Source organism: Tiliqua scincoides, chromosome 5 (assembly GCF_035046505.1).
Source record: "Tiliqua scincoides isolate rTilSci1 chromosome 5, rTilSci1.hap2, whole genome shotgun sequence".
NCBI classification, from domain to species: Eukaryota; Metazoa; Chordata; class Lepidosauria; order Squamata; family Scincidae; genus Tiliqua; species Tiliqua scincoides.
The window spans coordinates 109,401,439-109,472,890 of NC_089825.1; the positions used below are offsets into that span (position 1 = coordinate 109,401,439).

The 71,452-nt window shown below is 42.6% G+C and overlaps 5 protein-coding genes and 1 pseudogene across 5 annotated transcripts; 5 read left to right on the forward strand and 1 right to left on the reverse strand.

Annotated features, from left to right (window-relative positions):
- Window positions 1-5,443: 5,443 nt before the first annotated feature.
- Window positions 5,444-25,240, forward strand: LOC136653090 (olfactory receptor 5F1-like). The gene is made up of 5 exons (XM_066630015.1): window positions 5,444-5,728; window positions 6,262-6,377; window positions 6,747-6,922; window positions 7,968-8,058; window positions 24,238-25,240. Exons 1-5 carry the CDS (start codon window positions 5,444-5,446, stop codon window positions 25,238-25,240), a joined length of 1,671 nt encoding a protein of 556 aa, XP_066486112.1.
- Window positions 25,241-29,664: 4,424 nt separating this feature from the next.
- Window positions 29,665-30,603, forward strand: LOC136653091 (olfactory receptor 5AR1-like). The gene has a single exon (XM_066630016.1). It carries the CDS (start codon window positions 29,665-29,667, stop codon window positions 30,601-30,603), a length of 939 nt encoding a protein of 312 aa, XP_066486113.1.
- A 4,730-nt stretch (window positions 30,604-35,333) lies between these two features.
- LOC136651081 (olfactory receptor 5B12-like) lies at window positions 35,334-35,837 on the forward strand. Its single transcript, XM_066627191.1, has one exon. The coding sequence runs from the start codon at window positions 35,334-35,336 to the stop codon at window positions 35,835-35,837; it is 504 nt and encodes a 167-aa protein (XP_066483288.1).
- Window positions 35,838-58,678: 22,841 nt separating this feature from the next.
- On the reverse strand, window positions 58,679-59,770 carry LOC136653092 (tropomyosin-like). The gene is made up of 2 exons (XM_066630017.1): window positions 59,213-59,770; window positions 58,679-58,876 (listed from the first exon to the last, which is right to left on the reverse strand). Exons 1-2 carry the CDS (start codon window positions 59,768-59,770, stop codon window positions 58,679-58,681), a joined length of 756 nt encoding a protein of 251 aa, XP_066486114.1.
- A 2,443-nt stretch (window positions 59,771-62,213) lies between these two features.
- Window positions 62,214-63,110, forward strand: LOC136653093 (olfactory receptor 5F1-like). Its single transcript, XM_066630018.1, has one exon. It carries the CDS (start codon window positions 62,214-62,216, stop codon window positions 63,108-63,110), a length of 897 nt encoding a protein of 298 aa, XP_066486115.1.
- Window positions 63,111-69,419: 6,309 nt separating this feature from the next.
- Window positions 69,420-70,361, forward strand: LOC136653094 (olfactory receptor 5V1-like; annotated as a pseudogene).
- Window positions 70,362-71,452: the final 1,091 nt, after the last annotated feature.

Genomic DNA, 71,452 nt, shown 5'->3' on the forward strand with positions numbered 1-71,452 from the left:
TGCTGCAACCATGCCAGTGCCAAAGCCTCAAGTCATGAGTGGCTGGGTTTGTGTAAAAACAAGGACTTGACACCCACTGCCACTAGTAAGTTTGTGTAAGGGTTAGGAGGATTGAAGGGAGGGTGGAATGGGGTGGGGTGGGCAGAACAGGAAGGTGACAGGGTGAGGAAGAGGACAGATTGGGTCCAGAGAGGGGGTGGGTTTGGCACCCACAAAAACCAAACCCACTTCCCCAACTATGGAGCTAACGCAGGTTCAAGTTGACCCATGGCAGCTGTTGGGGCATCCCCTGGGGCAAGGGAACAAGTATTCCCTTACCCCAAGGAGGCCCCAACAAGCCAAAATGCCCCTGCAGCATACAGTAGAAGTCGTGTTGGCAAACTGTGTTGTCACTAGGGAGTTATGGAGTAGACCAAAGAGTCCTAGAGGCAACTGGAAGCCCTTCCCAGAGGTAAATAAAACTGTAGGGGCCTTCCCCTGGAGGGGCCTGGAACAGGCTTGTTCCTCCCCAGGGAAGCCTCAGATTGGCTGGAGGGAGAGGGGTCTCCAGCACCCTTGTCCTCTTCCCTAGCAGAGCTGCCAAATCTGGCCTAAGAGCAGGAGCTGTTGACCTCACAGCTCCCTGCTTCACTCTGACTGCCTCTCATCCCTGGCCTCCCTGTTTTATGGAGCAAGCCTGCCCCCTTTGGCCCCGCCCCTTCCTCCAGGTGGGGCAGAAAAGGCCTTTCCTGTTCCTGGCTTGTTTCCTTCTGTGTTCCTTGTTTGCCCTGCCAGCCCTTTCTGGCTGGCTGAGGTGAGCCACCCTGCTTTGCCCCCTTCGAGGGCAGTGAAGCCTCTCCACCCTGGGCATGGGGTGCCTGCTCCTGGGTAAGTCGGGGGTAAGGGCATCTGGAAGGGGCCCTGACAAAAACTTTTATTAATCACCTCTGGTTGGACTTCAGGCTCCTGTTCTAGCCCTTCCCCACCATTAAATGCAGCACATGCTGCATTGAGTACAATGGTGGGTGATAGGATTGGGCGGTAAGGGTTGTAAATTTTCAGTTCTCCAGTTTTCAGGAAAATTTTATTACAATTCAAGAAAAAAGAAGAAGCAAACACTCCAACATTTATCATCTTTCAATGCCTTTTGTAAACAGTGTTCTCTTAAATAGAATTATCTTAGCAGCAACAATAGACCATAGGATCCAAACATCCCAGTTCAGGGCATATTCCCCTGTGCCAATGCAGTGGCACCATTGCAGATTGAAGGGTGTCTTGCAGGGGAATTTTGCATGTTGGAGGTCTACTCCAGGCAGGGAATAGCCCTGGAGCCATGGAAGAGGTTCCCCTTTCCAAGGAACAGTAACATTCCTGGAGCCCCTGAGCCAGCAAAGAGGCTGAAGAGGGGGGCGGAAAACCCTGTGTAACCAGAACACAGTAAGGTGCAGCAAGGTGGAGTGCTCTCTCTCTGTCTCTCTCTCTTACACACACACACACACACACACACACACAGGGGCAGGTGTGGTAGCAACAGAGGGGATTGCTTTAAAAACCCAGGGATTGTTTGCCAAATTTCCCCCCCCCCAGTTATTGCACAAGCAAGCCTACCCACCAAGCAAAGCATGAGATATAGCTTACAATCCTCTCCACACTTTCCTGGGAGTAAGCCCCATTGACTACAATGGGGCTTACTTCTGAGTAGAAACTCATAGGGCTGGACTCTAAAAAGCTCAGCATCCCACCTGTGAAAAAAGCGGGCAGCTGGCAATGTTGAGGGCTCAGGAGAGGGAGGCCGGGGGAAGAGAGAGGATTGCTTTAAAAAACCCAGGGAGTGCTTGCCAAATCCCCCCCCCCCAAATGATGCAGGCTCTCCTGCTCCAGCAAGCCTTCCCAAGCAAACCTTGGGAAGCCTTGGAAAAACAGGTGAGGGTGAGCAGTGAGCCAGACTATAAGTCCCAGAATGCTCGGGGGCAGAGAGCTTCTAAGATGGTGGCCAGGGAGGGCTGCAGTAGCGGCAGCAGCAAAGAGGAGGAGAACCTGCAGCACTGTTGGGAGGCAGCAGTGCTGTTGGGAGGACACAGAGGATGAGGCTTTCCAAGCAAGCTCAGCATTCCAATTGTGAAAGAAGCAGGGCAGCCGGCAACAGGAGGGCTGAGTACAGAGTGGAAGGGACAGGAGGGGATTGAGAACAGCTGCCTTAGTTTCCTTCCATCCAGAAGTGTCAGGCTGCAGCGAATTTGCGTAACTCTATGGCATTTAGCACAATGCGGTTTTTTGTTCATCATGCGGAACTAACGCGGATAAATAGGCTCCACCTGTAGATCCGTTACCATTTTTTATTTGGAATGTGCATGCACACACACATGAATATATTAGGTTTATATCTTTGTATAATAGGGATGATGATGAATATATTGGGAAACATTTTTCCATACAAAGTCAGATGAGCTATAACTTAATGAGCACAACAAATTTAGATTCTTCTAGCTTGATTCAAAGCACCTCATGTAATCATAATGTAAATTGTTTCCTCCTTTTGCTGCCAATTTTCAAACTTTTATTTCAAACCTTTTCTGCTGCTGGATCACCATTAGCTTAGTTTGCCAGAAATATGGGACATGTTTGTGAGAACACTGTGTGAACTATAACACTGTTATAGTTTCAATATCCATATTTAGAAAGAGGATACTGGGTGGGTAATGGAAATCTTCTCTTGGGGTCCCCACAATGATATTTCTATTATACTGATATCTGACCCTAAGGATCCCAGAGTAGTACACAAGCTTCTCTTTTATTCCCACAAAGCCTGAGAAATAAATTTGTGTGATGAATTTTGACTGGCCTTTGGTTACTCAGAAGTCTTCATGGCTAAGTTGAGATTTGAATGTGCATTTTCTCAGTACAATTCCAGCATGTGATCCACTAAAACAACATTCCTTTCTGAGTTTGGCAATAAGATTCTAATCTGCAGTTGATTTGTTGCCAAGTGGGATTTCATCTCCTGTAGCCACCTTTCACATGTGCCTTAAGCACAATTTTATCCTGTGCCGGAACAGGCAAGCAAAGAGGCTTGTGCTGTATCCAGCGCAGGATAGGCGCCAGAAGTAGCTCAGCCAGAGTCAAGGGGAAATTTTTCCCCTTACCCCTGGGTAAGGATCGCTGGCCTCTATGGGTCTCCTCGGACGTGCGCCACCTCCTGTGCCGTGAGGTGAAAATAGTTGAAAATCACTGCTCCTGATAATGAAGACAAACGGAATAGAAAACACACATACAGACATGCACAGTGTCTTCAGAATATGCAAGGAAAAGAAAAAAAGTTATGGGTTTGGGAGGAAATCTGAGCTTCTGGTCACTGACAATTTCCTTTTACCCACGGCGCTTGTGCTAGTTGCTATTCTTTCAGTACGTTCTTCTTCATACCCAACATGCACTGGAGACTTTTACTTCCTCCCCAGTGCAGAGAAGTTTTTGACTGTGGATCCATCCAACATGTTTACTTTAGCCTGGCAGGTCTTCAAGTGCTTTGGGAAGAACAATTCTCAACCCTGCAATTTTCATAATCGGTCAAGTAGTGAATACGCCAAGGATTAGCAGAAGGCACTTGCAGAGTTTGTAACAACAAACAAGGTGACACACTCTTCTCTTCTATAGTGGGTTATAAAGACACAGTACAAAGCAATTTGAGAGTTTCACTGAAAACAGGCAGAGCTTTAACTAAAGGGAATTTCAGGGTCTGTGTAGTGGGGAAGCTGTAACTATTTTCAGATTTGAGGCCCATTTTATAGCTCCTTTCAAGAATGCTGATGGCTGTAACAGCACTGATGATGGGCACATATGTCACAATGAAGGGGGCCCAGTATGTCTGGGGCCAAGGCTTTCTGATCTGCAGGCTGATTCCATTACTGCTGATAACTTTGCTACTGCAACTGCCTCATAGTGTTAGTATGAATTGTGACCCTCGAAGGGCTTCGCTGTCCTGGCTTGTAGGCCCTGATTCTTTAGATGGTATTGTAATTGGTGAATTTACATCTTTCGTACAATTAGAGATCAGGGAACTTCCCTTTAATGACAGACCAAAAAGGTCAGTCAACTTTATGTAAGTAGTTATTTCAGCCATCCTCTCCTGGATAATATTTGAATAGAGAAACCATATAGTTATTTTTTGAATATTAGTTATTTGATTTTTCTCTGTAAACCGCTTTGTGAACTTTTGTTGAAAAGCGGTATATAAATACTGTTAATAATAATAATAAAGAGTTACAGTATACAGTCATTATACAGTTACTCCTGACATTTTTGTTACATTTCTCTGTTTCTTTTTGTGTGACTAGATTCGTGTTCAAGTCAAGTCCTCCTGTTCCCCAACATGTCTGTCACTTTCAGATTGCAATAAATCTTTCTACATTTGGATTGAGAGTAGAAGAAATCCAGCCGTCCTGAAATTATTCTTATGGAAGGGAAGAGATACATGCATGTCAGTTAATTAACCCTTGTTCCATCTTGCTTCCAAGTTGTTCTGCACCGTCTTTTGTAGCCTAATAATTTGGCTGCAAAGAACCAGGGCAAGGTGCTCAAGCTCTGAAAGAGCAGCAACACTCATGAAGCTGAAAATCCCATATCTCAATCCACTGCCAGATCACTGTGGCATAAGTTAGGAGGATGGTGAGCCTTCTCGGTAGTGGTGCCACAATTAAGGAACCCCGTACTGGGAGAATTAAGATCTACCCCCCCAAGGCATTTCAGTGAGGGTTCAAAACCTTTTAGTTTTGTCTGACATTTGGGTGATGGCTTGTCTCCCTCCTGTGCTTTCATAGAAGATCCTTGAGTGTTTTTGCCCTTTTCAAATTGGATTTATTTATTTTTTGCTGGTTTTATTTATTGTTTTGATACAGTGTATATTTTAACCTTAAATTGTAAACTGCATAGGGCATGTGCTCCGGCAGAGGAAAGTTGGGATAAATATCTTTTAAATAAATAATTAAAATAAGAAGAAGCTAGAAGAAACCAAAGGAATTCAATTCCTGCCTCAGCTCAAGTCCTTCCCCAGTTACCTTGGCCAAACACAAAATAAATCTCTATTCATCACTGAAGTGTTCATCCTGGGGTTGGGATGTACCATATCACAGCGTGGATTAGGATTCAAAGGAGGGACTATCTAAACATAACGCACAAATTCAGATGCAGTGTCTGTTTATCTAGGTAGCTATGTTTAAAGCCTGTGCTATATGGTAAGCTGACATCAGCTTGCAGCAAATAAAATCAAATTTGGTGAGTTCATCACAGCCCTCAAAGGGAGGATTTTAGAGGATTAAAAAAAACATGTGGAAAACAAAATTATTCAAAATATTAACATGATCCTTTAAAGGTTTGAGGGTTTTGCTCTTACATGGCATGACTCCAACAGTTTCTGTAGGAGAAAGAGTTCATTGCATGTGCCTTAATCAAGTGAAACTCTCTTTGCAGTATGTTCACCAGGAAATTCCATGAAGCTCTTGCTCTTGAGTTTGCCATAAATGAGATCAACAGGAATGCCAACCTCTTATCCAACAAGACGCTGGGACGCATCATCTTTCCAGATTTCTTGAATTCAATGGGGAACGCTTATGGCACTCTGAATCTCCTTTTCACAGGGTGTCGCTATAATTACCATTGTGGCCCGAAACAGAAGCTCATGGCCATCATTGGAGGGCTCATCCCCCAAAATACAATCCACATGCCCAGCATTTTAAATACCTACAAACTTCCACAAGTATGTTCCTTCCTTGAAATGAACATTGCACTTGATTAATGGAAATGAAGGGAGCAGTCCAACTGGAGCATTTATTCGTAGGTCATTCCCCCAAAGCAGCCAAGCTAAAAAATTTGGCTCTGTCCATTTGGCTCAACCCAGGTCCTCTTCAGGTAGCTACCGGGTTTTTTAACCAGCATACATTAGAAAAAGAAACTCTTTTTTCTGTTGTTTTGTTCTGTTTAGAAGGGCTGTTATGAATACAGAAGTGTTGTGTGTATGTGTGTGTGCTTTTGTGTGTTTAGTTAAACATTTCTCTTCATGTAGAAAGAATAAAAATTTCTCCGTGCTGAGAGATATGTATGTATTTCTCTATACTTTGGACTTAGCCCTTCAATATGAATACAGAAGTGTGGTGTGTATGTTGGTGTGCTCTTTTGTGTTTAGTTAAACATTTCTCTTCATGTAGAAAGAATTCAAATTTCTCCATACTGAGAGATATGTATGTATTTCTCTATACTTTGGACTTAGCCCTTCAATACTCCTGCCAACAGCAAAGCATTAGAGGACATTCAGATTTCACAATATTTGGTGCTGAATCGGAAACCTTGAAAGGCACATTCCCTCTTGCTAGAGATTGGGAGAAAGATTTTGAAATTCAGGAGGAGAGGTAGGTTTCTGTCACCTCTAAAAATACTGTTGTCTTTTCTCCTTAGTTCAATTACAACTCCTTTCACCATGTATTGAATGATAAAACTCAGTTTCCTTTACTCCATAACATGCTTCCAACTGGAAATTCTCAGCATGATGGGATTCTTCATCTCCTTAAGCACTTTGGATGGACATGGATTGGTGTCATTGTTTCAGATGATGAAATTGGGGCACTTTTCCTGCAGAGCTTGACATCTAGGCTCCTGGAGAACAACATTTGTGTCGAGTTTACAGAAATGATTCCAGCACTAAAGAGATACTGGGATCCATCTGATGATCTCTTACTTCCGACCACAGAAAGAATAAATTCTTCTCTGTTATTGAGCAGAAGCAATGTGATTCTTGTTAACGGGGATGCACGATTAATGGAGATATTCCGAAGAGTTCTAATCGTCAATGAAAATGAATTAAGAAAGCCAATAGAAAAGGTTTGGATCATTACAGCCCAGTGGGATTTCGCAGGTATAAATTATCTGGCTCAGTTTGCACCCAAAACGTTCAATGGTACGTTATCCTTTGCCCTCCACTCAAATGACATGCCCGGATATGAAGATTTCCTGGAGACAATCAACCCTTACCAATCAAAGTTTTATTTCATGGCACAGTTTTGGTCTTCGGCATTTAAATGTTTTCTCCCCTCATCCTATGTGAGAAGAGAAGTAAAGTGCAGTGGAAAGGAAAAGCTGAGGAGCCTCCCTTCACATATGTTTGAAATGCAAGTGACTGGTCAGAGCTACAGTATCTACAATGCTGTGTATTCTGTCGCACATGCTCTCCATGCCATGTTTTCATCAAGATCCAAGCCAAAAGCCATCAGCGATGGAGCTACATTGAGTATCTGGAATCTCCACCCATGGCAGGTCGGACTATCTCTCAATTTGAGCATAATAAACCACAAGTGCATTTTGAAACAAACACTGGCTGGATTCTGGTTCCTAATTCTTGTGCAGAAGGCAGTGGAAAGTAATTGTAGTCATAAATGAATTTCTACATTAGCTGATGATAAAACAACAGTGCAATAGTGCAATCCAGAGCTTCTTTATTCAGAAGTATCATCATTATTAAGAATATTTATATCCTTTTTTAAAAAAGCAAAACGTAATTCACAAAGCAGCTCACACAGCTAAATTAAAGAATGGTTCCCCATCCCCCAAAGGGCTCACAATCTGAAAAGAAAGAGAAAAAAAACATGGAGAAAGCACCAGCAACAGCCACTGAAAAAATGCTATGCTGGGGTGATGAGGGACAGTTACTTGCCATCTGCTAAACTTGAGGACACATTTTAAAAGGTGCCTCTTATAGCAGTTGGTAGGGATGGAAGAAATTCCTCTCTATTCAATGCATTTTATTCTCAAGTGTGTAATGATATCTGCACAAATCCTCTGGCCTGCTCCTTGCTTCTGAGCATTTCTCACTAATGGGTTGTGTTGAGCTTTGTAAGTTACAAGTTGTTCAGAACTCGCCTATATTTACACAGTGTGGCATCACATGATCTGAAGTTAACAGCCTGATCCTGATGATGCCGAGTGCTTTCTGGCTTTTTCCAAAGGTGACTTGCCAGATCTCGTGGCACGGTCACTGCCAGAAGTGGTGAACAGCCAGGTCCGCATGACACAGGCAATGGAAACCTGCTGGTTCTAGTAAGTGCATGTAGGTGGTTGGAGGGAGATGAGGAGGAGAGGGCCAGGTGGGGTAGGCAGAATGGGGTGGCAATGGTGCAGGGAGTATGGCAGGTTGGGACTGGGAAGTGGGTAGGTTCAGCAGCAGCAGTAGCCATCAAATCCTGACCCATTCCTGACTTTGATCCCCTGAACTGCGTCCTCACAGAAATGTGTCATATATACAGCTGGCACAGGTCTGAGTAGCCCTTGTGGCCAGGCACAGGTTTATCCTGGGAAACTCAGAACTTCCCTCAAAGGTTTAAGCAGGAGCTGCATTGGGGCCTCTGCACTGGACATGTGGGGAATTAGGTAGTATCGGACATAACAAGTGTCTACCGCCACTGCTGCCGTTTGCTGCAATGTCTCTAAAATGGCCGTTATCAGTGAGCCGTGGAAAGGCATTTCTGAAAGCGAGATGTCCTCTCTATGTCATAAATGAGCCATAGGATTGGGTTTCTAGAGAAACATCCACCTCATGGTGAAAAATAATGGGAACACTGAGCATGAGAGGGCTGAGCATGAATGAACGCAAGGTATAGGCTACTGTTTCTTAAACTGTGATTTGGGACCCACTAGGGGGTCGAGCATGAAGGAACCCAAGGTATAGGCTATAACTGCACAGTAAAATTGATTTATATCAGAGATTGCAGGGAATGAAAAGTTAAATGCATCAAAATAGGGAAAAGTTACCTTCTGTGCTTCACAGCAGAGGAGACCGAGGCACACCCACCACATGCCATGCTTCCCCCAAGCACTCAGGTATTGACATATCCTTCCAACACCTATCCTACGTTAAAGCTTTCTGGGGGGGTGTAGGTTAGAGAGGTCACACTGGAAGAGTGGCACAATGGCCTGGGCCAGGCCAGCTCATATTCAACAAAGACCAGGCACAACAACAAAGAAATTGAACAAAGGCCTTCCTAGAAGGGTGAAAGGTCCCCATGCACCACACATCCCAGGCTGCTTCATCGATGACGAGTCAATAGAAAAGTAGAAAGCTGAACTGATGGGAACAGACAACTACAATTGCTCAATTCTGCAATTCCTTCTTGGAAGCAAAGTTCTGTTTTATACTCTCCCCAAAACAGAAAACCCTCCCAAATTGCTTCAATATAAAACAATGAACTTCATTCATTATGAAATGCTTGCCACTAAATACCACCTCACAGAACTAGGAGAGCACTAATTCCTGTTCTGAGCAGGTGTGTGAGATACATTTCCAAAAGCAGCAGCTGGTGTGACTCTCCCTAAAGTCAACTGACAGGCATCTAACAAGGTTCATATGACTTGGATTCACCTGTTTTGTACACACACACACACACACACACACACACACACACACAATCTGTTCTTCATTTATCTGTCTTTCTACCTCTCCCCTTCTGACCCAGATCAATTCTTTCCTGAGAAACGTCCATTTCAACAACAGTGCTGGGGAAGAAATTTCTCTTGACCAGCAGGGAGAACTGGCAAGTTCATTTGATATCATCAACACAGTCACATTCCCCAATCACTCCTTCAAGAGCATCAGTGTTGGCAGGATGGACTCCCAGGTTCCTACAGGCAGAGAATTCACCTTGAATGGAAGTGCCATCCTGTGGAATCCCAGGTTCAAGCAGGTGGGGAGGATGATGCTGTTTTCTGAATCAAGAAATGGGAGACTGCAGGGGAGGCTTAGGCTGTAATTCTATGAAAAAATGGAATGAGTTCCATTTAATTGCGTGGAAATGACTTCTGAATAGACATGAACAGGATGGTACTCTAATGGCCCAATCTTAACATACCAGTGTGCCTCCAGCACTAGGGTCCTGGTGGTGGAATACGGTTACAGCATTGTAAGAGCTGTTTGGGAAGTGCTCATAGCTGCTTGCTTCCAGGCTACCACTCTGGATGGTAAGGGTACCCTCTCACCATGACTGCAAAGAGAAGATCCTCTGAAGGTCCTTGGTAAATCAGCAGGGTGGGCAGAATGGGGCCAGGGGTGGGAGGTTTGGGACAGATTTGGGAAGATCGGGTTTCAGAGGAAGGAGGGTGTGGAATGTGGCACAAGTGACTTGTGCCAGAAGCTATCCCTTCTGGAGACAACCAACAGGCATCCTTTGTCTCCTCTGACTTGTGCCAGCTGAAGAGCTGGTGCAGGTCCAAAGAGACCCAGTGGTGGTCTGGTTATAGAGTGGATAAGAGAAAGGTATAAAATAGCTGGTTACTTTGAGGGCACATGGATTTAAACAGAGGACTAGGTATGTCATTAAATGGAGCAAAATGAACATTCTGTACCATCTAGTTGATACCCCCACACACCCCCATTCCCTGTGATCATTCTTAGATGGTGCCCCAGTCCAGATGTGTTGAGAAGTGCCATCCTGGCCAGAATAGGCTTGTTCGCGAGGGGCAGCAGATTTGTTGCTATGATTGTGTCCATTGCTCTGAAGATGGGATGTCAGTGCAGATGGGTGAGTGAAAGACTGCAAAGTTACTTTCTGATTATTGTTGCTATTATCATTTTTATCATTATTTCTACATGAGGATGAAAAAAATGTTTGTTCAGGTCTGGGAGGAGTCAGGAATGGCGGAGCAGTCCTCCTCTGCATCCTCACCCCCTCCCAGGCCTGAAAATCCTACATGGGGCTACTTGTTTCTGCACCTATGAATAAGCTTGCACAGTTACAAGTAGACCTATAGAGTTTGCAGGGGATTGATAAGGAGTATCCGCCTGGGGGGACATGATCGAGACATACAAAATTATGCATGGGAAGGATAAAGTGGATAGAGAGATGCTCTTTACACTCTCACATAACACCAGAACCAGGGGACATCCACTCAAATGAGTGTTGGGAGGGTTAGGACAGACAAAAGAAAATATTTCTTTACTCAGCGTGTGGTTGGTCTGTAGAACTCCTTGTCACAGAATGTAGTGACGACATCTGGCCTGGATGCCTTTAAAAGGGGATTGGACAAGTTTCTGGAGGACATTTCCTTTACGGGTTACAAGCCATAATGTGTATGTGCAACCTCCTGATTTTAGAAATGGGCTACGTCAGAATGCCAGTGCAATTGAGGGCACCAGGATGCAGGTCTCTTGATGTCTTGTGTGCTCCCTGGGGCATTTGGTGGGCCGCTGTGAGATACAGGAAGCTGGACTAGATGGGCCAATGGCCTGATCCAGTGGGGCTGTTCTTATGTTCTTATGAGTAAGGGAACAAATTCTCCCTTATCTCAACGAGATCTCCAGCTGCCTCCATTCCAGCCCTGGATACAGCGGAAGCTGCACCGACCCCACTGGATTGCACAGCGGCACTTTGGTTAGGATTGGGCTGTAAACTGAGTTCAATGAGACTTGCTCTCAAGTAAGTGCATATAGGATTGCTTCCTAACTCATTCATTCTGAGATATTCCCCATTGAAAGTGTGGTTTTCATTTTAATAGGACAGCCAAAACTACAAAGCTTGCTTAGCAGATACATTCAACAGCCTAACATTTATCATCAAATTATCCAAACACCACATTTCTTTCAATAGCACTGATCAGTTTATAAATATTTGAATCACCTTAATTCATGTGGAGAAGGGCTTTCTTGCATGACTTCACTCAAAAACAGGTCAATCCTCTGTTCAGACATTGCCAAATTTCCTTTTACACAAGGCAAGAGCCTCTGTCCAGCATACCAATATTTTTCTTAAAAAGCAGAACACTTTGTGAGTTCCACTCACCAACAAAAGGGGAACTTTACTCCCTGGAAGAAAACTTGGTGGGTCAGAAAAATCCTGTGGCTTCTGTCACTAACTCTTTTTTCATGCTTCAAAAAAAAAAATATAGTCTGAAGAGTAAGAGCCCAATCCTGGGCTCAGCGCACTGGCTCACTACTGGCACACAATGTCACATAAGAACATAAGAACAGCCCAACTGGATCAGGCCATAGGCCCATCCAGTCCAGCTTCCTGTATCTCACAGTGGCCCACCAAATGCCCCAGGGAGCACACCAGATAACAAGAGACCTGCATCCTGGTGCCCTCCCTTGCATCTGGCATTCTGACATAACGCATTTCTAAAATCAGGGGGTTGCGCATACACATCATGGCTTTTACCACGTAATGGATTTTTCCTCCAGAAACTTGTCCAATCCACTTTTAAAGGTGTCCAGGCCAGTCGCCATCACCACATCCTGTGGCAAGGTGTTCCACAGACCAACCACACTCTGAGTAAAGAAATATTATCTTTTGTCTGTTCTAACTGTCCCAACACTCAATTTTAGTCAATGTCCCCTGGTTCTGGTGTTATGTGAGAGTGTATAGAGCATATCCCTATTCACTCTCTCCATCCTCTGCATAATTTTGTATGTCTCAATCATGTCCCCCCTCAGGCGTCTCTTTTCTAGGCTGAAGAGGCCCAAACGCCGTAGCCTTTCCTCATAAGGAAGGTTCCCCAGCACCGTAATCATCTTCGTCGCTCTCTTTTGCACCTTTTCCATTTCCACTATGTCTTTTTTGAGATGCGGCAACCAGAACTAGATACAATACTCCAGGTGTGGCCTTACCATAGATTTGTACAACTGCATTATAATATTAGCCGTTTTGTTCTCAATACCTTTTCTAATGATCTCAAGCATAGAATTGGCCTTCTTCACTGCCGCCGCACATTGGGTCGACACTTTCATTGACCTGTCCACCACCACCCCAAGATCTCTCTCCTGATCTGTCACAGACAGCTTAGAACCCATCAGCCTATATCTAAAGTTTTGATTTTTTGCCCCAATGTGCATGACTTTACACTTACTGACATTGAAGCGCATCTGCCATTTTGTTGCCCATTCTGCCAGTTTGGAGAGATCCTTCTGGAGCTCCTCACAATCACTTCTGGTCTTCACCACTTGGAAAAGTTTGGTGTCGTGTGCAAACTTAGCCACCTCACTGCTCAACCCTGTCTCCAGGTCGTTTATGAAGCAGTTGAAAAGCACCGGTCCCAGGACAGATTCATGGGGCACACTGCTTTTCACTTCTCTCCATTGTGAAAATTGCCCATTGGAGAGAAGAGAAAAGCGAAAGCGGTGTGCCTCACAAGACACGCTTGTGAGGCTTACTGCTGGGCAAGCGCCGGTGGTAGCCCAGCACCTCCTGGCACTGGCTTAGCATCAGATGGGCACCTGCGCTCCGCCACTTGGCGGTCGCTTGGACCACCGAGCCATGGTAAGTTAAGCAGAGGCATGGGGGGATGCGGGGATGAGGCGTTCTGGGGAGGGGGAGGGGTGGAGGATGGGGAGAAGGCAGGGAGCAGGCTTGACAGGGAGGCGGGAGGCACAGAGAGGGAGGCGGAGGCATGCTGGGGGGAGGGAGCAGGGATGGAGGGAGGTGGGACTGGTGAAGCAGACTGCTGGATCCTGAGTGTTCGTGTGGGGCTCACTGCCCAACACAAACGCTTTTACCTCATTCGGCAGTAAATCGAGTAACCCCATTCCAGGGCTACTTCCCTTAACCAGGGGAAGGGGACAAAAGTACTCTTCTCCCGAGGTGCTGCCCCCAGCTGCCATGGGCACACAGGATGCAGCGGCAGCCATTTTTGCTGCCGCTGAAGTCGGGCGCCCTAGGAGCTGAGGACTGCACTGTAATACTCTGCAAAGCCTGGATCACATATCCCCAAGTGAAATATTCTGATGATGGTCTACTTATAGACACTGAACAATCTTGATGGATTCTGAAAGAGTCAAATTGAATTCATTCAGTTCAATGACTTCCTGTTTCAAAAGCAAAACTTGCTATCACTTTCTTTTCAGTGAGCTTCTTGAATTCTCTGTAATACCAGATTTCATGCCAGTTACAAGATGCTGATCCCATCAATTTGATTGGGCTAATATAGATATGCTGAAATTATGGAGATTGGCTTATTTCTTTCAGATGCAGAACAGTGTGACAAATGCCCAGAAAATCAGTACCCAAACAGTCGCAAGGATCAGTGCATCCCCAAATTCTTAATCTTTCTATCCTACAAAGAGAACTTGGGAATCCTTTTGTCTTCCTTTGCTCTTTTCCTTGCCCTGCTGACAGTTGTGGTGATGTGGACCTTCATTCAACACAGGGGAACTCCCATTGTCAAGGCCAACAACTGGGGCATCACCTGCACTCTTCTCTCTTCTCTGCTGCTCTGCTTTCTGTGTTCCTTCCTATTCCTTGGTCGGCCCGTGAAGGTGACCTGCCTTCTTCGCCAAACAGTATTTGGCATCGTCTTCACTGTTGCTGTGTCTTGTGTGTTGGCCAAAACCATCACTGTCATTTTGGCCTTCATGGCCACCAAGCCAGGAAACAGCATGAGGAAATGGGTGGGGAAGAGGCTGGCAGTCTCAGTCATCATTCTGTGTTCTCTCATTCAAGCTGGCCTCTGTGTGGTGTGGCTGGCAACATCTCCCCCCTTCCCAGAGTTTGACATGCACTCCCACATTGACCAAATCATTATACAATGCAATGAAGGTTCAGTCTTCATGTTCTACATTGTCCTGGGCTACATGGGATGCTTGGCCTTGATCAGCTTCATCGTGGCTTTCTTGGCCAGGAAGCTGCCTGATACTTTTAATGAAGCCAAACAGATCACCTTCAGCATGTTGGTGCTCTGCAGTGTTTGGATATCTTTTGTCCCCAGCTATCTGAGCACCCAGGGGAAATACATGGTGGCTGTGGAGGTCTTCTGCATCTTGACCTCCAGTGGTGGATTGTTGAGTTGCATCTTTCTTCCAAAGTTCTACATTATTATTCTGAGGCCTGAGCTGAACACTAGAGCCCAGCTAGTACGGAAGAAGGCTACTAGTCCATGACTTTTGGAATTGATCTCATATTTACCATCCCCAGCTTTTCTTTCTCATCTCCTTTATTAGTGAGCAAACAGCAACGAAGTAACCAGAAAAAAATAAAATACGTAAAGGTTACAAAATATTTTAATAAGCAATCTATTGAGGTTTGTTTCTGATGAGTTACACCTCTGTATGAATATTAATAAGCAATTTGCAAACCATCTCTATTAAAGCATTCAAGTCTTTCAAATGCTTCCCTAATATGTAGCTGTTATCTATAAGCCACATGTTTAAATATTGGTAATGTTTTCAAATGTTGTCATCTGTTTCCATTTTGGACAGTCCTTCAAGAAGGATAACATGGCCTATGGTACAAAAGAACACTGAAAGCTCTAGCACTCCTAATTACATCACATTCAGGGTGATCAGACATCCTCTTTTTCCAGGACATGTCCTTTGTTTTAATCTTATGTCCTAGAAAAGAACTTAAATGTCCTCCTTTTCCCTGTGAGTGGGCCCCTGTAGGCAGCACACATCCTTCTTGTAATTAATAAATTATATGTAATATAGACCTGCAGTGAAATAGTATACCTGCCAACGAGAAGGAGGAGAGTGATTCTCTCAAATCAAGACATTCATCACAGTGACCAAAAAAACACAACCATTGCAGTGACAAACTCAAACTGGAAATGAGATTGGAATGGGCCTTGATTACGAGCATCAATCCAAATACATCTAAAGTTGCACAGCACAGAAGAAAGATGATTATTCTCCAATGAGGGCATGCAATCTCCAATGCACTCTCCTACGAGTCTTCCCAGTTGTTTTTGCATAGGTAAGATAATAAAACGTGAGTCAGTTGTGATTCCATTGTACACATGACATTAAGCAATGAGTATACCCACTTGTGTTCCAGAATGAGAAATGCACCACCATTCATATTCTCTTCCCTTAAAGATGTACTCTCTTCTCCTAAGGTCAACATTCCTGCCCTTCTCTCCCCAAAGCCATCTTCAGGGATGCCATTTAGAGAAGAATGGTCATCCAGTTTCCTCTTTCCTCACCCTCCATTCTTTTTTTTTTTTAAAAAAAATAGATATGAGGATTCTTCAAGAGCCCTTGTATTTCTTGCTATTGAAATATGAAGTCTCAACTCAAGTGACTGGCATCAAATGAGGAGGTAGGCAAGGATTGGGTGAAACAATATATTCCTTTAATTGTGGGGATAATAATATAATAATCAAGGAGGGAGAAAGTTAAAAAAAATCATCAGACCTTTGCTTATACAACTAGGCCCTAAAAGTCAGTCATTTCTAGGCAAGAAAAGGGAATCCTTACACATGAGAGGACACATAAGGTCACAAATGGAGATGGGGGAGGTAGGAAGGGAATTGTTGGGAGAATAAAAAGGGAAATAGTGTGGGCTCCTGAGGTTCCTGAATGAGAGGTGGGATATAAATATATGAAATAAACGCTGAATAAACAAAGTTTGCCTAATTGACTCTGCCTGGCAAACCAAACTGCTGTTGAAGGTCAGAGAATATTGGCTTCAGCCCATGTCTGGCAAAAGGGCCACCCCACTTTTTTCAGTGTGGGGTGCTGTGTACGCAATCTTTGCAAAGAAAAAAAGACATATACACACTTCAATTCACAATAAACAAGACTGACTTGTTTCCTTTTCAAATAGTGCACAGGTATGGGATCAAGAGCCTAATCCTATGCATGCATACTCAGAAGTAAGCTCCATTATAGTCAATGGGACTTAATCCATGTAAGTGTGGGTAGGATTGCAGCCCCAGAGTCTGATCCTGGTGTGAGGGGAGAGAATTATAGACCTGCATTATTTGGCAAACCACAGCCACCCCTGTCCCATTCAGTGGTTATTTAATATGTAAAGCAAATAGTGGGCAAGTATGTGGCAATCTAGATTGAGACCTTCAAAATTCAGTTGCAGAAATCCACAGGGAATAAGTTTAAAGCAGCATACAAATATTGTAATGAGTTAAATAGATTGATAAATAGCAATACATTTCGCGCGCACACACAGAAACACAGACATATTCACACACAATAAATGGTGTGAAAATCACTATTACTACTAATGCCACTAATCTTCAAAAATAAGTAAATAAATAAATAGACCTCATGTATACCGAAAAGTTGCCTGATAAATTGCAGGCTGAATTAGAGGCAAGATCCCGTGTAGCAGTGCAATGCTGCTTTGGGAGGCACACAAGGCTTCAGAACCTTGTTGCCTGAGGGAGTGCAAAGAGCACTGAAAGAGTTAAAAGTGGGAACTGGAGCAGCGAGGAACAGAGCAATGAAAGGGACGGCAGAATGGGATTCAGATAGAGACGCAGGGAGAGCTGAGCCAGAAGCGGGATGAAGTGAGATCGAGAGAGACATCCGTCTCCCGGCCAGCCTGACCCAAGCTTTTATTCATTCTTAAACATGTGAAGCAATACTGTGCAATACAAAGAGAGTTAGTGAAGGTTGCTAAGATTACACTGCTAGGTGACCGGCTAGCTCTAGCTAACCACAACATTCTTAGATAAGATGCGCTTCTCCATAACATCCTGTTGTTTACCGGCACTGGGCTTAAAGATAGTGTCAGCATATCTCGAGGCTTGCAGAGTGTGCTCTGCGCAGGCGTGCCTGCTGCCATTTGCCACATATTAAGGCTAAGCCCAGTGCCTGTGCATATAATTACCACAATCCCGACAACTTGTTCACTTGGCCTGAACAAGTTGTCTTGGGTACCTCTGTCAAATGTACAACTGCCGGTCATCTTTTCACACTCACACCAGGGGAAGAGAAACAGCAACAAATGCAGCCATAACAACCACCATGGTGCAAAGACTAGTCTCCCCAGGCCGCGGCTACCCACTTGCCTACCCACCTTGATTTACTGCTGATTTATTCTCTGTCCTTTTCTGTCATCATCTTCCCTTTTGGAAGCTGCTCTGAAATCTCAGGCTGCCAAACATCCTATAAAAATAAATTCTTTGCTAGACCTGGATGTACCTTCCTATGGAATCAAATAGAACAAGAATGTCAGGATTCAGAGGTACCCCAAGAAAGCTTTTGCTTATTTAGTAGTCTAAAGATGAATTTATTGATTCTGACCCCTATATAGAGCAACACCCAGCACTGAATGGAAGACTCTGATTTCAGGATGGAAGTACCTCCAGGATTAAGTGGCCTCTATTTTTATTCACCTGGATAGCTACCTACACTAATGAGCGCTAAGTATAGTGTTTTTGAGAACTTAGACGCCTCTCTGAGGGCTACAATTTCTGACTTAAAAAAAAACCTGGAAGATTTTATGAAATTTACTCTGTGCTCCTTAGAGAGATGGTAATAGGAAAAGTTAGTTTGTGTTGGACTGCTGTGAACATGTAGACTGGATGTTCACCCTGTTCACTTGGGAGAACAACTGTTTCAAGGTGGCCTCTTTTTGCCTGGGCACCCTAATTTTAAATGATGGTAGCCCAATAAACTGAGGAAAATGAAATGCAGGGATTCTATGCTAGATGGTAAGCACCAGGTCCATGCCCTGGCCAGAAGTTTGTTTTACTTGGGCTTTGTTTCAAAATCATCACATACTAAAAAAGATAGTGAAAGCCAGTTCTTGGATGTCCACGCATTATTAGGAGAAAAAAAAAGCAAATGAGGAGGATCACTCAACCTAAGAATCCAGATAGATATGATATAATCTCTCAACATAAGAATCCAGTAGGATCCTATGGGGAAAAAATTAAAATAACCCTTGGTTTTGTTGCAAGGTGCAAAAATCAAGATGTTACAAGAGATCCCAGATGTTGCACGGTAATCCCAGGTTCCAAAGCAAACTCAGTAGACACAGGTGATCAATTCCAGGCCTTTATTGTAATCCATCAGCAAAAGGTTGTAAATCCATCCACATCTCCAAAGGAGACTGCGTGCATTAGAAGTGGGGAGGAGAGAAGCAGCAAAACGTCCCCTTCAGCTGACTTTTATTACAATCTAGGGTTCCCTCCTTGAAACACATACATGGAGACAATTCATTGGTCCGTTACACATCACCAGTTGTTCACTTTGTACATCTCATTTATACATCATACAGATTTGAGCAGGCCGTAGGTGGTACTGCAACCCCTTAATTCAAAAGCTGACCTCATCTCATCATACGTTCTTCTGTTGGCCTTCGAAATGCAACTTACTTTGCCATTCATGTCACGGTGTGTGTGTTCATCTAAAAACTGCTGCAAAATGATTTTCTCTGGGAATCTGACCTTTGATGTTAACCTGGAAATGATTTTGGTGTGTTCTCTTTTAAACCCTAGAACGTAGTTAGACCTCTAAATCTTACTTAAAAGACTGTTACGTGTTAGTTTCATGTGTTAATGCACCAAGACTGGTTTAAAAATGAAGAACAAGAAATATAAGGAGAGCTAAGCTTCCTAGTGGTTTCTATGAGAGCCGGTGTGAATATTTGTTTTCTAACATTTGTGTGTGCAAGTGGTGCTCTGAAGAAGCCTTCAAACTGAAAAGTTCAAACTGCTGGAATATTTTTTTTCCTGTGTTCTGAAAACAAAGGCTATTCATTCAAATGCATTCTTATCTGTTGTGCTGAGAACACTGCGGCACGTGGCCAAGTCCAGCAAACCGTTTGTGAAAAACCGAAACCGTTTCTTTTACTCTAGTTGAACATTCAAAGATGGACCATGCTGTTTACGTTTCAGGTAAGCATTCCTGCTAAACTTCTACTGATAACACCTTGTATCCGTTTCACAGCCTTATGTTGTTTGGTCCACATTCATTCTTCTTCCTGCCTGCCTAGTTGTTGAATCATTAAGGGTACAATCCTAACCCCTTATGTCAGTGCTTTCCAGCACTGGCATAGCAGTGCCAATGGAACATGTGCTGCATCCTGCAATTGGATGTCACTCATGGAGGCCTCCTCAAAGTAAAGGAATGTTTGTTCCCTTACCTCGGAGCCACATTGCCCTTATGTCAGTGCTGGAAAGTACTGACATAAGGGGTTAGGATTGTGCCCTAACTCTCTAGCACCTCCACTCCAGCCTTCCTCCATGAACCACTGTGCCACCCAGCATCCAGGGTGGTAACACTCCACAATCCCCTGCCCCCTTCCTATCTGATTACCACCAATTTATGGAAGTCAAAGCCACACAGGCTGATCAGCCAACTTCCCTGGATTGCTTCTAAGTGCCCTCACTTCTTCTCTCCCATGTTGCGACAACAGGCAACTCAGATCCCTTCCCAGGCCACCTTCAAGGTTATCATATCCCTCGCATGCGTAGGTCGCCTTGGTGGATGACCTACGCCGGGGACTGGACAGGGGGAGTGTGTCCCTGTTGGTCCTACTGGACCTCTTGCCGGCTTTCAATACCATCAACCATGGTATCCTTCTGGGCCTACTGGCCTAGTTGCTAGTTGGAGGCACTGTTTTGCAGTGGTTCCGCTCCTACTTGGAGGGTCGATCCCAGATGGTGGTGCTTGGGGATGCCTGTTCGACACCCTGGCCCTTGAGGTGCGGGGTGCCGCAGGGTTCAATTCTGTCCCCCATGCTATTTAACATCTACATGAAACCGCTGGGAGAGGTCATCCGGGGGTTTGGAGTGGGGTGCCATCAATATGCTGATGACACCCAGCTTTATCTCTGCTTTCCTCCAGACTCCAGGGTGGCGGTTGAGGGCCTGGAGTGCTGCCTGGAAGCAATGAGGATCTGGATGGGGGCTAATAAGCTGAAATTAAATCCAGATAAGACAGAGGCTCTCCTGGTTCGGAAATCCTCGATGCAGGTGCTGGACTATCAGCTTGCTCTGAATGGGTTTGCACTCCCTCTGAAGGAGCAGGTCCGCAGCTTGGGGGTCAACCTGGACTCGCAGCTGCTCCTGGATTCCCAGGTGGCGGCTGTGGCAAGGGGGGCCTTCGCTCAGCTTCGGCTGGTGCGCCAGCTGCGGCCGTACTTGGATCGTGCAGACCTGGCCACTGTGATCCATGCTACGGTGACATTGAGGTTAGATTATTGTAATACGCTTTATGTGGGGCTGCCCCTGAAGACGGTTCGGAAACTGCAATTAGTGCAGAATGCAGCGGCCCGTGTGGTCACTGGAGCTAGGCGGTTTGACTCTGTCAGTCTGCTTCTCCGGGGGCTACATTGGCTGCCATTTACGGTCCCAATTCAAGGTGCTGGTTTTGACCTTTAAAGCCCTATACTGCTCTGGGCCAGGCTATCTTAGAGATTGCCTACTCCCGTACAATCTGGCTCGTCCTCTCAGGTCATAAGAGAAGGCCTTTTTACAAGTGCCGAGTGCCTTGGGCGGTGGCCCAAGGAGGTTCGTGGGGCGGCGGCAAGAAATAGGGCCTTCTCAGTAGTGGCACCAACATTGTGGAACTCCCTTCCCCATGACTTGAAAATGGCTTCCTCTCTTGAGTTTTTTCAGCGAGGCCTGAAGACCCTGGTCTTTAAACAAGCCTTCTGATTCCATGGCCTTTTTAACACTTTTATACATCTTTTAGTTTCTTTTTGACAGGCTGGATTCCTCTTTGATTTGCTGTTTTATGCTCTTTTTATTCTGATTTTATTCTGACTACTATTTTTATGGCCTCTGTTAATGTGTTTTTAATATGTTTTTATCTGTCTTAAATCATGTTTTTTAAAATTGTTTTTACATGTTGTAAGCTGCCCTGGGTCCCTTTCAGGGAGAAGGGCGGGATACAAATAAAGTTTATTATTATTATTATTATTATTATTATTATTATTATTATTATTATTATTATTATTATTATGCGTAGGGCGTGCTCCATAACACTCTTCCTGTTTCTGTGACCCCTCCTGCCCAGGAGAATTTGCATGATTGACAGTTTGCTGCTGTGGTCCCTGCAATGCTGAATCTCACCATCTCTGTATCTAGGGCCAGCCCAAGACCTCCTGATTCCTAAGGTGGCATGTCAAATGCTGCCCTTCTCAATTTACAATAGTCCCTTGAAGCAGTTGCTAACAAACTCAATCCCCCAAAGTCTCATTAACTTCCAAAGTCATGAGAGTGGTTCATTATTTCTGAGATAAGTTCCTCCTGTACTCAAAGGATCACTGTGTCAATGCAAGAGGGTTCCTTTTACTATGCCAATTATTTCTGTCAACCCTGGGGACTGATAGCTCTTGGGACTGGGTTTAGAAAACAACAATTAAAACTTGATTGTGTCTTCATCAGAGTTCAATAGCAGATGGAGATGGAGAAAGAAGAAGGTTCTCTGCAGCGCTTAATGATTGTATTTTTTTTTAAATAAAAGAACTCTTGACATAGTGTCCTGAATGTGAAAACCCTTCTATGGATGGTTTGATGATTTTAAGAGCTTGAATATAGGATTTCCCATCTTTAGTACAGTTTCGGTTTTCTGTCATTCTCCCAAGAATAGACACTATAAGGTCACTCTTCCAAGAATTTCAGCTTTCATTTTCATTAAACCAACAAATATTTAATGCTATAATGGTAGAGAAAAGCTTGAAAGAGTGTGAGAAGGGACAAGAGGCCAAGCAACTGAAAGAGGGCAGTGTGCACATGTAGAAGGATCACCTTGTAATAGGTATGATGCACCCACTTACTTTGGCATAAAATGGAATGGCTCCTGAGTTAAGCCTTTTTGGGGGAGGGGGTGAAGGCAGAGACACGATCCCCAGGATGGCATCATTAAAGGAGGGGTGAAGGGGGCTGTTTTAATTCACAGGGGGTTGCTGCACCATCCAGGAGTTAGAAACCCTTGCTTGCCTCCAGATTAACACCTTATGAGGTTTCTTTGTCAACAGCCAGATGGTTGGTCAACATGAGTGGTCTACCAGAACTGAGGACATAGCAAAGGGCATGCAAGAACGAAACAGACAAGGCAGGATTCAAGAGGAGGAAGTGCAACGAGGGCAAAAGGAACACAGAGTAGGCACCTCTTAGTGGAACTATTGACCATCCTTGAAACAAACGCTTTCTGCTTCTTTTTTACAGAGGCTGTTGAAAGGCTACATTCAGGCAGACACATATGGCTTCAAGTGTGTGTGTGTGTGTGTGTGTGTGTGTGTGTGTATTCCAAAGTATGCTATTGCTGTAAATGAGGGGGATACACACTGGGACTACAGTTTCTCCTCTTTGGTCACTACAGTCAGTGCTGCTGCCAGGCTGCTGGATGCCCTGGAGCCAAACTTTACACAGAAATCACCCCCATGGCAACCTTGTTCATCCCCCGATACCGTGTTGGGCACTTTTTGATTCATTGGGGAAAGCATGTATTGCCTTAGTTTTGAAGACTAGTGGCATGGTCCGTTCTTTTGAATGCACTAGTACACTTGTGTTCATGAAAGAGGATTCACCCACAGGCATTCTGTGAAGACATACCCTCCTCTATTCCAATCCTTTTCTCCTGCTATGCAATTTATCTGGCAATGTGTTGTTCAGCTACTGCCAATATGGGGGGGAGGGGTTGCTTCTACACCTTATATATGCCTCATGATACATATGCCTCCTATACAATTATCCAGTGGCCTCTTCTCTCCCATATCCCTGTGTGTACCCCAGTCACAATTCTTGTGGGAGGTGCCTTTGTCCTGGGAGCCTGGAAGGGAAAGAGTTTTTGAGAACTTGACTGAGAAGAATGGGGGGGGGGGGAGAGAGAATCCTCTTAGCATGCCTACGCTCTGTTTTCATTGTCAGGGAACAAACAATATCAGGATTCACGTGCCAGTCAGATAAGGTTTGCAGCTACGTTTGCCAGAGAAGACGGAATTCTATAATTGTTTTCTGACATTGAATTTGTTTTGATGCTTCCTGTATCTCTAACAAGCATATTTTCAGCACAACCGTATGCTTGTCTACTCCAAAGTAAGTCCTCTGGTCTACAATGGGGCTTACTGTCTGGAAAGTGTGCAATGGATTGCAGCTGTAGTTTTAAAAAACATTTTGTGTTGCATGTGCAGTTTATCTAAGGTAACTGTTGAAATTTGTACTGTGCTGAGAGCTTTTCTGGTTTAAGCAGAACTGATATACTTTTATCTGATGGGAAAATTTTGAGTTTTTGTGTTCACCTTAATTTACTTCTATATTTAGCAGTTCAAGGTCTTTTTCTGTAAAGACAGAATTCTCACCCTCAGTGAGGCTGTCTGGCTGAGAAAGAATTTCATCTGAATGACCATCTTGGAAAGATGGATCACAATATCTGCCCTGGACATTTGCTCCGGCAGATGAAAGGCGGGGTATAAATATTTTAAATTAATAAAAATATTGTATCATTTTCATCTCCCCTCTAGAATCCCTGTGGTTCAACTCTGTTACATTTCCAAAGCAGGAGCAAATAAATATCTCATTTTTTAATCATCTTTTTGAAATTTCCAGCATTAACAGTATAAAGTGTGATGCTGTCTCCTGCCTAGGATGTTACAGTATCTTGGCTGAAGATGGACTCCATCAATCTGAAAGGAATACAGATGTCACAGGATTTGTCCACAAGGGATTCTCTATTGATCCAAAGAACAAGAGTCTTCTCTTTGCTATAGGCCTGTTAGTCTACCTGTTGACTTTGGCAGGGAATCTAGTCATCATTATATTGATCAGAGTTGACCAACGCCTCAAAGCTCCCATGTACTTCCTCTTGGGGAATCTCTCTTTTGTAGAGATCTGTTACAAATCTACCGCAGTTCCAAAGATGCTGTGGGACCTCTTATCAGGGGACAAATCCATCTCCTTCATAGGATGTGCTCTCCAAATGTATTTCTTTGTCACTTTGGGAGGCACAGAATGTGTACTTCTCTCAGCCATGGCTTATGACCGCTATGCAACCATCTGTCACCCTCTGCACTATACCCTGCTCATGAGACAGCCCATCCGTGGCATTTTGCTGGCGGTTTTGTGGATTATTGGCAACATCAATTCTGTTGTCAACACAGCATTAATCTTTTCCCTAGATTTCTGCCACTCCAAAGAAATTGACCATTTCTTCTGTGACATTCCTCCTATTCTGCACCTTTCTTGCTCTGATGTATTTCTTGTCAAGTTGATGAACTTCACTATCTCTGTGGGGGTCATTATTGTGCCTTTCTCCCTGACTCTTCTTTCCTACATCCTCATTGCCTCTGCAGTGCTCAAAATCCACACGGCCCGTGGTAGGATCAAGACATTCTCTACCTGTGCTTCCCACCTCACAGTGGTGAGCATCTTCTATGGCACCATCATTTACACCTATATGCGTCCATCCTCAAACCATTCCTTGGAAGAAGATCACCTGGTTTCTGTGTTGTATGGCATCATTACTCCCCTGCTAAACCCCTTGATCTACAGCTTTGGGAACAAGGAAGTGCAGGGGGCCTTTTGGAGAGCGCTTGGGAAAAACAGGTTATAAGTATGGGATCAATGTCTTGAGAAGGTCTGATGTGACACACAGTCAATGGGTAACCCAACCATATCCTGCACTGGAACAGGAAGGCTGACTAGCCTGTGCTGTATCCAGCGCAGGGTAGGAGGTGGCTGTTGTGCAACTTGGAATCAGGTCTTATTGGTCACCTGTTGGTTTCCTTCTGCTTCTGACCTAGGTACAAAATATGTGCTCAACTCTATGTGTACTAATTGTTGAAACACTAATGCATTTGTAAAGGCCTCTGCTAAAAAAACATAATAAAGATTGATGGAAAATCTCCCGGTGATTTTTGCTTGACCTAGGTATGAGTTTGCAAAAGTTAGGGAGGGCCTTCAATGTTCCTCTCATCTTCACAAGTTGTTTATCTAAGGGGCATGTCAGGAACATAACAGGGGTTAGGTTACTGGGGGAGCTGCTCCTGTCATACCCCCACCAGACCCAAAATGCTCCTAATTCACCCACCCTATTTCCTCTGTTTTCCTCCCTGTTTCCCATCCCCCACTCCCACCAGATGCTTACCTGTACCAGCAGGTACAACTGAGTCTGGTGATTTCCTTCTAGCGCTGCCACCTCTTGCAACAGAACTTAAAAATTGCCATTGGTAGCGCACACAGATCACTGCCATCCGCCATTTTACAGTAGCAGAAAACCTTTCCACCACCGTAAATGGTGTGCGCTGGCCTGATTCTAGTTAGGATTGAACCATGTGGCAAGGTCTGTCTGGGACAGGAACAAGTGCAGCTAGAAGACCAACCATGGCCCACACCTGCTTATCCAGGATTAAGATGGGCTCCAGGACCATTACCAATTTGTGTACCTGGTCCTTCCTATGGAATTCAACGTCATCAAGAACCAGTTAACATAATGTCATTGTCCACAGCATAAGGAGAATTTCTATCTTGCCCATATTTCATTTTATTGTATGGTGCAGATTTGTGATTAAATGACCATCTGAGCATAAATATCATCCTCTTGTGAAGAGGAAAAGCTTGCCATATGTCAGGTAATTGCCACTCTATGTATATTCTGTTGCTTCAGCACCATCTCTCTGAACATTATGTGTTTCATATTTTTATATGCCTGTGTGTGCCTACTAGTGTGAAAGACATTCAAATCAGGAAATGCATCCAGAATGCACTTTCATTGTGCAAAATTACAGAGCTACAATTTCCTCACTTGCTCCTTTTTTAATAGCAAGGAGTTATAAGGGAAGCACAAGAGATGGACACTTCATAATTGTCTTTTTTTAATTAGATGTTTTCAGCTATCAGATGGGGAATGTTAATTACCTGGTCCTGATCCAATGTATGTTATGATGACTTCGGGGTGTGGCATTTTAAGGTTGTGTTTATCATCCTGTGACTTGCAATATGTCCAAGAAAATAATTATGAATGTTCCTCTATACCTCAAATGTTGTGTATCTAGTGCTAAACTACCTCTACCGAATACTCTTTCTTGAATTCTCAAAAGGAATAAATAATGTTATCTGTAAGAATCAAAACAGTATGTAGCAATCATTTCCCTGGGCACATCACACTGGCGTATTTGCCTAGCCTGGTCTGTGTACTGTACGATTTGGAACTCTGGCTTGAAGGAGCCAGGGGGAGAAGTATTGGTGAGCTTGCTCCTGGCAATTTAAGAGGATTTCTCTTTTATTGAGATATATTCCAGGATGGAGCTTCAGAATGGCTTACTTACTGCTTAAAACAAAAAGATCAATACTGAGCAGGTAAGGTTATAATTGAAATACCATGTGTGATGAACAACATCCTCAATATATTATTACATTATTACAACCTATGCTGGGCTTACAATTCAGGATCTAGCTAGATCATTATAGCTTACAATTCAGGCTCTAGCCAAGATTCTATCATTATCATTATTAATTTCTGGCCTTCCGTCATCATTTATGACCAGATCGTTAAGCACATGAAATGATTAAATATTTGTAGACTTCACTGTCTTCAGGAAGACATTCTGAGATGTATTGCATTAGTAAAGATGAAACAGGTGATGTTAGCAGCTAATTTCAATGAAAACTCATAAACATTTGCGTTTAGATCTGAAACCAGTTCTTTTCCTCAGTCCAACAACTAGTTCACACATGTATGTTCCCCACTTGATGGCTGCAGCGAAGCTTGCATGTGTGAGCCATCATACCTCACAGTCACCAGTTCAAATCACACTCCACAGTTTAATCTTATATTAACAGAGATGAGTTTTAAAATATAATTGCAGCTGCATGCAAGCTCCTTTCCCATCACACAACTGGAGAACTTTGGGCAATATAAGAATGTGGTGGAGCAGGTCACAAGGTCGTCCCCCCGACCTGTCCCGTCCATCCATCCCCCCACTACATGTGGCAATCCAATGAGGAAACAAGAGCTTAGCACTTGGGTTGAAGAAAGGTGACTGGTAGGGGAAGTTTCACGGGAAAACCAATGGGTAAGGAAGAGATACGAATCCTTTTCTCACCCCAAAATTCTCCACTACAAATGGCATCATCCCAGTTGTGATTTCTTCAAAGGAGAAGCGTGGGACAGGTTTACATGTTGGAGGAAAAGGGAGAACTTGGAGTTCCCCTCTTGGACAATGCTGTGCTTGAGGCAAGTGATGCATCATTTTCCTCTGACAGATAAGTCACATGCAGTTAATTATTTGTGGGGAAGAGGCTAAGAGGAGGAGAATTAGTAGCAAGGTGTCAGGTTCTTATAATGAACGTACCAAATTCAGTAGAGACAGCCACTAGCTAAAGTTCAGGTACATTCATGAAAAATATATCTATCAATAGCCATTACTAGTCCCCAAACACTTATTTCAGGCTGCAGTTCAATCCACACATTCCTGGGAGTAAGCTCCATCAACTGAAATGAGACTTACTCCTGAGTAGACTTGCCTAGGCTTGGGCTAACAGAGGCAGAAAACAAATCTCTGTGGGCCCAATCCAATCTAACTTTCCAGCACCAGTGCTGCCACAATGCAGCTCCGCGATAAAGGAACAAACGTTCCCATACATTGAGGAGGCCTCTGCGACTGCCTGCCCATCACAGGATGCAGTGCATGCCCCATTGGTACAGCTGCACCGGCACTGAAAAATGGAATAGGATGGGGACCAAAGTCATCTTGAATGCATTGCATACTTGTTATAATATGTATCTCTGTCAAGTTCTGGGGAATGTAATAATTCATTTCATTTAAACGGCACTATTTAGAGTCCAATTCTATTCTTATCCCCCCCGCCCACTGGTGCAGCCATGCCAAAAATGGGCACACTGTTTCCAGTAGGGGAGGACAAATCAGGAGGCTTCAGAGGCAAAAGGAGCTAAATAAAAGAGGAACAAAATCTCCTGCTGCTAAATAAAATTGGAGCAGCCACTTGGAAAAGCTCCTCTTAACCAGTTAGCTTAACCAGGGGTTAAGAGGTAGCAGGGGTTAAGAGCAGGGACAAATCAGGAGGCTTCAGAAGCAAATGGAGCTTAATTCCCCTTACACTTTTGTAAGCCTCCTGCTCCTCAGTGGGTTTCCTCAGACTAGCAATTTGGAAGTTTCAAAGTGGAAGTTTAGGGAGAAAAGGGGGTGGGGAGGCTGCAGAAAAGGGGATAGGATCCAGTGCATGCCCCCCACAGCCTCCCTGCCTCCCTTTAATACAGTATATGGTTCTAGAACTGGAATTTTCCTTACCTTGATATATTGATGATGCAATGATAAGAGGGTTTTCTGGGACATGACAGAGTAAGGGCAATTTGCCCCAAGGGGGGAGAGATAGAATAAGCACTATTTCATCTGAATCTGTTATTTCAGACAAATCTAGAATCTGTTAACTTTAAAGTTAAAAACAAATATTAGGAGATCCAATCGCAACTCTCTTCTAACAAATAGTATCTTGGGGAGAAAAGTGTTCTGTGTTATATTTAGCTTGATCTGTGCATCCAAATTCTGTTTCTGGTTGTAACACTGGAGTTACCCCTGCCCTGATACAACACTGTTACAATCAGAAGGGAAGATGATGTGCTTAAAAATACTTCATGTGTGGTGGTTGGAGAAAAGCATTTTTATTGTCAGCAGGGAATGGAGTTCAGGTGCGGAGGTATGCTGACCCCCCACTGAATTCCATTATAATGGGGATGGATCAGATATTCCCATAGTCCTGGGAACTGGAGTTTGTGAAAACTGATGTTTCTTCTTGAACAGTTAAAGGTATATAAATTCTGTGAGTTTCTGAGAGTTCATTAGGAGGAGGAAGCTAGAAAGAGAAAGCAAAGAACGGAAGGCAGCACAAATACTATCTAGAGATTAAAAATAAACTGCTGTTGTGCTTTGACTGTTCTCATGCTTGTATTTGTGTGACTAAACCCTCTATTCCATGTGCCACCTTTTGACAAATATTCCATTTAATATTCCCTCACAGATGGAGCCCCTACATTGGATGGTGCAGAATGGCACAGCTGTTACTGAATTTATACTCCTGGGGCTCTCCAGTGACCCAGAGGTCCAACTCATTCTCTTTGGTCTCTTTCTCCTTTGCTACTTGGTGGCCGTAGGTGGAAACACTCTCATTCTTCTCATCACCGCTTTGGACAGCAGACTGCACAACCCCATGTATTTCTTTCTGGGTAATCTCTCTGTTGTGGACATTGGGTTCACATCTTCCACTGTTCCCAAGATGCTGATAAGTTATCTCTCTCAGGACAAGCGAATCTCCCTTGCTGGTTGCTTCTCCCAAATGTATTTCTTCATCTCCTTTGGTGGCGTTGAATGCCTCCTGCTGGGCGTGATGGCATATGACCGGTATGCTGCCATTTGCCACCCACTGCACTATGGTGTATTCATGAACCCCAAAACGTGTGTGTGGCTGGCAGCATCTGCCTGGATTTTGGGCTTGACTAACTCTGGTGTGCACTCTGGCATGATGTCCCTTTTGTCATTCTGCCGGGACAATGTCATCCGACATTTCTTTTTGACGTCCCACCCGTTTCAGCTCTTCTGTTCTGACATTCAGGCCAATCAAATTGCGACCTTTGTGGTGGGTGGAGGTGTGATCATGTGTTCATTTCTGGTTACTCTGGTGTCGTACGTCTATATAGTTTTGGCCATTGTCAGGATCCGCACCAAGGAAGGGCATCTCAAGGCCTTTTCTACCTGTGCTTCTCACCTGACTGTGGTCAACATCTACTTTGGCACCATCATCTTCACATACATCCATCCCAACTCCACATACTCCCAGGAGCAGGATCGGATTTTCTCTGTGCTATACGAAATTCTCACACCAATGCTTAATCCGATCATCTATAGCTTGAGAAACAAGGATGTGCAAGGGGCACTCTGGAAAGCCATGGGTAGGGCTTAAAACTACATTCACAGAATCCAAATGATTGTGGGTTTTCTGCTTCAATATTGTGAAGCCAAGACTCCGTTCTCTATATTAGCTATATTAAATATGCTTCTGCCTGCCTTGTGGAACTTTCAAGTTTCACTCTTGGAGCAGAGGATGTTTGTGATACAATCCACTTTTGAAAGTGTCCCACATTTCAGAAATAATTCACAAAGTGGTTTGGTATGAAATTGCTGTTTGAGAAAAAGATGTCCAAAACAGGACGTTTCCTCGGTGCCCTTCCTCAATCAAGTCCCTTGTGCTTATTGAGTCTGTGAACTCCTCAGAGCAAGGACTTCTCTTCTAATGTAAAGTACCATGCACATTGATGGTGCTATATTTTTATTATTAATAATAATAATTACATCTCACTGGGTGCAAAAAGTTATCAATTTCTCTGGATTACAGTCACTGTCTTTAATTTTGAATCTACAGAGGTTGGAATGGTTAAGACCTGTCTGATTTATGCTCAGCACAGATGCTTCTCCTGGAAATTATAACTGGATCCAGTGACCTTGACGTAGGTAATGCTGAATCTCGCCATTTTTAAGCTGTAGCTCTTGAATGGGAAGAGGACATTGTGGGTTAGAATGCTGGTTTGCCAGACATGGGGCAGGAATTGTCTTAATGGGATGGAGGGCAGTAGAATTAAAGCTATGATAGAATTCCCAAATTTCAGATTGAAAGTAACAATGATAAAAAAATATGGCTTTTTTTTTTTAATACTCTCTGTGGAAATATTCACCATTTAAAAATTGTGCTCAGCCCCATTGTTTCCTCTGGCTTTCGCTGCTCAGCCACTTTCTTCTTTGGCCTAACTACATGATTCACACAGGCGATCTTACCCAGTCAGGGATCACATTTGTATGGGACAATGCTGCAGTACTACATAGTAAATCACAGCTGTGAATGCAATTGGAGTGAAGCAAGCAGACTTGCTGCCTGAAACCTTGCAAATCTGTCTCGTCAGCATTGGCATTGACACCCGCCTCTAGTTTAAGTGCCAGCTGAAACTCCACCCAAATTTTGTCCCCCCTTTCTTGCTTGCAGGTGTGTTAGCAGGTGCATACCCTCCTGCCACCACTAACTCCTCCTTGTCCACCTAGTTGCTTTTGCTGAAAGCTGTGAAGAAGGCATGGGAAGTGGATCACAGTGCCCTCCCACTTGAACCTGCCTGACCACATTCAAACACACTGACAGCACAATCCTAAGGGCCGTTTACGCCACTGGAATGAGTGTTCCAACAGCATAGTTTTATGGCTGCTGCAACCATGACAGTGCCAAAGTCTCAAGTCATGAGTGGCTGGGTTTGTGTAAGAACAAGGAGTTGACACCCGCTGCCACTGGTAAGTTTGTGTAAGGGTAAGGAGGAACGAAGGGAGGGTGGAATGGGGTGGGGTGAGCAGGACAGGAAGGTGACAGGGTGAAGAAGAGGACGGACTGGGCCCAGAAAGGGGGTGGGTTCGGCACCCACGAAAACCTAACCCCCATTCCAGACTATGAAGCTAATGTAGGTTCAAGTTGACCCATGGCAGCTGTTGGGGCATCCCCTGGGGCAAGGGAACAAGTATTCACTAACCCCAAGGAGGCATCAACAAGCCAAAATGCCCCTGCAGCATACAGTAGAAGTCATGTTTGCAAACTGTGTTGTCATTGGGGAGTTATGGAGTAGTCCAAAGAGACCCAGAGGCAACCGGAAGCCCTTCCCAGAGGTAAATAAAACTTTTATTAATTACCTCTGGTTGGCCTTCTGGCTCCTGTTCTAGCCCTTCAACACCATTAAATGCAGCACATGCTGCATCGAGTACAATGGTAGGTGACAGGATTGGGCAGAAAGGGTTGTACATTTTCAGTTTTCCAGTTTTCACAAAATTTTTAGAACAATTCAAGAAAAAAAGAAGAAGCAAACATTCCAACATTTATCATCTTTCAATGCCTTTTGTAAACAGTTTTCTCTTAAATAGAATTCTCTTAGCAGCAGCAATAGACCATAGGATCCAAACAGCCCAGTTCAGGGCAAATTCCCCTGTGCCAATGCAGTGGTACCATTGCAGCTTGAGGGACATCTTGCAGGGAAATTTTGCATGTTGGAGGTCTCCTCGAGGTAAGGGGACATTCACCCCTTTGCCACGGGGAAAGCCCCAGCCAGTGTCTACTTGGACTTAGGCCAACCAATTCATTAGTGCAAGTCTGAGTTTATCCATGTTGGCGAAGTACACCTGGGAAGGGGGATGGGATATGGCAAGCCAATCCCACCCCCTTTCCTGAGCCCAATCTGCTCATCCTGTTGCCACCCCCCCGGCCCATTCCACCCCCCTGCCCTCAGCAGTCATTACATTACCTGGTCAATTTGTGAAGGATTTAAATGTGTTCATTTGGAATTCGTACGAATTCTCACTTCCTTTGGGGGCAAGCAGTGGAATGTAACTGCTTTAGCAACACACTACTGGGGGATGCAGGGAGGACCCATTGATTGTTCAGTTCTACATCTTCACTGTAATGTGTACTTCTTCTCAACTCACAATAGTCCCTTGAAGCAATTACAGACAAGTTCAACACTCTCTGGATCTCATTAACCTCCAAAGGCATGAGTGTGATTCATTATTTTTGACACAAAATATTTCTGCACTCAAAAAACCATGCTGTCGACCACAGCGAGTTATTTTCTGTAGCAGTTCTACCTGCTTTGGGAAGCACCCAAGGCTTCAGAGCCTTGTTGCTTGGTGGGAGTGCAGAGCACTGAAGGGTTAAGAAAGGAAACTGGGGCTAAAGGAGCATGGAATCAGAGCAAATGAATGAGAGACGGCAGACAGGTTTGAAGGTATAGATGCATCAGGGAGGCTTGAAACTGGAACAGATCTAAGTTCCTCGCCCCGCCTCTACCAAGTTTTTTATTAAATCTCAAACACATGAAGCAATACTTGGTAAGGGGCTAGTTACAGCTAGCTGGGCCTGAGCTAAACCACAAAGCACATTCTTAAATATAATAGCATCCTGTTGTTCAGGCACTGGGCTTAGACACTCAACATATCACCAAGGCCAAGAGTTTGCTCTTGTGCAGACGCAACAGATGCAGGCGTGCCCACTCTCATTGTTGCCACATACTAACACCAAGCCCAGTACCTGTGCATAATTACAACAATTTTCACCATGCCAAATATTTCGCTCAGCACTAGGGACAATTTAGAAAGCAACAGTTAAAATGTAGTAGTGACTTACACAGGATTTAATAATAGAGGGAGAGAGATTGAGGTTCTCTCAGAAGATTGATAAATGCCATCCTTAAAAGTCATATGCCCAGTAGGTAAGAAATTGATGCTTACTAGATTTTTTTGTTTGTTTGTTTAATCAAATAACTCTTGAAAAATGTCCTGAATGTGAAAGACCCTCTCTGTATGACTTGAGAATCTGAGAGACTGAAAATATGATTCCCCATCTCTAGTTCAATTTCACCTTTCAGTCACTGTTCCAAACATTTTGACTACCATTTTCATTAAACCAGCACTTTTGGAGCAATGAGAAAAATAATTGAAAGGATATGAGAAGGGACCATGAAGCTCTGAAGAGTTTTGCGTTTATCAATGTGTAAAGCCAGAGATATGGTATTCATTGTTGTGAGCTCCGCCCCCCATCAGACAGTTCAAGATAGCATGAAAGAGAGACCTGTGCTTGAAATGAGTGCACTCCACCAATTTGCTGTTGGGGTAAAATGGTAGACAGTCTGGGAAGGAAAGCTCCTCTCAAACCATTCTCAACTCTCAGAAAACCATGTTTGCCTCCAACTTGGAGAAGCATCTTGTCAGTGGGCAGACCTCAGCATCGGCTACATAACAGGAACAAGAGCAAAGCGAAGGGCAATATAGAAGAAATGGACAAGACAGGAAGAGGCAAAGTAGTGCAAGCAAACAGATCACAAACTTGGCACTTCTAAGGAAATTTCCTAGGAGCTACAGATCATCCCTCTATCAAACTCTTTCTTCTTTTTAAAGAGGCAGTTGCGAAGCTGCGTTCAGGGAAATGCAAAAGGCTTCAGGTGAGTATGTATTCCAAGGCTAGCTGAGGCTGAGAGGAGTGATTTTCCTGAAGCTACTCTATACAACTGGTGCTGGTGCTGTACAACTGGGCCCCGGAGCAGAGCCCAAGCCTGAGATTCCTATGACAGCCCACCCACTTATGGTGCACTGAGCACTTCCATTAACATTGTATGGAAGTTTCAAGAGCGATCAAGGCTGCCGTGTAAACTGATTGACTACAGATGCAGTGATTGCCTGCCTCTTATTTTTTTTGTCTTTGTGAAAAGTGCCAGCATTAAAAGTTGAAACTGTGATGTCCTCTCCTACCAAAGAAATCTAAATGGACTCCACCGATCCTATAGGAAGACAGAACCAAACAAGTTTCACAGGATTTGTCCTCATGGGATTCTCTGTTGATCCAAAGAACAAGAGACTTCTCTTTGGTGCAGGCTTGTTTACTTTGGCAGGGAATCTAATAATCATCATATTGATTTGCGATGACCAATGCCTCAAAACTCCCATGTACTTCCTCCTGGGAAACCTCTCTTTTTATTGAGATTTGCTACCACCATATTCCCAAAGGTGCTGTGGGACCTCCTGTTGGGGGACAAGACGATCACCTTCATTGGATGAGCTCTCCAAATGTATTTCTTTATCACTTTAGCAAGCACAGAGTGTGTACTCCTCTCAGTGATGGCATACGATCGCTATGCAGCCGTCTGTCACCCACTCCACTACACCACACTCATGAGACAATCCATATGTACGGGACTGCTAGCAATTTCTTGGTGTTCTGGGCACTTTAATTCTATTGTCAACACAGCATCAGTCTTTTCCCTAACGTTCTGTCACTCCAATGCAATTGACCACTTCTTCTGTGATAGTCCTCCTATACAGCGCCTCTCTTGCTCTGACATTTTTGTCAGCCAGTTGGTGACCTTCACTGTCTCCGGGTGTATTCTTGTTGTGACTTCCTCCATGATTCTTCTTTCCTACATCCTCATTGCTTCTTATGTTCTCAAAGTCCGTACAGCTCATGGTAGGATGAAGGCATTCTCCACTTGTGCTTCCCACCTCACTGTGGTGAGCATCTTCTATGGTACCATCATTTACACCTACCTATGGCCCTCTTCCAGTCATTCCTTGGAACAAGACCGCCTGGTGTCTGTGTTGTATACTGTTCTTACACCACTGTGAAACCCCCTGATCTACAGCTTTAGGAACAAGGAAGTGCAGGGGGCACTATGGAGAACTCTTGGGAAGGGTAGGTCATAGGTACAGAATCAACACCTTGAGGGGTTTAAATCCATAGGATAGTATGTTTATTGTCTCTCATGCACATACATGTATGGCTCTCTCTCACCCTCACATAAAAATTTAAAAGTTTACCATAACTTCCACAAACATTGGGCAACATCATTAATTACAGGATAGTTTGTTTCAAAATACGCATACATTGAATGAGTTGTCTTTTAACAAATACAGGTGCAGCCTATTTATCCATGGATTTTTTATCTGTGGATTTGTCTCAACTCAATGAAGTGGGGTACTGAAAGTCACACACGCCTTTGCCTCCTTTGCCCTGCGCTGGTCTCTCGCTCTGTTTCCAGGCAGCCCAAAACACTGCAAAAAGGCTCTGCCTCATTCAGGCAGGGAATAGCCCTGGAGCCCTGGAAGAGGTTCCCCTTTCAAAGGAACAGTAACATTCCTGGAGCCCCTGAGCCGGCAAAGAGACTGAAGAGGGGGGGCAGAAAACCCTGCGTAACCAGAACACATGCAGCAAGGTGGATCGCGTGCCGCGTGCACTCGCTCTCTCTCTCTCTCACTCACTCACACACACACACACGCACACACGCACGCACGCACGGCAGGTGTGGTAGCAACAGAGGGAATTGCTTTAAAAAATACAGGGAGTGTTTGCCAAATTCCCCCCCCCGCCCCGCTGAGATGATGCAGGTAATCACTGACACAAGCAAGCCTTCCCACCAAGCAAAGCATTAAATATAGCTTACAATCCTCTCCACACTTTCCTGGGAGTAAGCCGCATTGAATAAAATGGGGCTTCTGAGTAGAAACACATAGGACTGGACTCTGAAAAGGTCAGCATCCCACCTGTGAAAGAAGTGGGACAGCTGACAATGGGGAGGGCTCAGGAGAGGGAGGCAGGAGGGGGAGGAGTGGAGATTGCTTTAAAAAACCCAGGGAGTGTTTGCCAAATTCCCTCCCCCTCAGATGATGCAGGCTCTCCTGCTCCAGCAAGCCTTCCCAAGCAAGCCTTCCCAAGCAAACCTGGCCCAACACAACTGCTCTCAGCATGAGGACAATTGTTTGACCTCTGGCATGAACTGTGGGACGAGGGCTCCCTCAACTGCTTGCTGTTTCATGTCTGTGATGCAGTAGCGGCAGCAAAGGAAAGGCCAGCCTTGCTTTGTGCAAGGCCTTTTATAGCCCTTGTGCTATTGCAAGACCTTCTTTCATTCATATAAGTTCAATGTCTAATATATTCATTTATGTAAATTTATTCAAATTTTAAATGTAAATTAATTCTTTTTTTCCCCGGCCCTCAACACATTGTCAGAGAGTTGATGTGGCCCTCCTGCCAAAAAGTTTGGACACCCCTGTTCCAGCTTAATTCAAAGCACCTCATGTAATCATAATGCAAATTGTTTCCTCCTTTTGCTCTCAATTTTCACACTTTTATTTCAAACCTTTTCTGCTACTGGATCGCCATTAGCTTAGCTTGCCAGAAATATGGGACATGTTTGTGTGAACAGATACACTGTTATAGTTTCAATATCCATATTTAGAAAGAGGATACTGGGTGGGTAATGGAAATCTTCTCTTGGTGTCCCCACAAATGATATTTCTATTATAATGATATCTGACCCTAAGGATCCCAGAGTAGTACACATGCTTCTCTTTTATTCCCACAAAGCCTGAGAAATAAATTTGTGTGACAAATTTTGACTGGCCTTTGGTTACTCAAAAGTCTTCATGGTTAAGCTGAGACATCAATGTGGATTTTCTCAGTACAACTCCAGCATGTGATCCACTAAAACAACAGTCCTTTCTTTGGCAAGAAGATTCTAATCTGTTGTCAAGTGGGATTTCCTGTAGCCACCTTTCACATGTGCCTTAAGCACAATTCAATCCTGTGCTGGAACAGGCAAGCAAAGAGGCTTGTGCTGTATCCAGCTCAGGATAGGCGCCAGAAGCAGCTCAACAAGAGGCAAGGTGAAATTTTTCCCTTTACCCCTGGGTAAGGGTCGCTGGCCCCTATGGGTCACCTCAGACTTGCACCACCTCCTGTGCCGTGAGGTGAAAAAGGTTGAAAAGCACTGCTCTTGATAGTGAAGACAAATGGAATTGAAAATACACACAGAGACACACACAATGTCTTCAGAATATGCAAGAAAAAGAAATTAGGTTATGGATTTGGGAGGAAATCTGAGCTTCTGGTCACTGACAATTTCCTTTTTCCCTCAGCACTTGTACTAGTTGCTATTCTTTCAGTACGTTCCGCTTCATACCCAACATGCACTGGAGACCTTTACTTCCTCCCCAGTGCAGAGAAGTTTTTGACTGTGGATTCATCCAACATGTTTACTTTAGCCTGGCAGGTCTTCAAGTGCTTTGGGAAGAACAATTCTCAACCCTGCAATTTTCATAATCGGTCAAGTAGCGAATATGCCAAGGATTAGCAGAAGGTACTTGCAGAGTTTGTAACAACACACAAGGTGACACACTCTTCTCTTCTATAGTGGGTTATAAAGACCCAGTTCAAAGCAATTTGGGCTTCACATGTCTGAGAGTTTCAGTGAAAACAGGCAGAGCTGTAACTAAAGGGAATTTCAGGGTCTGTGTAGTGGGGAAGCTGTAACTGTTGTCAGATTTGTGGTCCATTTTATAGCACCTTTCAAGAATGCCGATAGCAGTAATAGCACTGATGATGGGCACATATGTCACAATGAAGGGGGCCCAGTATGTCTGGGGAGAAGACTTTCTGATTTGCAGGCTGATTCCATTACTGCTGATAACTTTGCTACTGCTACTGCCTCATAGTGTCAGTATGAATTGTGACCCTCGAAGGGATTCGCAGTTCTTCGTTGAAGGCACTAATTCTTTAGATGGTATTGTAATTGGTGAATTTACATCTTTGGTACGAGCAGAGCTCAGTGAACATCCCTTTAATGCCAGACCAAAATGGCCATTCAACTTTCTGTAAGTAGTTATTTCAGCCATCCTCTCCTGGATAATATCTGAATGCAGAAACAATATAGTTATTTTTTAGATATTAGTTATTTGATTTTTCTCTGTAAACCGCTTTGTGAACTTTTGTTGAAAAGCGGTATATAAATACTGTTAATAATAATAATAATAATAATAATAATAATAATAATAATAATAATAATAATAATTAATATACAGTTACAGTATCCAGTCATTATACAGTTAGTTCTGACATTTTTGTTACATTTCTCTGTTTCTCTGTATGTGACTAGATTCCTGTTCAAGTCAAGTCCTCTTGTTCCCCAACATTTCTGTCACTTTCAGTTTGCAATAAATCTTTCTAAATTTGGATTTAGAGTAGAAGAAATCCAGCCATCCTGAAATTATTCCTATGCCAGCTTTCTGCTACATTTTTCATAGCAGTATAAATTAGGAGGAGGGTGGCACGGGGGTGAACCTTCTCGGTAGTGGTGCCACAACTATGGAACCCGCTACCCCCAAGGAATTTCGGTGAGGGTTCAAAACCATTTTGTTTCGTCTGACATTTGGGTGATGGCTTGTCTCCCTCCTGTGCTTTCATAGAAGATCCTTGAGTGTTTTTGCCATTTTCAAAATGGTTTTAATTAATTTTAGCTGGTTTTATTTATTGTTTTGATATTGTTAAGGATATATTTTATCCTTAAATTGTAAGCTGCATAGGGCATGTGCTCCAGCAGAGGAAAGTTGGGATAAATATCTTTTAAATAAATAATTAAAATAAGAAGAAGCTAGAAGAAACCAAAGGAATTCAATTCCTGCCTCAGCTCAAGTCCTTCCCCAGTTACCTTGGCCAAACACAAAATAAATCTCTATTCATCACTGAGGTGTTCATCCTGGCATTGGGATGTACCATATCACAGTGTGGATTAGGATTCAATGGAGGGACTATCTAAACATAACACACACATTCAGACGCAGTGTCTGTTTATCTAGGTAGCTATGTTTAAAGTCTGTGTTATATGAAAAGCTGACATCAGCTTGCAGCAAAAAACATCAAATTTGGTGAGTTCATCACAGCCCTCAAAGAGAGAATTTTAGAGGATTAAAAAAACACATGTGGAACGCAAAATTATTCAAAACATTAACGTGATCCTTTAGAGGTTTGAGGGTTTTGCTCTTACATGGCATGACTCCAACAGTTTCTGTAGGAGAAAGAGTTCATTGCATGTGCCTTAATCAAGTGAAACTCTCATTGCAGTATGTTCCTCAGGAAATTCCATGAAGCTCTTGCTCTTGAGTTTGCCATAAATGAGATCAACAGGAATGCCAACCTCTTATCCAACAAGACGCTGGGACGCATCATCTTTCCAGATTTCTTGAATTCAATGGGGAACGCTTATGGCACTCTGAATCTCCTTTTCACAGGGTGTCGCTATAATTACCATTGTGGCCCGAAACAGAAGCTCATGGCCATCATTGGAGGGTTCATCCCCCAAAATACAATCCACATGCCCAGCATCTTAAATACCTACAAACTTCCACAAGTATGTTCCTTCATTGAAATGAACATTGCACTTGATTAATGGAAATGAAGGGAGCAGTCCAGCTGGTGCATTTATTCATAGGTTATTCCCCCAAAACAACCAAGATAAAAAATTTGGCTCTGCCCATTTGGCTCAGCCCAGGTCCTCTTCGGGTACCTACCTGGTACTTGCACCAGCATACATTAGAAAAAGAAACTCTTTTTTCTGTTGTTTTGTTCTGTTTAGAAGGGATGTTATGAATACAGAAGTGCAGTGTGTGTGTGTGTGTGTGTGTGTGTGTGTGTGCGCGTGCATGCGTGCGTGCTTTTGTGTGTTTAGTTAAATATTTCTCTTCATGTAGAAAGAATCCAAATTTCTCCGTATTGAGAGATTTGTATGTATTTACATATCTCTCAATATCTTTGGACTTAGCCCTTCAATACTCCTGCCAATGAGCCCTCCCAAGATGGCCTCCAGCCCAGCTGTATTCTAACTTGCTCCGCTTTTATTTTCTTTTATCACTTTAATATATTATTCAATAAGTTTTAAACCGTACCACCGTTGTTTTAAGATTGTTGTTTTTAATAGATTTTATTTTTTTTAATTTTTACGAGCTAGTGCTGCTAGCTAATTAGCTTGTTAACATTTTTCTGGCGAAGTTTCAAGAACATCTGAGTCTCCCTGCTTTTGATATTTTCGTTTCTTCTCTCCTTGAAACTGTGAGTTAACTTGTTGATTTATGAGTATGCAGCAATAGACTTTTAAAACTGATAAGATGAGACGCAAACGACAGCTCTCCCCTGAGATATCAGTCTCGGAAATACAACATGACTCCCAAAAACTATCCAAGCAGTCTAAGCTGGAAAAATATTTTGAACCTGTTGAGAGTCTTCAACCTATCCCCCCTCAGAACTGCGTCTGTTTTGATCCTCCGGTGGCTATTGACTTTGAAAGTTTTTCACCTCTTACTAAAGGTTTAATTAAGGACTTAATTGATGATCAGAAGACTAAGGCTCCCCTGGTTAAAGGGAAAGAGCAACTCTCTTGTTCAACGGATCTGTTGTTGCACCATATACTTAATATAGCAAAAGACGTCAAGCACAACCTTAGCACTTTGGAAAACATTCTTTCCCTCTTAAAGGAACGTTTTTTGGAACCCTCGGCTCATATTACTCATCAGCAGGAAGCAAATTACCAGTCTCAAGCGATAGAGTCTCAGCTTTTGGAGAAATTCCCCTCTTCAAAACTAATGTTAAAATCCTCGAGCATAGCTCTCTCAATCATCCATCAACCTGGAGTAATTGTCAACTGGTCTCAACCGTGGATGATTAAGAAACACTTGGCATCAATTCTGAAGATGAATAGCTCAAATATTGATTTATGTAACTACGTGAGATTGCCTTCTGTGTTTCGGCAACAGCGCGTTCTTCTCTATTTCAATACTTGTAGAATTCCAAATCGAATCTTTCTTCAGTCTCAACGTTTTAGAGCGTTGGGAATTTTTCCTCAGAGACATTTCCAAAATATGATCATCCGAAAACTTTTTTCAACTCACCTACAAAATGTATCCTCTCCCTTGGAAAAGTCTATGCATTCAAATGGAAATTCTACATCTACAATAAAAGATTCAGTAACTGTACAAGTTAGCCCAGCTCTACCTAATCATGTTCTTCCCCAAAAAAACCCTCCGCTACTACCTTCTCCTCCTGGTCGTCGAGGACAATCTTCACTACTCACATCCAAGACAGATCGGCCTCAGCAAAAATCTCGCAGTCTTCGAAGGACTAAGAACTCCTTAACACTGCGACCAAAGAACCTGTGCCCCTCTCTGTCGATTCCCTTCGTTGGATCTACTGAGTCCTCGAACTGTTCTTCTTTCCCTTCCCTTCCACTATTGCAAACTCCTAAGTCCTATGACCAGTCGAGACTCACTCACTCGACAGCTGTTTCTCTCTGTTCCAATGACCCCCTTTCTCTCTGTCCCTCCTCTTCTCCTATATCAACCCAATTACTCCTTTCTCCTACTAACTCAACAGAAGTGGACCAGCAATCCTTACCCACTGTTACTGGTCCAACTAAGTCTATTAATCAACATCTATTTCCTGTTTGTGTTGTTTCTAAGTCCCTTCCCTCTGAACCCTTTGTATTGGTAGATGCTACATCCCAATTCCCTCCTCCTTTAAATTTCGATTTTACCTTTGTAAAGGATCATTCTGATGGTTCTCTCTCCACATCCTCTAAGCACTGACTAGAACCAACTTCCCTAACCCCTTCCTCTTCCACTCTTTTCACTTTGATCTCATGGAACATTTCCGGTTGGTCATCTAAAAGCTCAGATAAGGACTTCCAAGCTTTTATTAAAAAGTTTAATTTTATTTTATTTCAGGAGACATGGTCGTTGGTCCCACTGTCCCTACATGGGTATACTTCTTTTGCGACTCCAGCATTTAGGAAGAATGCCCTAGGGAGACCTTGTGTGGGACTTTGTTGTTTTGTTAAATCTGGCCTTTCTTGTTTAGTTTCTCAGTTAGATTCGAATTCTCCTTATTTTCAAACTATATTAATTCAGTTTAAAGATATTCAAATTCTTCTTTTTAATGTATGTATACCCCCAGCTAAACTTGCCCCATCCGACATTTGGTTAGATCTTGATAACACTATATCCCGTGCTTCTAACTTATATTCTGATGCTTTTATGATTATTTCTGGAGATTTTAATTCTAGAATTGGCCCTTCAAATTTTACACTTGCCCAGCAGATGAACTGGAACTCCGATGACCTTATCCCCCCTTGGTTTCAAACCTCAAGGTCTTCCAAAGACTCTGTAATAAATAGTTTTGCCCCACATCTTATAAGTTTATGTATTTCATTTAACGTCTTTATTCTAAATGGCTCAAAAGGCCGTGACATTCCAGGCGATTTTACTCACCTCTCCCCAAGAGGTGCTAGTGTAATAGATTATGCCCTAGTTTCTCCCGCCCTCCTGCCCTTTTTATCAGATTTCTGTGTTTGCACCCGTTCTGAGAGTGATCACCTGCCAGTTGCACTTATTCTTAATATTCCTTTTGATTCCCTTGTCTCTTCTCTTTCTCTCCCCAATCCAAGCCGTCCCTATAGATGGTCACCAGTTGCGGAGCAAGCCCTGTCTCAGTGGACTCAGGCACCTGAAACTAACTCCCAATTGCGTTTATTATTTGCCTCTCGGGCTACTACTGATGTGATTGAAGCTTTCCAAGTTATAATCTCTTCCTTGGTAGATCACTTGAGGATGGCTAGCCCAAGTAATCCTCCTCGTTTTACAAAAAACACATGGTTTGACGAGGAGTGTTGGAAATTAAAAAAGCAGGTGCGTACCCTTTTTCTTTTTTTTCGGAATAATCCATCTTCTTACAATTTACAATATTATTTTCAACTACGGACCGCCTGCCGAAAGTATTTCCAGGAAAAACAACATCTTTTTGCCCTTGGGAAGTGGTCCATTCTCCATCAAGCTATTATTTCCAAAAACCATAAAACTTTTTGGGACGCAGTTACTAGGGCAAGTCATCCAACCCCTGTCATCTACTCTGACATTCCAGAAGCCACGTGGACAGATTATTTTTCCAAAATTTTCTATTCTTCTTCCTTCCCTATCTCTAATATTGATCTCCAAAAAGTCCCTGAATGGCCATCGGTTTCCCCACTGGAAATTTATAAACTCATAACCTCCTTAAAATCAGCCAAAGCCCCCGGCCCAGATTTTATCATTAACGAAATTCTTCTTACTAATCCTGGTTGGTGGGCTGCTCCCCTGGCTTCTCTTTTTACCACGATTAATTCTACAGGTCTATTTCCAGATATCTGGCGCTGTTCATTTCTTCTTCCAATTTTTAAGAAAGGTGACCCCGCTTCCCCGTCAAATTATCGTCCTATAAGTCTTTTATCTTGTATAGAGAAGCTTTATGCCAAATTCCTTCTTCAAAAGCTGTCATCCTGGGCTCGTTTGAAAAACCTTCCAGGAGTCGAACAATCAGGTTTTCGCCAGGGTGTTTCTACTCTGGATCATGCCTTTGCACTTTCTTTTCTAGCCCAGAAATATTCCATACATCATAAATCAAATCTATATGTAGCCTTTATCGACCTACAAGGTGCTTTTGACTCGATAAATAGAGCCCTTTTATGGAAAAAGTTATTCAACTGGGGCATTGACCAGAGGCTTCTGTTTTTGTTACAGCAACTTCATTCCCATAATAAATGTCAAATCCGTCTTCCTTTTACCAATATTCTCTCTTCTAGTTTTCCTATCAATAAAGGAGTGAGGCAAGGTTGCATCCTTGCCCCTCTTCTTTTTAATTTATTCATTGCCGATCTTCCTGCCAGCTTAACCACCACCTCTCATTCCTTTCCTGTAATAAATAAAAAGCCAATTCCGATTCTTCTTTACGCCGATGATACAGTACTTCTCTCACTCACAAAATCCGGTCTTCGTGAGCTCATTTCCAAATTTCAAGTTTATTGTCATTCAAATGATCTTGTAATTAATGCCAACAAAACAAAAATTATGGTTTTTTCCCGCTCCTGGGCTCCTTCTAAATGGTCAATCAATTCCCAATCTTACACTCAAGTTAAATCTTTTAAATATCTAGGTTTACATTTTCACTATAATTTATCATGGATTCAACATAAAAAGTCAGTTATTTCTTCAACAACTACCCACCTTTTGGCTATAACAAATTTTTATTTTAATGCAGGAAACCAATACATCCCAGCAGCGATTCAAATTTTTAAAGCAAAAATTATTTCTCATTTATTATACGGTATCCCGATATGGATACAGGCAGTTTCTAAGGATTTGGATCATATTGCTTCTTCCTTTTTTAGAAAGATATTAGGTATTCCTAATCTTATACGGTTGCCCACCATTCTTTTAGAACTTGGTTTACACCTTCCCTCCACTTATGCCTGGCTTTTTACTTTTAAGTTTTGGTTAAGGATTCATTTATCTCCTTCCCCTGACTCTTTAATTACAGAATTAATGAGTGACACGTATATCTTTATTTGGTTTAAAATAGTGGAAACTAAACTCCACTCCATTAACATATCAGTAGAATTACTTGCTGATCTAAACTTATCTCAAGCTTATAAAATTATCAAAGACCACCTTTTCCTAGCTGAATTCAATACTTTAAAAAATTCTCTTAATTTGACCTGTTCCCCCCTTTCCCTAGGTCTTTTTCCTCAATTTGTTGTTGCCACTTCAAACTATTTTTTTCACCTCACTAATCCTAGACTGAAGAGAGCCTTCATGCTCGCTAGACTCAACATATTTCCCTCAGCTGTTCATTATGGTCGTTTCATGCGAGTTCCTCGCGAGAAACGATTATGTTTATTCTGTGGGGAGACCCCGGATACTCTTTCACATATTTTGCTTTTTTGTCCCTCTCATGACTCCCATCGTAGGATTTATTTAGAATCCTGGATTTCTAATTTCCCCCCTCAGGTATCTCCCCTTCCCCAGTTGTTGGAAGACTCTATTGCTCCCTTGACGTATTCAGTGGCTAGTTTCCTGGCCTATATATTACAAAAAACGCCGGACTTTAGTTCTATAAAATCTTCTTTAAAATTTTTGTAGTTACCTTTTCCCATTTAACACCTGTTTTACTGAAAGGATAAGGTTGTCCCTTCTGGCTCCTTTTCTTTCTAGACCCTATTTCTTTTTTCTCTATTTAGTTTTCCTGAACTAGTCTAGTGGATAACGGTTGTATTGTTCCACTTTGTTGTCAGTTGTCTGTTTAATATTTATAATGCCAATAAAGGTTAACTAATTAAAAACTAACTACTCCTGCCAATAGGAAAGCATTAGAGGACATTCAGATTTCACAATATTTGGTGCTGAATCCGAAACCTTGAGGGGCACATTCCCTCTTGCTAGAGATTGGGAGAAAGATTTTGAAATTCAGGAGGAGAGGAAGGTTTCTGTCACCTCTAAAAATACTGTTGTCTTTTCTCCTTAGTTCAATTACAACTCCTTTCACCATGTATTGAGTGATAAAACTCAGTTTCCCTTACTCCATAACATGCTTCCAACTGGAAATTCTCAGCATGATGGGATTCTTCATCTCCTTAAGCACTTTGGATGGACATGGATTGGTGTCATTGTTTCAGATGATGAAATTGGGGCAATTTTCCTGCAGAGGTTGACATCTAGGCTCCTGGAGAACAACATTTGTATTGAGTTTACAGAAATGATTCCAACACTAAAGAGATACTGGGATCCATCTAATGATCTCCTACTTCCAACCACAGAAAGAATAAATTCTACTCTGCTACTGAGCAGAAGCAATGTGATTCTTGTTAACGGGGATGCACGATCAATGGAGATTTTCCGAAGAGTCCTAGTGGTCAATGAAAATGAATTAAGAAAGCCAATAGAAAAGGTTTGGATCATTACAGCTCAGTGGGATTTCGCATATGTAAATTATCTGGCTCAGTTTACAAATAAAACGTTCAATGGTACGTTATCCTTTGCCCTCCACTCAAATGATATCCCAGGATATGAAGATTTCTTGGAGACAATCAACCCTTACAAATCAAGCTTTATTTCATGCCACAGTTTTGGGTTTTGGCATTTAAATGTTTTCTCCCCTTGTCCCCTGTGAGTAGAGAAGTAAAGTGCAGTGGAAAGGAAGAGCTGAGGAGCCTCCCTTCACATGTGTTTGAAATGCAAATGACTGGCCAGAGCTACAGGATCTACAATGCTGTGTATTCTGTCGCACATGCTCTCTGTGCCATGTTTTCATCAAGATCCAAGCCAAAAGCCATCAGCGATGGAGCTACATTGAGTATCTGGATTCTCCACCCATGGCAGGTCGGACTATCTCTCAATTTGAGCATAATAAAACCACAAGCGAATTTGACACAAACACTGGCTGGATTCTGGTTCCTAATTCATGTGCAGAAGGCAGTGGGAAGTACTTGTAGTCATAAATGAATTTCTACATTAGCTGATGATAAACCAATAGTGCAATAGTGCAATCCAGAGCTTCTTTACTCAGAAGTATCATCATTATTAAGAATATTTATATCCTTTTTTAAAAAGCAAAAAGTAATTCACAAAGCAGCTCACACATCTAAATTAAAGAATGGTTCCCCATCCCCCAAAGGGCTCACAATCTGGAAAGAAAGAAAAAAAACATGGAGAAAGCACCAGCAACAGCCACTGAAAAGATGCCATGCTGGGGTGATGAGAGACAGTTACTTGCCATCTGCTAAACATGAGGACACATTTTAAAAGGTGCCTCTTATACCAGTTAGTAGGGATGGAAGAAATTCCTCTCTATTCAATGGGTTTTATTCCCAAGTATTTAATGATATCTGCACAAATCCTCTGGCCTTCTCCTTGCTTCTGAGCATTTCTTACTAATGGGTTGTGTTGAACTTTGTAAGTTACAAGTTGTTCAGAACTCGCCTATATTTACACACTGTGGCATCACGTGATCTGAAGTTAACAGCCCGATCCTGATGATGCCGAGTGCTTTCTGGCTTTTTCCAAAGGTGACTTGCCAGATCTCGTGGCGCGGTCACTGCCAGAAGTGGTGAACAGCCAGGTCCGCATGACACAGACAATGGAAACCTGCTGGTTCTAGTAAGCGCACGTAGGTGGTTGGAGGGAGATGAGGAGGAGAGGGCCAGGTGGGGTAGGCAGCACGGGGTGGCAATGGTGCTGGGAGTATGGCAGGTTGGGACTGGGAAGTGAGTGGGTCCAGCAGAAGCAGTAGCCATCAAATCCTGACCCATTCCTGGCTTTGATCCCCTGAACTGCGTCCTCACAGAAATGTGTCACATATAGAGCTGGCACAGGTCTGAGTAGCCCTTTTGACCAGGCACAGGTTTATCCTGGGAAAGTCAGAACTTCCCTCACAGGATTAAGCAGGAGCTGCATTGGGGCCTCTGCATTGGTCATGTGGGGAATTAGGTAGTATCGGACCTAACAAGTGTCTACCACCACTGCTGCTGTTTGCTGCAATGTCTCTAAAATGGCCGTTGTCAGTGAGCTGTGGAAAGGCATTTCTGAAAGCGAGATGTCCTCTCGATGTCATAAATGAGCCATAAGATTGGGCTTCTAGAAAAACATCCAGTTCATGTTACAAAATAATGGGAACATTGAGCATGAGAGGGCTGAGCATGAATGAACACAAGGTATAGGCTATAACTGCTCAGTAAAATTGATTTATATCAGAGATTGCAGGGAATGAAAAGTTAAATGCATCTAAATAGGGAAAGGTTACCTTCTGTGCTTCACAGCAGAGGAGACCGAGGCACACCCACCACATGCCATGCTTTCCTCAAGCACTCAGGTATTGACATATCCTTCCAACACCTATCCTACATTAAAGCTTTCTGGGGGGTGTGGGTTTGAGAGGTCACACTGGAGGAGTGGCACAATGTCCTGGGCCAGGCCAGCTCATATTCAGCAAAGACCAGGCACAACACAAAGACATTGAACAAAGGCCTTCCTAGAAGGGTGAAAGGTCGTCATGCACCACACTTCCCAGGCTGTTTCATCAATGATGAGTCAATAAAAAAGTAGGAAGCTGAACTGATGGGAACAGACAGCTACAATTGCTCAATTCTGCAATTCATTCTTGGTAGCAAAGATCTGATTTATACTCTCCAAAAAAGAGAAAACCCTCCCAACTTTGCTTCAATGTAAAACACTGAACTTCATTCATGATGAAATGCTCACCACTAGATACCATCTCACGGAACTAGGAGAGCAATAATTCCTGTTCTGAGCAGGTGCGTGAGATACATTTCCCAAAGTAGCAGCGGGAGTGACTCTCCCCAAAGTCAACTGACAAGCAGCTAACAAGGTTCATATGACTCGGGTTCACCTGTTTTTGTCCGGTTGGCATGTGTGTCTACATGCGTGTGTATACACACACACACACATATACATACACACACAATCTGTTCTTCTATTTATCTATCTTTCTACCTCTCACCTTCTGACCCAGATTAATACTTTCCTGAGAAACGTCCATTTCAACAACAGTGCCGGAGAAGAAATTTCTTTCGACCAGCAGGGAGATCTGGCAAGTTCATTTGATATCATCAACACAGTCACATTCCCCAATCACTCCTTCAAGAGCATCAGTGTTGGCAGGATGGACCCCCAGGCTCCAGCAGGCAGAGAATTCACCTTGAATGGAAGTGCCATAGTGTGGAATCGAAGGTTCAAGCAGGTGGGGAGGATGATGCTGTTTTCTGAATCAAGAATTGGGAGACTGCAGGGGAGGCTGAGGCTGTAATTCTTTTAAAAAACGGAGTGAGTTCCATTTAATTCTGTGGAAATGACTTCTGAGTAGACATGAACAGGATGGTACTCTAATGGCCCAATCTTAACATGCCAGTGTGCCTCCAGGACTAGTGTCCTGGTGGTGGAATACGGTTACAGCATTGTAAGAGCTGTTTGGGAAGTGCTCACAGCTGCTTGCTTCCAGGCTACCACTCTGGATGGTAAGGGTACCCTCTCACCATGATTGAAAGAGAAGATCCTCTGAAGGTCCTTGGTAAATCAGCAGGGTGGACAGAATGGGGCCAGGGGTGGGAGGTTTGGGGCAGATTTGGGAAGATCGGGTTTCAGAGGAAGGAGGGTGTGGAACGTGGCACAAGTGACTTGTTCTGGAAGCTATTCCTTCTGGAGCCAACCAACAGGCGCCCTTTGTCTCCTCTGACTTGTGCCAGCTGAAGAGCTGGTGCAGGTCCAAAGAGAACCAGTGGTGGTCTGGTTATAGAGTTGATAAGAGGAAGGTATAAAATAGCTGTTTACCTTGAGGGCACATGGATGTAAACAGAGGACTAGGTATGTCATTAAATGGAGAAAAATGAACATCATAGCAATCTGTACCATCCAGTTGATACCTACACACACACCCATTCCCTGTGATCATTCTTAGATGGTGCCCCAGTCCAGATGTGTTGAGAAGTGCCATCCTGGCCAGAACAGGCTTGTTCGCCAGGGGGAGCAGATTTGTTGCTATGATTGTGTCCAGTGCTCTGAAGATAGGATTTCAGTGCAGATGGGTGAGTGAAACACTGCAAAGCTACTTTCTGATCATTATTGCTATTATCATTTTTATCATTATTTCTACATGAGGATAAAAAAAATGTTTGCTCAGGACTGGGAGGAGTCAGGGATGGCGGAGCAGGCCTCCTCTGCATCCTCACCCCCTCCCAGACCTGAAAATCCTACATGGGGCTACTTGGTTCTGCACCTATGAATAAGCTTGCATAGTTCCAAGTAGACCTATAGAGTTTGCAGGGGATTGATAAGGAGTATCCGCCTGAGGGGAGCATGATTGAGACATACAATATTATGCATGGGAAGGATGAAGTGGATAGAGAGATGCTCTTTACACTCTCACACAACACCAGAACCAGGGGACATCCACTGAAAATGAGTGTTGGGAGAGTTAGGACAGACAAAAGAAAATATTTCTTTACTCAGCGTGTGGTTGGGCTGTGGGACTCCTTGTCACAGGATGTGGTGACGGCATCTGGCCTGGATTCCTTTAAAAGGGGATTGGACAAGTTTCTGGAGGAAAAATCCATTATGGGTTACAAGCAATGATGTGTATGTGCAACCTCCTGATTTTAGAAATGGGCTATGTCAGATGCAAGGGAGGGCACCAGGATGCAGGTCTCTTGTTATCAGGTGTGCTCTCTGGGGCATTTGGTGCGGTCGCTGTGAGATACAGGAAACTGGACTAGATCGGGCTATGGCCTGATCCAGTGGGGCTGTTCTTATGTTCTTATGAGTAAGGGAACAAATTCTCCCTTACCTCAAGGAGATCTCCAGCTGCCTCCATTCCAGCCCTGGATACAGCGGAAGCTGCACCGACCCCACTGGATTGCACAGCGGCACTTTGGGTAGGATTGGGCTGTAAACTGAGTTCAATGAGACTTGCTCCCAAGTAAGTGCATATAGGATTGCTGCCTAACTCATTCATTCTGAGATATTCCCCATTGAAAAGTGTGGTTTTCATTTTAATAGGACAGCCAAAACTACAAAGCTTGCTTATCAGATACATTCAACAGCCTAACATTTGACATCAAATTATCCAAACACCACATTTCTTTCAGTAGCACTGATCAGTTTATAAATATTTTAATCACCTTAATTCATGTGGAGAAGGGCTTTCTTGCATGACTTCACTCAAAAACAGGTCAATCCTCTGTTAGGACATTGCCAAATTTCCTTTTACACAAGGCAAGAGCCTCTGTCCAGCATACCAATATTTTTCTTAAAAAGTAGAACACTTTGTGAGTTCCACTCACCAACAAAAGGGGAACTTTACTCCCTGGAAGAAAACTTGGTGGGTCAGAAAAATCCTGTGGCTTCTGTCACTAACTCTTTTTTTCATGCTTCAAAAAAAAAAAAATAGTCTGAAGAGTAAGAGCCCAATCCTGGGCTCAGCGCACTGGCTAACCACCGGTGCACAATGTCACAAACCCTAGTGCTGGGTTAGCATCAGGTGGGCATCTGCGCTCCGCTGCTTGGCGGTCATATGGACCACCAAGCCGCAGTTTGTTAAGCGGAGGCATGGGGGAATGCGGGGAGAAGTCGATCTGGGGAGGGGGAGGGGGTGGAGGATGGGGAGAAGGCAGGGAGCAGGCGTGACGGGGAGGCACAGAGAGGGAGGCGGAGGCGTTCCAGGGGGGAGGTGGGACCTGTGGAGCAGACTGGTGGATCCTGAGTGTTCGTGTGGGGCTCACTGCCCGACACAAACGCTTTTACCTCACTCAGCAGTGAATCGAGTAACCCCATTATGGGGCTACTTCCCTTAACCCGGGGGAAGTCGACAAAAGTCCCCTTCTCCCGAGGTGCCACCCCCGGCTGCCATGGGCACACAGGATCTTTGCTGCCGCTGAAGTCGAGCGCCCTGGGAGCTGAGGATTGTGCTGTAATACTCTGCAAAGCCTGGATCACATATCCCCAAGTGAAACATTCTGATGATGGTCTACTTATAGCCACTGAACATTCTTGATGGATTTTGAAAGAGTCAAATTGAATTAATTCAGTTCAATGACTTCCTGTTTCAAAAGCAAAACTTGCTATCACTTTCTTTTCAGTGAGCTTCTTGAATTCTCTATAATACCAGATTTCTTGCTAGTTATAAGATGCTGATCCCATCAAGTTGAATGGGCTAATATAGATATGCTGAAATTATGGAGATTGGCTTATTTCTTTCAGATGCAGAACAGTGTGACAAATGCCCAGAAAAGCAGTACCCAAACAGTCGCAAGGATCAGTGCATCCCCAAATTCTTAATCTTTCTATCCTACAAAGAGAACTTGGGAATCCTTTTGACTTCCTTTGCTCTTTTCCTTGCCCTGCTGACAGTTCTGGTGATGTGGAGTTTCATTCAACACAGGAGTACTCCCATTGTCAAGGCCAACAACTGGGGCATCACCTGCACTCTTCTCTCTTCTCTGCTGCTCTGCTTTCTGTGTTCCTTCCTATTCCTTGGTTGGCCTGGGAAGGTGACCTGCCTTCTCCGCCAAACAGTATTTGGCATCGTCTTCACTGTTGCTGTGTCTTGTGTGTTAGCCAAAACCATCACTGTCATTTTGGCCTTCATGGCCACCAAGCCAGGAAACAGCATGAGGAAATGGGTGGGGAAGAGGCTGGCAGTCTCAGTCATCATTCTGTATTCTCTCATTCAAGCTGGCCTCTGTGTGGTTTGGCTGGCAATATCTCCCCCCTTCCCAGAGTTTGACATGCACTCCCACATTGACCAAATCATTATACAATGCAATGAAGGGTCAGTTTTCATGTTCTACATTGTCCTGGGCTACATGGGATGCTTGGCCTTGATCAGCTTCATCGTGGCTTTCTTGACCAGGAAGCTGCCTGATACTTTTAATGAAGCCAAACTGATCACTTTCAGCATGTTGGTGTTCTGCAGTGTTTGGGTATCTTTTGTCCCCAGCTACCTGAGCACCAGGGGGAAATACATGGTGGCTGTGGAGGTCTTCTGCATCTTGACCTCCAGTGGTGGGTTGTTGAGTTACATCTTTCTTCCAAAGTTCTACATTATTATTCTGAGGCCTGAGCTGAACACTAGAGCCCAGCTAGTACGGAAGAAGTTTACTAGTCCATGACTTTTGGAATTGATCTCATATTTACCGTCCCCAGCTTTTCTTTCTCATCTCCTTTGCAATCCCTAAGTGTTAGCAAGTGCCATCCCTTGCCATCCCTAAGTGCTAGCTGAACCTCTGATCCTAATCAGATGCTGTAAATATGCATTCAATGGAACCATGAGTAAACAACTTCTTTTTTATACAGATTTAACAAACCTCCGCTACTTTGTCTTTTTTATTGATTAGCAGTCAGCTGGGTGAGGGAGGTTCCCTGGGGTGATACCCAAAAGGGGGGTTCTGCTGCTTGCTCTACTCTGCTTCCTCCCCATCACCAAAAGGAAATTTTTATTTTTCCAGTAAGCATGATGTCATGTAACATTGTGATGTCACTTCTGGGTTCTCCCCAAAGGGTGGAATGCTTACTGCTGTGGTTTAATGGCCCCATTCCTTCTCCTGTGAAGGGAGCCTCTACAGGAGAAGGAACAGGGTTTGTGAAGCTGCCTCCTCTGTAAACAGGGTGGAGCCTGGGGCAGTCATGTGCCCCCCCAGCTTAGTGCCCAGGACACGTGCCCCTCTGGCTCTGCCCATGTTAGAGCTCTGCAAGTGATAATCACATCAAGTGATTATAAATGTGAAAAAAGGCCAAGTGATAAAGAGTTAATTGGTCAAGATCAATTTCCTAGGAACCCATCTCACAGGTGTTCTTTTGTTTAGCTACAGGTGAATGTTGCTTAACAACATTCCAATCAGCGACGAACTGCATGCATGACGGTCCGTCGCTGATCCTTGTCACACCCCCAAAACCTCTGAAGCTGAGTGGAGCTGTGCTCCCCTTGCCTCCGAATGCTTTTCTGAGTCCTGCAGAGGCCACATGCTCCAGAGGCTTTGAAAAGAGGATGTCGTTTAACAACTGTGTCACTTAACGAAGTGTGTGCGGGACCACATCCCCATCATTAAACAATGCACACCTGTACTCTAAAAATAGGATATACAAAGGCCTCATTAGTTTCGCAGATTTTTACCAAAATTCACACCACACACATCAACTTAAGTGGCTAATAAAATGCTGCTTTTTTTTTTTTAATATTTTATTTGATTTAAGGCATGGGTACAGGGAAAATCACAGATATATATATTCAGGGTAATACAGAGGAAAAAAACACTAGGGAATCACAGAACTGCAGCCAATACTGTCTTATTTCTATAATTATTTCTATAATTATCATCTCTTCAATCAATATTTCATAATCATTTATCTAACCATTCATATAATGGGTTCCACAATTTCTGTATTCTCTCCGTCTTGCCATCCCTCAACCTTTCTGTCAACACATCCATTTCTACAATCTCGTATAATTTCTCAATCCACATCCCTACACCAGGATTTTCTGAGTTCTTCCATAAACTGGCATAGGCCAATCTTGCTGCAGTGATCACGTATAACAAAGTGTGTTTGAAATCATTGTTATATCCTTCAGGGAAGATATTCAATAGAAACAATTCTGGTTGTAAGGGTATTACACAATTTAAAATAACTTGAATATTTATATGAATTTTTTTCCAAAACTCTTTTGCCTTAGGGCAAAGCCACCACATGTGGTAAAAAGATCCTTTCACCTCTTTACATTTCCAACATTTATTACTTGTGCCGGGATACATTTTTGCCAACCTATCTGGAGATAGGTACCATCTATAAAAAATTTTATATATGTTTTCTTTCATTGTTGCTGCCTTGATTATCCTCATATTTCTTTTCCATAGCTGATCCCAATTATTCATTATTATGTTATATCCAATATTCTTTGCCCATATAATCATCACCTCTTTTACCAATTCATCTTCCATTTCCATACTTAACAAATATTGATACATCCTCTTAATATAATGTTCCTCATTTGATAGAAGTATTTTATCAAATTCCATGTCCTCTAGATAGATTCCTTCTTTTTTATCTTTCATCCATCTTGTTTTAATTTGTAGTTCTGTCAACCAATCCAGTTTAATCCCTTTCTCCCACAATATTTCTTTTGAGTAAAGATCTGCTTTTTCATCTAATAATTCATCATATCTCTTATTCTGTGAACCTCTCAACCAGATTGGCCTTGTACTAATTTCCAATGGTTTAACCCATCTTGGAATTTTCTCGTAGACTTTATATCTTATTTGTTCCCAGGCAAATAACAGTGCCCTTCTTATCAAATGTTGTTTAAAATAGCTATGATATTTGGCTTTATCATATATCATAAAAGCATGAGGACCAATCTGCAGATCATATAATTCTAATTTTAACTCTCTAGATTTTTCTGCTTCTGCCCAATCCTTTATCCAATTCATTGCTGCCGCGTAATAATAAATTTCCCAATTTGGCATTCCAAAACCCGCTCGTTCTTTAACATCTTGTAATAGTTTCATCTTTATTCTAGCTTTTTTCCCTTGCCAAATGAAATTAGCCATCACTTTATTCAAATCCTGAAAAAATGCCTTTTTTAATAGGACTGGTATTGTCTGAAATAAAAACAATATTCTCGGCAGCACATTTAACTTAATTGTTGCTATTCTCCCCAACAATGATAAGTTTAATCCATTCCATCTTTTAAAATCTTTCTTAATCTCCATCATTAACTTTAGGTAATTATTTTCCATCAATTCACTACATTTATCTGTTAAAGTGATCCCCAGATATTTAATCTTGTTTGTAATATTAATACCAAATTCCTGTATTTGCTGTTTTTCTTGTTTTCTCATATTTTTCACTAATATTTTCGTTTTATCATAATTTATCTTCAGTCCTGCCATTTCTCCATACTCTGTCAAATTTTCTATCAGATATATTAAAGACTGGTTTGGATCCTCTAAAATAAAAGTAAGATCATCTGCATATGCCTGAATCTTGAATTCTTCACTTTGGACCTTCACTCCAACAATTCTTTCATCTCTTCTTACTATATTCCAGAGTTAAAATAAACAGTAATGGAGATAAAGGACATCCTTGTCTTGTTCCCTGTTGAATTTCTATCTTTCTTGTTATATCACCATTTATCTTTATTCTTGCTGTCTGTTTTGTATATATCTTCTCTATTACCTTTATAAACTTTGGCCCAAAATCCATCTGGTGCATTTCTTGTATCATAAAGTTCCAATTTACTCTATCAAATGCTTTATGTGCATCTACGAAGATTAATCCTAATTTTTTATCTGGATGCGCCTCAAAATATTCTATTATATTAATAATAACTCTCACACTATCTTTTAGATGTCGTTTTGGTAAAAAGCCCATTTGATCATGATGTATTATTTGCAATAGAGCTCTCTTTAATCTTCCAGCCAATATTGATGCAAAAACCTTATAGTCCATATTCAAAAGAGAAATTGGCCTATAATTTCTGATTTCTTTCTTTTCTGTGCCTTGTTTATGTATTAACGTAATTAAAGCTTCTTTCCATGAGTCAGGTATATTTCCTGTTTCCCAGATATCATTAACCAAATTCTTGAACGGTAATTGTATCGTCTCTTCAAATGTCTTATAATATTCTGCCGGAATTGCGTCTGTTCCAGGGGATTTCTGATTTTTCTGTCTTTTGATTGCTTCTGATAATTCTTGCATGGAAATTTTCTGATCTAAAATTTGTTTCTGTTCTGATGTCAATTTTAGCATATTATTTTTTAATAGGTAATCCATTTGCAAATCTGGATCTACATTATATTTCTTATACAATTGCTGATAAAAATTTTCAATTATAAGTTTAACTTCTGGAGATTTATATTTCTCAATTCCATTTTCATCTGTCAAACTATTTATAAAGTTCCTCTGTCATTCTTTTTTCAGTCTATGCGCCAGCCATCTTCCAGGTTTATTTGCATTTTCAAAATAATTCTGCTTAATTAATTTTAGTATTCTCTCAATTTCTTCCGTTTGTATAATTCTGATCTCATGTTGAAGTTTCTGTATTTTTGCAGTTAATTCTTCTCTAGATGGATTCTCTTGGAACTCCTGCTCTTTCTTCTTCAATTTTAAAGTTATCTCTTTAATAAGTTGGTTATCCTTCCTTTTTTTTCTTGCTGAAAATTTCATCATAATTCCTCTAAAATACGCTTTACTTGTATCCCAAATAATTTGTGGTTTCATTTCTGGGTGATTATTTATTTTAAAAAACCAACTCATTTCCTCTTTAGCTAAATTCACAAAATCCTTATTTTTCATATCAGTAATATTCAGTCTCCAGAGCCCTTTCCTCCGAAATCTTTTGAATTTTAAACTAATTGTACTATGATCCACGAAGGTGTTTGGTAATATTTCTGCTTCAAATAAATCTTTTGTTGCTGTAATCCAACACATATCTATTCTTGACCATACTTTATGTCATGTTGAAAAATAAGTATATTGTCTTTTTCCTGGGTTTTGGACTCTCCATGTGTCAATGTTTGAAGAGACACTTTGCCAACAGTCTGAGGCTAAGAGGCAAAGAAGGAAGGCCCATAGCCAGGGAGACAGACCAGGGACAGACTGCACTTGCTCCCGGTGTGGAAGGGATTGTCACTCCCGGATTGGCCTTTTCAGCCACACTAGACGCTGTGTCAGAACCACCTTTCAGAGCGCAATACCATAGTCTTTCGAGACTGAAGGTTGCCAATACAAAATGTGTCAATCAAGTTAAATTCTTCTGCTAATTGTAAGAAAGATTTAGGTAAGTTACCTCCTTTCTTTTTCCTCTTAACTGATCTATCTAAATTTATGTCAAATGTTGAATTAAAATCACCTAGCAGAATCAGATCAAATTCATTCAGGGGAGCCAATTTTCTATGTAATTTTTTAAAGAATTTTTCACGTGAGTCATTAGGCGCATATATATTTACCACTAATAATTTCTTTTCTGCATATGTAATTTCTACTATCAGTATTCTGGCATCTTCATCTGTATAAATCAATTTTGGACTCAACCAAGGTTTAACATATAGGGCTAAGCCTTTTTTCTTCTTTTTTGTTTCTGCCGTATAAAAAAGTTCACCTAATTTTTTGTTTTGTAGAAACTTCCAATCTTTTTTTCAATATATGTGTTTCTTGAATTGCTATCAAGTCTTTGTTCTCTTTTTCTAACTGATGGAAAATCCTCTTTCTCTTTTGTGGTGAGTTTAACCCATTAATATTTATGGATAGCATATCAAGTTGCGTATCTGATATCATCATTCTATATTTTTCTTTTTTATTTTCGCTTCTCTTCTTGGTTGGCATCTTTGTTGTTTAATTTTAATAATTTCTTTCTTTTCAAAATCATCATCCTGCTCCTCTTCCTCTTCTTCTTCTTCCTCCTCCTCTTCTTCTTCATCTTCTGAACTTTGACCCAATCCTACTTCTGATTCTTTCTCTAGGGATGTTCTGTCCTATAGAGTCGCTTTATTTTTCCCTCGATCATGGTTAACTTTACTTACATCTTTTGGTGGTTCTTGTTCCTCTTGATCTCTTTGCAAAGTCTCCAAAAAGTTTCTCATTTTCATTATTGAGGTTATATTATATCTTTTCAATTGATATGTAAAGACTAAGCCTTCTGGGAGTAACCATCTATATCTCACATTCTCTCTTCTCAAAAATGATGTCAGAGTCCTATAGTGGAGTATCTTTTGTCTTGTGCTCCATGGCGTTCCCCTTAAAATTCTCACAGGGTTTCCCCCAGCCATTATTGTTTTCTCCATCAATGCCTGCTGGACCATATCTCTCACCCTTTTCTGTGTGAACTTCAACATTATTTCTCTTGGAAAATTGTGGGCTTCTGCGTATGGGGATCTGAGTCTATACACTGCATGCAATCCACCTTCCAGAAGTTCTGTCTCCAACTCAGTTTGTTCTCCCAGCCAATGAATCATCACTGATCTAATATCTTCTTGTTTTTCTTCTGGATAATTCTGAATGCGTAGCATATAGTGAGCCTGTTCAATTTCTAGCAACATGACACTTCTTTCAAGTGCAATATTTTTTTGATCTGCAAAATCCACTTGTTGGGTGAGCTGTTCAATCTTTGCCTGGTCTCTTTTTGCTTGTTCTTTCATCCTGTTTATCTCTTTCTGATTTCTACTGACCTTTTTACGTGTCTCCTTCGCCATCTCATCCATTTCTTTCAGTTTAATTGATAACTGATCTAGTTTCTCAGTCATGTTTTTATCTAAATTTGAAATCTGGGTTTTCAATTGTCTTGTCTCTTCCCAGAACTCTCTGAGAAAATCAATAATTCCTGCTTGATCATCTTTCTTTCTTTCTGTACTTTTCTCAAGAGTTAGCATTGTCTGAATTGAAGAGCCGGTATTTGGAGAGGCTTTCTGGACTTTTATGGACTGTCTCCTCGAATATTCCATTGTATATTAAGATAAATGAAATGAACAGAGAATCCAAGACAATATACCCATACAGATTAATATCTGTCAATCTTATAGATATAACTACTATATCAATTCAATAAATCAAAATCTCAATAATGCTTGCAATATTAATCTCTCAGCATTAACACTTATTCCTCATCAACACAGATATAAAGTCTTTTCAGCTTGGCTTCTTCCAGAATCTTCTTAAAGGAGAACAAAAAAAGAAAAAGAAAAAAACAACACAATATCCAAGTTATGATTTTTCTCCACTAGATGTCTTTCTACTCCATAATATCCTTATCAGGCGTTTGAAATGTCCCTTACAGTCTGTAGATTATTCTTCTTTGTAAATTATTCTTCCTTGTAGTATAGACAGCTGGGATATCTTAGCCAGTCATTCTTTTCCCCCCTGAAGTTATTATTTTCTTAATTAGTCTTGTTTTTAGTCTAATAGTAAATCATGCCGTCTTTGAAGTGAGTTTCTGAGGGAACGCTGAACCAAAGACCTCTTCACTTCCTTCTCTCTCCGTCAAAAAAGAATTCCCTCAGTCTTTAAGCAACTTTTGTCTTCTAATCGCACCCTCATTCAAAGATATCAAGCTGGAAGCTTACTCACACTTTGGCGGAAGATTAGAGAAATGGCCCCAAGCGTTTTTTCTTTCCTTTAGAGCTGCAGTCCAAGCGATAGGGGGAGGGGAGGGGAGGGATCCAAGCTGTCTCTGCCGAAGATGGCAGAGTTCCTTCGTTTCTTGCTGTAAAGACAGGCTTTGCCCGACTCCAGGGGTTGCTTTCCCCAAGAGTTAGCTAGCCTCAAGTCTCAAGCACTTTCCTGGCTTCTCCTAGCCAAAAAAGCCCCTCCAAATCCTTGGAGGAGTATTCAAAAACAGAAGGACCGACAGAGCTCCTAAAAGCTCCTCCCCCCCTCAACTAAGTGGCTAATAAAATGCTGCTAAATGCCCCAGTTCAGGATCAGAGTACTGCTATACTGGGCAACATCCCTGGTACATTAAATATATGTATTGCTGTTCCTCTTCACTGCTACTGAGAAGGTATCGATTTTAAACAGAAGACATTATGAAAGCATGGTGAACAGCTCTATGGATGGTTCGGTGGAGGGATGCTGTAGTGTGGTGGGGCTAGGACTGGGCTCTCAATAACTCAGACCTGAAGAACTGACAGGGAATGGTGGAGCAAATCCCTGAATATGGCAATTGAAGTCCCTCCACCTAACCATCCATAGAGCCATTTCACCAGGCTTTCATACTGTCTTCAGTTTAAAACCGATACCTTCTCAGTAGCAGTGAAGAGGAACACCACTGCATTGGGGGGGGGGTTAGTTAGGATTGAGCTGTTAATCAAGCACACCAAATGTGTACGTGAAAGTGCTTGTGTTCAGTTGGAATTCCTCCAACCCTTTGGGATGGGATGCTCATCCAATTCCTCCATGTGATGGTATTATAAACATGTTTGATGTGGATGGCTGGTGGTTGCCACATTATAAAGATAATGTGCAGCTCTTCTCTATTCTCAATAGTCCCTTGCCACAATTATGACACACTCAGCTCTCTGAAGCCTCACTAACATCTAAAGTCAAGGGCATGCTTTATTTATATCTTAAATTTTTCTCCCACATGAAGGACTATTCTGTCAACCCAAGTGAGTTCTTTATACCATGCCTATTATCTCTGTCATCCCTGGGGACAATTATCTGATCTTAATGAACTTTAAAAATGACTTATTCAGAGTTCAGTAGTAAATGAAGCTGGAGAAAGCTGAAAGTTCTGTCTGACTTAAGTTGACATAACTGCTGACATAAGTTTCTGGGTGCAAAAGATCGTCCATAGATGGTTTGAGGATTTGAGATCCTGACAATAGGATTTCCCATTTCTAGTTTGATTTCAGCTTTCAGTCACTCTCTCAAAACTTTCAGCTTTCATTTTCACTAAACTGACATACTTGCAACTTAATGCTATCGAAGAAAAGCTTGAAAGGATATGGGAAGGGACCAGTGAACTCTGAAGAATCTACTGCATCCAACCAACTCTTGCATCCATCTGTGTACAGGCATGGAGATAAGAGGACAGTGACTATTTTATGACATGGAGTGACATGGAGATAAGAGAACAGTTATTTTTTTCCCCCTCTAGAAAGCTGTAGATTGTATGATTGTATTTCTGCTTGTAATGATCTAGCCCATACGATTCTGGTTCCTGAGTGTAAAGTGCTACAAATTTTTGGAGGTGTACTATATGGACTGCCTGCAAACTTAATAGCTGCCTGCATGTTATATTTTATTTTTGCTTTGTGAAATAGCCAGCATTCACAGTAGAAACTGCTATGTCCTACTAAAGAACTCTAACTGAAGATGGACTCCACCAATCCTATACGAAGACAGAACCAAACAGGTATCACAGGATTCGTCCTTTTGGGATTATCTGTGGACCTAAAGAACAAGAGACTTCTCTTTGCAATAGGCCTGTTAGTCTACCTGTTGACTTTGGCAGGGAATCTAGTCATCATTATATTGATCAGAGTTGACCAACGCCTCAAAATTCCCATGTACTTTCTCTTGGGCAATCTCTCTTTCATTGAGATCTGTTACACATCCACCACACTCCCAGAGGTATTGTGGGACCTCTTGCTGGGGGACAAGTCCATCTCCTTCATAGGATGTGCACTACAAATGTATTTCTTTGCCACTTTAGGAAGTACAGAGTGTGTGCTCCTCTCAGTGATGGCATATGACCATTATGCTGCTATCCGTCATCCTCTCCAGTATACACTGATCATGAGCCAGCCCATATGTTGGAGTCTGCTTGCAGCTTCCTGGATCACTGGCAACTTCAATTCTGTTATCAACACATTGCTGGTCTTTTCCCTAACTTTCTGTCACTCCAATGAAACTGACCATTTCTTCTGTGACATTCCTCCTATTCTGCATCTCTCCTGCTCTGATGTAGTTCTTGTCCAGTTGATGATCTTCGCCGTCTCTGCATTTCTTATGATTGTGCCTTTCTCCCTGATCCTTCTTTCCTACCTCCTCATTGTCTCTTCTGTGCTCAAGATCCACAGAGGCAGTGGTAGGATAAAGACATTCTCCACTTGTATTTCTCACCTCACTGTGGTGAGCATCTTCTATGGCACCATCGTCTACACCCACCTGCGACCCTCCTCCAATCATTCCTTGGATGAAGATCGCCTGGTTTCTGTGTTTTATGCTATCATAAACTCCCCTGCTAAACCCCTTGATCTACAGCTTTAGGAACAAGGAAGTGCAGGGGGCCTTTTGGAGAGCGCTTGGGAAAAACAGGTTATAAGTATGGGATCAATGTCTTGAGAAGGTCTGATGTGACACACAGTCAATGGGTAGCCCAACCATATCCTGCACTGGAACAGGAAGGCTGACTAGCCTGTGCTGTATCCAGTGCAGCGTGGTTGGTTGGCAACCTTCAGTCTCGAAGCAGCGTAGGAGGTGGCTGTTGTGCAACTTGGAATCAGGTCTTATTGGTCACCTGTTGGTTTCCTTCTGCTTCTGACCTAAGTACAAAATATGTGCTCAAATCTTTGTGTGCTAATTGTTGAAACACTAATGCTTTTGTAAAGGCCTCTGCTAAAAAAAAATAATAAAGATTGATGGAAAATCTCCCGGTGATTTTTGTTTGACCTAGGTATGAGTTTGCAAAAGTTAGGGAGGGCCTTCAATGTTCCTCTCATCTTCACAAGTTGTTTATCTAAAGGGGCATGTCAGGAACATAACAGGGGTTAGGTTACTGGGGGAGCTGCTCCTGTCATACCCCCACCAGACCCAAAATGCTCCTAATCCGCCCACCCTGTCTCCCCTGTTTTCCTCCCTGTTTCCCATCCCCCACTCTCACCAGATGCTTACCTGTACCAGCAGGTACAACTGAGTCTGGTGATTTCCTTCTAGTGCTGCCACTTCTTGCAACAGCACTTGGGAAAATTGCCATTGGTAGTGCGCACAGCTCACCACCATCCGCCATTTTACAGTAGCAGAAAACCTTTCCACCACTGTAAATGGCGTGTGCTGGCCTGATGCTAGTTAGGATTGAACCATGTGGCAAGGTCTGTCTGGGACAGGAACAAGTGCAGCTAGAAGACCAACCATGGCCCACACCTGCTTATCCAGGATTAAGGTGGGGTCCAGGAGCATTACCAATTTATGTACCTAGTCCTTCCTGTGGAACTCAACCTCATCAAGAACTAGTCAACGTAATGTCATTGTCCACAGCATAAGGAGAATTTCTATCTTGCCCATATTTCATTTTAATGTATGGTGCAGATTTGTGATTAAATGACCATCTGAGCATAAATATCATCCTCTAGTGAGGAGGAAACGCTTGCCATGTGTCAGGTAATTGCCACTCTATGTATATTCTGTTGCTTCAGCACCATCTCTCTGAACATTATGTGTTTCATATTTATATATGCCTGTGTGTGCCTACTAGTGTGAAAGACATACAAATGCATCCAGAATGCACTTTCATTGCGCAAAGTTACAGAGCTACAATTTCCTCACTTGCTCCTTTTTTAATAGCAAGCAGTTATAAGGGAAGCACAAGAGATGGACACTTCATAATTGCCTTTTTTTTTTAATTAGATGTTTTCAGCTATCAGAGAGGGAATGTTAATCACCTGGTCCTGATTCAATGTATGTTATGATGACTTCGGAGTGTGGCATTTTAAGGTTGTGTTTATCATCCTGTGACTTGCAATATGTCCAAGAAAATAATTATGAATGTTCCTCTATACCTCAAATTTTAATTTTTTTAACAGGTATTTATATACCTCCTTTCTTGGTCTTTATTTAAGACTTTATTCAAGGTGGTTTACATAGGCAGGCTTTATTAAATCCCTATTTAAATAGGGATTTTTACAATTTCAAAGAAGGTTCTTTCTTTCAAGAACGACTACATTCAAGGTGTTTCATTCCGATCTGGCTTCACATTCTGGCCTCCATCCTCCCACGCTCAGAGCAGATGGAATTGATACAAATGTTGTGTATCTTGTGCTAAACTACCTCTACCAAATACTCTTTCTTGAATTCCCAAAAGGAATAAATAATGTTATCTGTAAGAATCAAGCTAGTATGTAGCAATCATTCCCCTGGGCATATCACACTGGCATATTTGCCTAGTCTGGTCTGTGTACTGTACGATTTGGAGCTGTGGCTTGAAGAAGCCAGAGGGAGAAGTATTGGTGAGCTTGCTCTTGGCAATTTAAGAGGATTTATCTTTTATTGAGATATATTCCAGGATGGAGCTTCAGAATAGCTTACTTACTGCATAAAACAAAAAGATCAATACTGAGCAGGTAAGGTTATAATTGAAATACCATGTGTGATGAACAACATCCTCATTATTTTATTACTTTATTGCAACCTATGCTGGGCTTACAATTCAGGATCTAGCTAGATCATTATAGGTTACAATTCAGGCTCTAGTCAAGATTCTATCATTATCATTATTAATTTCCGGCCTTCCGTCATCAGTTATGACCAGATCTTTAAGCACATGAAATGATTAAATATTTGTTGACTTCACTGTCCTCAGGAAGACATTCGGAGATGTATTGCATTAGTAAAGATGAAACAAGTGATGTTAGCAGCTAATTTCAATGAAAACTCATAAAAATTTGTGTTTAGATCTGAAACCAATTCTTTTTCTCAGTCCAACAACTAGTTCACACATGTATGTTCCACGCTTGATGGCTGCAGCGAAGCTTGCATGTGTGAGCCATCACACCTCACAGTCACCAGTTCAAATCACACTCCACAGTTTAATCTTATATTAACAGAGATGAGTTTTAAAATATAATTGCAGCTGCATGCAAGCTCCTTTCCCATCACACTAAACTGGAGAACTTTGGGCAATATAAGAATGTGGTGGAGCAGGCCACAAGGTCGCCCCCCCAACCTGTCCCGTCCATCCATCCCCCCACTACATAAGTGGCAATCCAATGAGGAAACAAGAGCTTAGCACTTGGGCTGAAGAAAGGTGACTGGTAGGGGAAGTTTCAGGGGAAAACCAATGGGTAAGGAAGAGATAAGAATCCTTTTCTCACCCCAAAATTCTCCACTACAAATGGCATCATCCCAGTTGTGATTTCTTCAAAGGAGAAGCGTGGGACAGGTTTACATGTTGGAGGAAAAGGGAGAACTTGGAGTTCCCCTCTTGGACAATGCTGTGCTTGAGGAAAGTGATGCATTATTTTCCTCTGACAGATATGCCACATGCATTTAATTATTTGTGGGGAAGAGGCTAGGAGGAGAAGAATTAGTAGCATGGTGTCAGGTTCTTATAATGAATTTGCCAGATTCACTGGAGACAGCCACTAGCTAAAGTTCAGATACATTCATGAAAAATATATCTATCAATAGCCGTTACAATTCCCCAAACTCATATTTCAGGCTGCAGTTCAATCCACACATTCCTGGGAGTAAGCCCCATCAACTAGAATAAGACTTACTCCTGAGTAGACTTGCCTAGGCTTGGGCTAACAGAGGCAGAAAACAAATCTCTGTGGGCCCAATCCAATCTAACTTTCCAGCACTGGTGCTGCCACAATGCAGCTCTGAGGTAAAGGAACGAATGTTCCCATACATCAAGGAGGCCTCTGTGACTGCCTCCCCATCACAGGATGCAGTGCATGCCCCATTGGTACAGCTGCACTGAAAAATTGAATGGGATGGGGCCCGAAGTCATCTTGAATGTGTAAGCATTGTATACTTGTTCCAATATGTATCTCTATCAAGTTCTGGGGAGTGTAATAATTCATTTCATTTAAACGGCACCATTTAGAATCCAATTCTATTGCAACATACAACAAACCTTTATTAGGCATATAGTTTTACAACTAATATCTCCAAACAGTCATGTATGAAGGTATATATTAAAAGAGAGATAAGAAATAAGGGTTAAAACACACCAGTTTGCTTACACAGTTACTCCAAGTTGCTTAGAACCATCAACTTAGCCCGCTTCAAGTTGCTCAAATGTAGAAATTTAGCAACTGGAAGGGTCACAAATTCAAATTCACCTGCCAGCAAAAGTTGTAAAGAGGTGATCTCAGAGAGACCTTTTTTGTTTCCTGAAAATGAGGGGAGATACTGGTCTCTGAGCACCTGATTAAAAGCACAATGCAGAACAATGTGTGGAAGAGCATCTACCTCTCTGAGGCCACAACTGCAAAATCGTTCTTCCTTCGGGGCATTTCTAAACCTACCAAGTAGGTCATTAGAAGGCAGCACTGTTGCATTGGGCTAATGTAAAAGCCCTCCTTTCAAAGGGGCACTCTAAGAAGGACAAGTATTTTGGTTGTAGACCAAAGGTATTGTTAAGATGGAAATTTAGGGGTGAACATTTTTTTTGTGCTGCAGCCAAAATCTCTTGCCTTCCTATGTCTGTTAGTCTTGTTATCAAGAGCCTGATAGAAATCTCAAGTGTAGCAGCTCCTTGCAGATCTTCCTCGAGACTCATTTGTCTAATATTCTTATTGAATAGAGCTAAGCAAGGAGACAACAGCGAGTCAGTCAATAACCCCTTTAACAATGGATTTTGGTCAGCCCTGAAGCACACTTTGGCCCAGTATTTTAAGAAACTGGACCAAGCTAGAAACTCCAGCCTATATTGGCCTGTCTCCAGGCAAAGTGCTGCGAAGGGAACGCATTGCGTTTAAACTGCACCAGGCAGGAGGTCTGGTCTAGAGGGTAGAGCCTCCGTCTGCCTGAAGATAACATCCACAAGGTTGCCAATTCGAGGCCACCGGCACCGTGCGACCTTGGAGCAGCCGACAAGCTGAAGCCGAGCAATTCCATCTGCTCTGAGCATGGGAGGATGGAGGCCAGAATGTGAAGCCAGATCAGAATGAAACACCTTGAATGTAGTCGTTCTTGAAAGAAAGAACCTTCTTTGAAATTGTAAAAATCCCTATTTAATAAGGGATTTAATAAAGCCTGCCTATGTAAACTGCCTTGAATAAAGTCTTGAATAAAGACCAAGAAAGGTGGTATATAAATACCTGTTGTTGTTGTTGTGGTTGTTGTTGTTGTGGTTGTTGTTGTTATTATTATTATTATTATTATTATTATTATTATTATTATTATTATTATTATTATTATTAGAGTCCAATTCTATTCTTATCCCCCCCCCACTGGTGCAGCCATGCCAAAACTGGTCACACTGTTTCCAGTGGGGGAGGACAAATCAGGAGGCTTCAGAGGCAAAAGGAGTTTTAATCCCCTTACACTTTTGTAAGCCTCCTGCTCCTCAGTGGGTTTTCTGAGACTAGCAATTTCACTAGTGGAAGTTTAGGGAGAAAAGGAGGTGGGGATGCTGCAGAAAAGGGGGATAGGATCCAGTGCATGCCCCCCACAGCCTCCCTGCCTCCCTTTAATACAGTATGTGGTTCTAGAACTTGAATTTTCCTTACCTTGATATATTGATGATGCAATGATAAGAGGGTTTCCTGGGACATGGCAGAGTAAGGGCTATTTGCCCCAAGGGGGGAGAGATAGTATAAGTATAAAGAATAAGCACTATTTCATCTGAATCTGTTATTTCAGACAAATCTAGAATCTGTTAACTTTAAATTTAAAAACAAATATTAGGAGATCCAATCGCAACTCTCTTCCAAAAAGTGTATCTTGAGGGGAAAAAATGTTCTGTGTTATAGGGCAGGAGGTCTGGTCTAGAGGGTAGAGCCTCCATTTGCCTGAAGATTAACATCCACAAGGTCGCCAGTTCGAGGCCACCGGCACCGTGCGACCTTGAAGCAGCTGGCAAGCTGCAGCTGAGCTGTTCCATCTGCTCGGAGCGTGGGAGGATGGAGGCCAGAATGTTAAACCAGATCGGAGTGTAACACCTTGAATGTAGTGGTTCTTGAAAGAAAGAACCTTCTTTCAATTTGTAAAAATCCCTGCGGGGATTTAATAAGCCTGCCTATGTAAACCGCCTTGAATAAAGTCTTGAATAAAGACCAAGAAAGGCGGTATATAAATACTGTATATTATATTATATTATATTATATTATATTATATTATATTATATTATATTATATTATATTATATTTAGCTTGATGTGTGCATCCAAATTTTGTCTCTGGTTGTAACACTGGATATACCCCTGCCCTGATACAACACTGTTACAATCAGAAGGGAAGATGATGTGCTTAAAAATACTTAATGTGTGGTGGTTGGAGAAAAGCATTTTTAGTGTTAGCAGGGAATAGAGTTCAGCTGCGGAGGTAGGCTAACCCCCCACCAAATTCCACTATAATGGGGTTGGATCAGATATTCCCATAGTCCTGGGAACTGGAGTTTATGAAAGCTGATGTTTCTTCTTGAAATTCTGTGAGTTTCTGAGAGTTCATTAGGAAGAAGAAGCTGGAAAGAGAGAGAGAGAAAGCAAGGAATGGGGCAGCACAAATGCTTTCTATGGATTAAAAAAAAACTGCTGTTGTGCTTTGACTGTTGTCATGCTTGTATTTGTGTGGCTAAGCCCTCTATTCCATGTGCCACCTTTTGACAAATATTCCATTTAATATTCCCTCACAGATGGAGCCCCTACATCGGATGGAGCAGAATGGCACAGCTGTTACTGAATTTATACTCCTGGGGCTCTCCAGTGACCCAGAGGTCCAACTCATTCTCTTTGGTCTCTTTCTCCTTTGCTACTTGGTGGCCCTAGGTGGAAACACTCTCATTCTTCTCATCACCGCTTTGGACAGCAGACTGCACAACCCCATGTATTTCTTTCTGGGTAATCTCTCTGTTGTGGACATTGGGTACACATCTTCCACTGTTCCCAAGATGCTGATAAGTTATCTCTCTCAGGACAAGCGAATCTCCCTTGCTGGTTCCTTCTCCAAAATGTATTTCTTCATCTCCTTTGGTGGCGTTGAATGCCTCCTGCTGGGTGTGATGGCATATGACCGGTATGCTGCCATTTGCCACCCACTGCACTATGGTGTATTCATGAACCCCAAAACGTGAGTGTGGCTGGCAGCATCTGCCTGGATTCTGGGCTTGGCTAACTCTGGTGTGCACTCTGGCATGATGTCCCTTTTGTCTTTCTGCCGGGACAATGTCATCCGACACTTCTTTTGTGACATCCCACCCCTGTTTCAGCTCTCCTGTTCTGACACTCAGGCCAATCAAATTGCGACCTTTGTGGTGGGTGGAGGTGTGATCATGGGTTCATTTCTGGTTACTCTGGTGTCATACATCTATATAGTTTCAGCCATCGTCAGGATCCGCACCAAGGAAGGGCGTCTCAAGGCCTTTTCTACCTGTGCTTCTCACCTGACTGTGGTCAACATCTACTTTGGCACCATCATCTTCACTTACATCCGTCCCAACTCCACATACTCCCAGCAGAAGGATCGGATTTTGCCTGTGCTATACGGGATTCTCACACCAATGCTCAATCCGATCATCTATAGCTTGAGAAACAAGGATGTGCAAGGGGCACTCCGGAAAGCCATGGGTAGGGCATAAAACTACATTCACAGAATCCAAATGATTGTGGGTTTTCTGCTTCAATATTGTGAAGCCAAGACTCCGTTCTCTATATTAGCTATATTAAATATGCTTCTGCCTGCCTTGTGGAACTTTCAAGTTTCACTCTTGGAGCAGAGGATGTTTGTGATACAACCCACTTTTGAAAGTGTCCCACATTTCAGAAATAATTCACAAAGTGGTTTGGAATGAAATTGCTGTTTGAGAAAAAGATGTCCAAAACAGGACGTTTCCTCGGTGCCCTTCCTCAGTCAAGTCCCTTGTTCTTATTGTGTCTGTGAGCTCCTCAGAGCAAGGACTTCTCTTCAAATGTAAAGTACCATGCACATTGATGGTGCTATATTTTTATTATTAATAATAATAATTACATCCCACTGGGTGCAAGAAGTTATCAATTTCTCTGGAGTACACTTTGAATCTACAGAGGTTGGAATGGTTAAGACCTGTCTGATTTACACTCAGCACAGATGCTTCTCCTGGAATTTATAGCTGGATCCAGTGACCTTGACATGAGTAAAGCTGAATCTCACCATTTCTAAGCTGCAGCTCTTGAATGGGAAGAGGACATTGTGGATTAGAATGCTGGTTTGCCAGACATGGGGCAGGAATTGTCTTAATGGGATGGAGGGCAGTAGAATTAGAGCTGTGATAGAATTCCCAAATTTCAGATTGAAAGTAACAATGTTAAAAATATGGCATTTCTTTTTTTTAATACTTTCTGTGGAAATATTCAACATTTAAAAATTGTGTTCAGTCCCATTGTTTCCTCTGGCTTTCACTGCTCAGTCACTCTCTTCTTTGGCCTAACTACATGATTCACACAGGCGATCTTACCCAGTCAGGGATCACATTTGTATGGGACAATGCTGCAGTACTACATAGTAAATCACAGCTGTGAATGCGATTGGAGTGAAGCAAGCAGACTTGCTGCCTGAAACCTTGCAAATCTGTCTCGTCAACATTGGCATTGACACCTGCCTCTAGTTTAAGTGCCAGCTGAAACTCCACCCCAATTTTGTCCCCCCTTTCTTGCTTGCAGGCGTGTTAGTAAGTGCATACCCTCCTGCCAA

What these genes read in the sequence shown, in the direction of transcription:
- LOC136653090 (XM_066630015.1), top strand. Translation starts at nt 5,444, where the DNA reads ATGTTCACCAGGAAATTCCATGAAGCTCTTGCTCTTGAGTTTGCCATA. An exon ending in TTTGAAATTCAGGAGGAGAG is followed by an intron (nt 6,378 to 6,746) that starts GTAGGTTTCTGT and finishes GTTATTGAGCAG; the next exon opens with AAGCAATGTGATTCTTGTTA. An exon ending in ATGGAAACCTGCTGGTTCTA is followed by an intron (nt 8,059 to 24,237) that starts GTAAGTGCATGT and finishes TGAAATTTCCAG; the next exon opens with CATTAACAGTATAAAGTGTG.
- LOC136653091 (XM_066630016.1), top strand. Translation starts at nt 29,665, where the DNA reads ATGGAGCCCCTACATTGGATGGTGCAGAATGGCACAGCTGTTACTGAA.
- LOC136651081 (XM_066627191.1), top strand. Translation starts at nt 35,334, where the DNA reads ATGGCATACGATCGCTATGCAGCCGTCTGTCACCCACTCCACTACACC.
- LOC136653092 (XM_066630017.1), bottom strand. Translation starts at nt 59,770, where the DNA reads ATGCTAACTCTTGAGAAAAGTACAGAAAGAAAGAAAGATGATCAAGCA. An exon ending in TGAAGTTCACACAGAAAAGG is followed by an intron (nt 58,877 to 59,212) that starts GTGAGAGATATG and finishes GCGACTCTATAG; the next exon opens with GACAGAACATCCCTAGAGAA.
- LOC136653093 (XM_066630018.1), top strand. Translation starts at nt 62,214, where the DNA reads ATGGACTCCACCAATCCTATACGAAGACAGAACCAAACAGGTATCACA.